The 70,811-nt window shown below is 45.9% G+C and overlaps 2 protein-coding genes and 1 long non-coding RNA gene across 4 annotated transcripts; 1 reads left to right on the forward strand and 2 right to left on the reverse strand.

Moving 5' to 3' along the window:
- Window positions 1–1,910: 1,910 nt before the first annotated feature.
- PITHD1 (PITH domain containing 1) lies at window positions 1,911–11,678 on the reverse strand. The gene is made up of 6 exons (XM_007980071.3): window positions 11,374–11,678; window positions 10,609–10,652; window positions 10,147–10,224; window positions 4,388–4,492; window positions 3,743–3,851; window positions 1,911–2,865 (listed from the first exon to the last, which is right to left on the reverse strand). The coding sequence occupies exons 1-6, from the start codon at window positions 11,569–11,571 to the stop codon at window positions 2,764–2,766; spliced, it is 636 nt and encodes a 211-aa protein (XP_007978262.1). The 5' UTR covers window positions 11,572–11,678; the 3' UTR covers window positions 1,911–2,763.
- A 71-nt stretch (window positions 11,679–11,749) lies between these two features.
- On the forward strand, window positions 11,750–26,507 carry LOC103225391 (uncharacterized). The gene is made up of 3 exons (XR_494456.3): window positions 11,750–11,840; window positions 18,195–18,250; window positions 26,353–26,507. It is a non-coding gene; the product is annotated as an uncharacterized lncRNA (long non-coding RNA).
- Window positions 26,508–28,251: 1,744 nt separating this feature from the next.
- On the reverse strand, window positions 28,252–46,320 carry ELOA (elongin A). Of its 2 annotated transcripts, none has more exons than XM_007980070.3 (11): window positions 46,148–46,320; window positions 40,634–40,690; window positions 39,700–39,806; window positions 37,918–39,109; window positions 37,430–37,541; window positions 35,680–35,835; window positions 35,475–35,572; window positions 33,581–33,761; window positions 33,220–33,331; window positions 32,479–32,651; window positions 28,252–30,777 (listed from the first exon to the last, which is right to left on the reverse strand). In XM_007980070.3, exons 1-11 carry the CDS (start codon window positions 46,298–46,300, stop codon window positions 30,716–30,718), a joined length of 2,403 nt encoding a protein of 800 aa, XP_007978261.1. In that variant the 5' UTR covers window positions 46,301–46,320; the 3' UTR covers window positions 28,252–30,715. The 2 variants fall into 2 exon arrangements, with proteins under 2 accessions (XP_007978261.1, XP_037860334.1); XM_038004406.2 differs by lacking the exon at window positions 46,148–46,320 and adding an exon at window positions 45,454–45,476.
- Between the last annotated feature and the right edge of the window lie 24,491 nt (window positions 46,321–70,811).

A 70,811-nucleotide genomic window follows, 5' to 3' on the forward strand; every position in this document is an offset into this window, starting at 1 on the left:
ATGAATGGAATGACACACTCCGAACCAAAGAGCCCTTACAGATCTAGTTCTTCAGCCTTAAAGATGGGGAAACTGAGGCTCAAGGAAGCAAGTAAACAGCAACCTCGGGATTCCATTGAAATTCTGCCTCTCTGGATCTGCTTCCTGAGATATAAAATAATAACCACCCTGCCTCCTTCACGGCTTTGTTGGTAGGTTTAAATGAGGTTGTGTGAACATGCTTTATACAGTAAAATCACAGCGTGATGCGTTAATCACGCAATAAAGGACCTAGGAAAAATACAAAAGCCGTATCAGAAGAGCTGGACAGGCACTGGCAGTGTTAGCGCTGCCCTTCACAAGCAATGTCATGCAGACAGTGCACAAAATGCTGCCTTCAAGCTGAAGTGGAAATAGGTATCAGGGACCACATAAAAGTCAGAAGGGAGGCAAACTGAGTTGAAGCAGCAGGTCCCTGAGAATGTGTGGGGATGTGCAAATAGGAAATGAGTCACACTTGCCCCTCAGTCACTTAGGACTCACTCTGCCAGCTTAACCTATACTAGTGTTTTCTTTGAACAGATAGAAAACAGTACAAAGTTGAAAGCTCAATGAAGCACTTCCCCCAGGCCCAGAGGCAATTTGGTCCTAAGTACTCAACAGGTCAGGGAGCCTACAATACCAGGATTCAGGGCAGAAAACTTTGGGCCTAGGGGACCACCGCAAGCCAAGGACTCGGGACTGAATGTCAAAAGAAAAAGGAGGGTAATGTCCCCACTTATGGAAGAATGAACAGTTCCTCCTGCAACCTCAATCACCTGAGACACCATGACACTTACAACAAATTCTTCAGTGAAGCTTCAAATTCAAAGGTTCAGTCCCAGGAGCTGTGATTAATGCTTTAATTAGTGGAATTAGTGAAGGGCTCGTCTGCTCTAAGATTTCTAACTTTATTTTTCCCCCTACTCCAAATTTAAACATAGCCCTTCTTTTAACTCCAAAAAATGATCCAACTGAAATAAAGAGGCTGTGGCTGAGTGAATAGGACCCTTCGTGCTTTTCAAGAACAGCATTTGTATTCTGATTTATTTCAGGCTGCATTTTAGAAATTTTGAGGGCCAACAAGGTTTGGTGGTGGCAGAGTTTTCCTAGGACAGCCTGGAGAAACAGTGGCTATATCCTCCAAACAGCAGCATGGGCCAATCCCTCAGACGAATTCTCCCAAAAGGATCAGATTCAACACTAATTCCCTTTATCACCTGTTCCTGTTTTCTGCAAAGGAGAGAATACTGACCATATCAAATCCCCTTTTTAGATACTTACATTCTCTTCAATTACTAAACTGAGTTTTAAGTCCAAAGTCTTTGGTCCACCGGCAGACCACATGAGCTGCTCAATTACTTTCTTCACCCTCATTTCTTCTGATGAGCTCCAGAATCGGTTCTCCCTCATTTTTGTAAACGTCATTCTACAAATTACTTCCCTTTGTGCAAAATGAAATATAGGATTTTTGTTGTTGTTGTTGTTTTGAGACAAGGTCTCACTCTGTCACCTCAGGCTGGGGTGCAGTGGCACAATCATGGCTTACTGTAGCCTCGACCTCCTGGGCTCTAGTGATCCTCCCACCTCAGCCTCCCAAGTGGCTGGGACTACAGGTGCACACCACCATGCCCAGCTAATTTTTGTGAAATAGAGGTTTTCAACCCCACCTTCTTCTTTACTATATATGGGTGTAGGAGTGTTTTTGGTCTACTGTACAAAATTAAGCTTGACCTTTCCTGGAAAAACTGATCCAGTCTTGATTTAATTGTGGCACTTCCTATAATCTACCTAGTCCAAAACAACAACAAAATTTTTCAAAGTTCAGTACAGTTCCCCATGACATGAAAGTTACATCACTGCTATCAAGAACTCAAAAGAAAATACAAACATTAAGTCTGGCAAGGATTTATTAGGAAGCTTATTAGTCACAGTGAATAAAAGCCATGAAAAGAAGAACTCAGATCTCCAAATTCTGGCATTGGACTTACAACACTAGTTAGAAGCTAATAAACATTAAGGAAGTTCCAAGGGAAATCTTAACTAAGTCTCAACCTTACCGACCAGATTACCCACACACACAGAAATGATCCCCATGCTTTCCCCAGACTGCTTAGCTAGGCAGTGGAAAAGACCTTCTCCCCAAGCTTAAGCTATCACGCATCAGCAGGAGACTCCTGACCTTCTAGCTATAACCACAGGACACATGTGCGTGACAGACAACTCCAAGCTGGGCAACTTGACAAGAATGCTGAACAATGAGAGGGGAAAGGAGCAAGCAGGAACAAGTGTTTTAGTTGGAGACCCTCCTGATGGCTACTATTAACACAATCCTGAGGCGTCAGAAAGTTTCCTATAACCCACAAAGTTTCGTTTAAAAAAAACAAAACAAAACAAAAATACAAGTCACACAACAATCCTGCCACAAAGCAACATGACACTTGGAATCACATGGCCACACTGACTGGAAAAGCAAACGTTATCCATGACTGCCAGATGCTACCCAGCCCAAGACCCAATTTTCGCAGCGCCCTAGAGAACAACGATGGTCCCCTGGCACCTACACAACCCTCCCAGTGGTGTCGTATCTTCCGTAGGCCAGGTTTCTGCAGCAAGCCCCAAAGACAAAGCTTGGCAGAGGCTGTGGCAGCCAACTCTCTGTGGAGCCTCATCCCTTTGTCCTTCCCAACAGGTAGTCATACGTCTTCACTGACACAGCACCTCTATGGGAGCCTTGGCCAGCCCTTAGGAAATAAAGTGTGTCTGTGGGGTAACCTGATGGACCCTATGGTCTGCTGGGTTGGCAGATGCTTCATAATTGCAGATGGTCACCTCGTGTCGGCGAAGCTGCAAGAAAATTGAGGCTGGGTCAGCCAGCCATTAGAAGAACTGTCCTTTCCCACACCACACACATTGCAGTAGTCCTTATTCAGGTTCATTTCTAAGGGTCATCATTTAATATCGCCTGATTTTAATACTTAGAAGTCATCATCTAATATCTCCCAATTTTGATACTTTTTAACTTCAGAAAGCTGCAAAGATCATTATCAATGATTCACCCTGTAACTCTGAAGATTCAGTCTCCTACTATAATGGGGGTACCATGCGAACAGGAACCTGTCTATTGTATTATCTTATCCCTGGTGCATGAATAGAAAAGATTATCAAAAATACTCAACGAAAGCATTTGAAAGGAAAAAACTGTGAATATAAATGACAATTTCAGGCTGGGCATGGAGGCTCACGCCTGTAATCCCAACACTTTGGGAGGCTGAGACAGGCAGATCACCTGAGGTCAGGAGTTCGAGACCAGCCTGGCCAACATGGCAAAACCCCGTCTCTACTAAAAATACAAAAAATTAGCCAGGCGTGGCAGCAGGCACCTGTAATCCCAGCTACTCGGGGGGCGCTGAGGCAGGAGAATCACTTGAACCCAGGATGCAGAGGTCGCAATGAGCTAAGATATATTTAAAAAAAAAAAAAAATATATATATATATATATATATATAAAATATATATATTTAAGGGGGTTGAAAATAACAGTTTCAACCCCCTTAAAAATACCTGTAGTTTGTCAAATGAGACGAAAAGTTCATACTGATAAAACCAAGAAAAATAACAAACTGGGAGTAATTGTGACACTTGTTTTTTTCCCTTCCGCTCCCATCACCACAGTGGGCAGATACGTAGACATGAGGGCACAACCTTTCCAACCCCATCTTACCTCAGTCCACTCTCCTCTCAGGCCAATATAAAAGACCTTTGTCGTATCTGCTCCGAAGTTTTTTGAAATATGAATTGAGAGATGATAGACATTTGAAAAACGAGAAATTCTAGGGGATGACAGGAATAGGGAAAGAAGGTATGAATTATAGTTCAATGAGTATCTCACCACCATGTAAAACAATAATTCAGCTCCAGCTTGTAAAAGCCAGGCAAAGTCAGAGCTCCTGAGTCCTTCCTTCTCCTTTGGACAGGCAATTAATTCAATGACCATTTACTGAGCACCTGCCAGATCCTGTCCAAGACAGTAGGGATAAACACTGCTCCTGCCCTCAAGGAACAGGAATGAGAAATGCTGCATAACCCAGCAGGGATTCTAAAGCACATTTAGTGTTAACCTAAACTAATGGGAGATACATCTTTCCTAAAACCACCCTAGGAGTTCATTCAGATCTGCCAATTGCTTACAAGTTAACAAGTCTGTGGCTTGCACTGAAATCTCTGCCAAAAATTGACCAAGCCAAAGATCCAGTCTCCCCCACTGTTTTAACTCATTTCCAATGCTAAGAGAGCAGGAGACTGGCCACAAACAAATGGCAAGCCCTATAAGAAGCCACAGAGAATAGAAGACAGGCCCAATGCTTACTTTGTAGCATACTCTAATTCTCCTGTAAGATCCCGGTTCAGACTAAAGGTCTGATCTGGCTCCCTTTCTGTATCATCAAAGGACATCTGTGGAATATTCTTGTACCTGAGAAAGGAAAAGAAAGAAAAGTCAAGAAATGTGCATTATCATATGTTTCAGGTTTTCAAAACTTTCTACTGACTGCTTAAATGGTTTTGGTTCTATCAACAGGAGACTGAATTTGGGGGTCAAATTTTAGAAATAACATTTTATACAAGTATCTCCAAATATTTTTTCTTTCTTTCTTTCTTTCTTTTTTTAGACAGAGTCTCACTGTGTCACCTAGGCTGGAGTGCAATGGTGCAATCTCAGCTCACTGCAACCTCCACCTCCCAGGTTCAAGTGATTCTCATACCTCAGCCTCCTGAGTAGCTGGGACTACAGGTGTATGTCACCACGCCCAGCTAATTTTGATACGTTTAGTAAAGACACGGTTTCGCCATGTTGGCAATGCTAGTCTATAACTCCCAACCTCAGGTGATTTGCCCACGTCGGTCTCCCAAAGTGCTGGAATTACAGGCATGAGCCACTGCGCCCAGCCTACAAATATCTTTAATCCAACAAAAAAAGAGCTGAGATCTGCAACATAACCCCATGGCATCTTTGAGTGGGTTAATATCACATGAGAAGCAATACACAAAGAGACGGCTCAAACTAGGTCACATGCAGCAAATGCATGGAGAAAATAAACAACTCAGCACATTCAGACCAAACTGAGGATGTTATTAAATAAAACAGCTTACTCATGGGAAAAATACATACTTTGGCAGAAACATATTACACACAGTTAAGAGATAAAAGATCAGGTAACCCAATGCTCAATCATTTTGTGTCCAAAAATTACGCCATACACTCAGTCACCTTACAGTTCTTAAAAAATTTGTAACATGGGGATTTCCATTTTGAAAGAGCACAAAAGACTGCAATCTCACATCTAAACCGCTAGAGAGGGTGCAGTGAGCCGAGATCACACCACTGCACTACAGCCAGGATGACAGTGAGACTCCGTCTCAAAATAAATAAAAAGTAAACTGCTAGAAAAGAAAATGTTTTCAAAGAGTAATCTAAAAAGTAGCTGTCTCTATAACCCACAAATTCCCAAAGACTAAGCCACATGTCCCCACCAATTCCAGGGTGTTTTATTAACACACCCACACAGAAGAGGCCTCGATATTAGTTGGAGCAAAATCATGTAATTTAAGAAAGCAAATGTTTACTTCAAAGTTTTTCTAAGAATGATGCACCACAGAATAATAATAATAGTGAACATTTATAAGCGGCATAATGAGAAGCAGTATAGCACTGTAGTTAAAAATCTAGAGCTAGACTTTCTGGGATTCAAGCCTGGCTCTGTCACTTACCAGCTGAGTAAATTTGGACACCTGATTTAACCTCTGTTTCCTCATCTGTAAAATGGGAATAATAATAGTACATATTCCACACAGTTGGTATGGAGATGAAATTGTATCAATTCTAAGTAATGCATATATTAAACACACTTTACTATGGAAAAGGTCCAACTTACATAAAAGCAGAGAGAACATAATGAATCTCCACATACTTTTCACTCATCTTCAATGATCAACATTTTGTAGATTTTGCCTATATCAGCCCGATTTTGTTTAAGCTCAGTATTTTAAAGCAATCCCAGACACAGCATTTCACCTATAAATATTCCAATATGGGCCAGGCGCGGTGGCTCATGCCTGTAATTCCAGCACCTTGGGAGGCGGAGGCAGCTGGATCACTTGAGGTCAGGAGTTCGAGAGCTGCCTGGTCAACACAGCAAAACCCTGTCGATACTAAAACTAAAAAAAAAAAATTAGCCAGGCATGGTGGTGTGTGCCTGTAATCCCAGCTATTCAGGAGGCTGAGGCAAGAGAATCGCTTGACCCCAAGAGGCTGAGGTTGCAGTGAGTTAAGATTGGGCCACTGCACTCCAACCTAGGCAACAGAGCAGAACTCTATCTTAAAAAAAAAAAAAAATATATATATATATATATATATATATATATATATATATATATAAATAAAATATATACCGTTAAAAAGGGCTTTTAGGCCAGGCACGGTGGTTCCCTTGAGGCCAGGAGTTCTCGAGACCAGCCTGGCCAACATGGCGAAACCCCATCTCTGTAAAAAATACAAAAATTAGCCAGGTTTGGTGGCAGGCATCTGTAATCCCAGCTCCTTGGGAGGCTGAGGCAGAAGAATCACTTGAACCTGGGAGGCAGAGGTTGCAGTGAGCCAAGATTGCACCACTGCACTCTAGCCTGGGCAGAAGTGAGACTTCATCTCAAAAAAAAAAAAAAAAAAAAAAAGGCAGGGGTGGGGGAAGGACGGGGGCTTTAAAAAAATACATGTATGTGGCTGGGCGCCATGGCTCATGCCTGTAATTCCCAGCACTTTGGGAGGCTGAGGTGGGCAGATCATGAGGTCAGGAGATCAAGACCATCCTCGCTAACATCGTGAAACCCCATCTCTACTAAAAAATACAAAAAATTAGCCAGGCGTGGTGGCCGGCGCCTGTAGTCCCAGCTACACAGGAGGCTGAGGTGGGAGAATGGCGTGAACCCAGGAGGCAGAGCTTGCAGTGAGCCGAGATGACACCACTGCACTCCAATCTGGGCGACAGAGACTCTGTCTCCAAACAAACAAACAAAATATATGTAATACCATTTTACAATAATTGACAACATCAACAGATAACAAAATGAACAGCAATTCTTTTTAATGTTTTTTAGGCTGGGTGCAGTGGCTCACTCCTATAATCTCAGCACACTGGGAGGCTGAGGTGGGCAGACTGTTTGATCCCAGGAGTTCAAGACCAGCCTGGGCAACATGGCAAAACCCCATTTCTGCAAAAAAATACATAAATTAGCTGGGCATGTCGGCACATGTCTGTATTCCCAGCTGCCTGGGAGGCTGCGGTGAGAGGATTGCTTGAGCTGAGGAGGTAGAGGCTGCAGTGAGCTATGATTGCACCACTGCACTCCAGCCTAGGTGACAAAGTGAGGCCCTATCTCAAAATATATAAATAAATAATATATTTTTAAGCCTTGTTCTGTTGCCCAGGCTAGGGTACAATATAAGATCTTATGATCTTAATTCACCATAACCTTTAATTCCTAAGCTCAACTGATCCTTTGGCCTCGGCCTCCCCAAAGTGCTAGGATTGAGGCACGAGCCACTGTGCCCAGCCCAATGGTAATTTTTTTTTTTTCCTTTTGAGACAGAGTCTTGCCGTTGCACATGCTGGAGTGCAGTAGCGTGATCTCAGCTCACTGCAACCTCTGCCTCCTGGGTTCAAGTGATTCTCCTGCCTCAGCCTCACTAGTAGCTGGGATTACAGGTGCCTGCCACTATGTCCGGCTAATTTTTGTGTTTTTAGTAGAGACAGGGTTTCACCATGTTGGCCAGGCTGGTTTTGAACTCCTGACCTCAGGTGCTCTCCCTGTCACGGCTTCCCAAAGTGCTGGGATTATAGGCGTGAGCCACTGCGCCTGGCTGAATGGTAATTCTTTAGTAACACGTAACACCTCATCTGTGTTCAAACTTCCCTGATTTAATACTCTCAATCTAACTTTTCTGGATGTGTCCATGGCATGTCATAGTTAAATAGCATTTTTTTCTGTATTAACTGTATATAATATAATGGTACATTTTACAATCAATAACATCTTACATTTGATAAAGTATAATACATGTAGTGTGCTTAGAACTGAGCGCTGTGTATTTGTACCTGTTCACCCAAAATCGGGCACTTACTGTGTTCCAGACCTAATCTAAGCTCTTTACATGTTTCATCTCATTTAAGCCTCTCCACAATCTTATAAGTTATATATGCACTGTTACCATTCCCATGTTAGATATGAGAAAATCCAGGCATAAAAGATAAGGTCTCAAAGTCATGAAGGTAGCAAGTGGTACAGCCATTATTTGAACCCAGTTTACTCCAGATCCCACACTCTAAATCACAATGCAGCATGGATGTCTAATATTCTCAGGTCAGTCCATCATCTTCCAAGTAAATGAGTCTCCAAAAGCATCAAAGGTATTATTTCCTTAAAATGATTAAACACATGTATTTGCTTCCAAATTAATGTTTCTAATACTCAACTACAATATATCTTAAATCTCTCTAAAGTCCTTTAATCAATTTTTCAGATGAATTTTTTTTTTTTTTTTTTTGGAGACAGTCTCGCTCTGTTGTCCAGGCTGGAGTACAGTGGTGCAATCTTGGCTCACTGCAACCTGCACCTCCACGGTTCAAGTGATTTTCATGCTTCAGCCTCTCCAGTAGCTAGGATTAGAGGCCTGTGCCACCGTGCCCAGCTAATTTTTGTATTTTTAGTAGAGACAGGGTTTCGCCATGTTGACCAGGCTGATCTTGAACTCCTGGCCTCAAGTGATCCGCCTGCCTCAGCCTCCCAAAGTGCTGGGATTTGAATTTTTTTTTTTTTTTTTTTTTGAGATGGAGTCTTGCTGTCACCCAGACTGGCGTGCAGTGGGGTGATCTTGGCTCACTGCAACCTCTGCCACCTGGGTTCAAGCGATTCTCCTGCCTCAGCCTCCTGAGTAGCTGGGATTACAGGCGTGTGCCACCACGCCCAGCTAATTTTTGTATTTTTAGTAGAGATGGGGTTTCAGCAACTTGGCCGGGCTGGTCTTGAACTCCTGACCTTGTGATCCACCCGTCTCAGCCTCCCAAAGTGCTGGGATTACAGGCGTGAGCCACCATGCCCAGCCTCTAGGATTTTAAGTTTTTATTTATTTGTTTTTATTACTACTTTTGCGATGGGGTCTCATTCTGTCATCCAGGCTGGAGTGCAGTGGAGAGATCTCAGTTCACTGCAACCTCTGCCTCCCAGGTTCAAGCAATTCTCCTGCCTCACCCTCCCTAGTAGCTGGGATTACAGGTGTGCACCACCAGGCCCGGCTAATTTTTTTATTTTTAGTAGAGACGGGGTCTCACCAGGTTGGCCAGGCTGGTCTTGAACCTCAAGTGATCTGCCCACCTCAGCCTCCCAAAGTGCTGGGATTACAGGTGTGAGTCACCGTGCCTGACCTATATGTCATCTTTTATTGGTTTTGTGGGAAAAGTTACTGCACTCAGCCTGAACTTTTTAAATGTAAAGTTCTTCTTGTATGTTTCTCCAGCAGTCAAAAAGCAGTTTTCCCTTTCTTTTAGGAAGGCTGTTCTGGAATAAGGTAAGTTGTCAAAAAGGGTACTAAGTCTGTTGGCAAAAGATTCAGTGTTGCAAGAAGTATACACAACTTTGCTAACTAAATGCCACACAAACTCAAGTGGAGTAATTCCACATCAACAAAACACATAAGATCATTACTGTATGAAACAGCAAGGAAAAATGTTGAAGCTAACCCCAAGAATAGAATCCATAAAGATCACATGAGATCCGCAGCTAGTTATTAAGAAAACTGCAAAGTCATCAACAAATGACATTTACACAACGCTCTCTGAATGAATCGTGTCATAGTATGCACTTTGAAATATGAGACAAGCTGTTGGGCCTAAAGATGCTTAATCTAAGAAAGTCATTAATTCAGGAAGAAATATGTGTAGTCCAATGCAGAATGAGAACAGGGCCAAGATATTTTAAAAGGGGAAATATTAAACCCGGTAAGAAGAAAAATGATACTATTCTGGAATAAAATGTTACCAGAGGAGCTCCTTGAGGGCCTAAGCTTTTGCCACTTACAGTCTCATCTCAGAGGGGTGTGAGTCATCGTCCTCTCCCATTATAATGATGCCTTTGAGCTTGACATTGCCCGTAAATCTGCCAGAATGCAAAAGAGAAGGTTGTCAACCTGGGTTTGAATACCTGTTTAGTTGTGTGACCCTGGGCAAGACCCTTCCCCTGTATGGGCTTCAGTTTACTCATCTGTCAACTTGTACTAGATAATTTCTAAGATCCTGTCCACCTCTAGCATTCTACAGTTCTAAGAAATTTACCTCAATTTCTCAGTTATTGTTCAACAACTACATCTGTTTCCAGTCTGCACCAAGAAAGCTATGATGCCTTCCTCCTCAAACCCACTAAATTAATTTATCCCATTTCAAGAAGCAAATGTGTGCTCTTGACACCAGTGAATGAATCCATCTGAGGAGGCAACTGGGTACAGCTTATTTAGCCTGAGGTAGGCACCAAGGAGATACTTACGGAATATTAAACAGAAGCTCTTCATCTGCATCACTTTCAACAAACTGGAGGGGATGGGGAGGGAGGAGGAGAAAGCAACAAATATTTGCTGAGAGCCTACAATTTCAGGCATCTCCCACCCTGTTCTACAACTGGGGTGCAATGGGAATAGTCACTCTCCCTTGGTTTTCCAAGACTTATTAACTTGAAGCTAATCAGTCTTATCCAGTGTCCTAACAGCCACAGGTCATCCAACTGGAAGGTGCTTAATAAAAAGCCCATGAATGAATTTCCAGGGTCGAAGAGCCTTCTGAAGTGTGAACTGAAAGGCAGGTGCTTACGTGCATTTTTCTGAGAAGGTCCATTGTTTTCAAATAGATAGCAAGGGGGTCTGCGACCCCACAATATAAAGAACCTTTGCTTTATATGGGAAACACCTTTCATCTCCCTAGGCTCTTCTTCACCAGGTAATACGATGAGGCAGCCATTAGCACCAATGGTCCAACGGCCCTCACGGCCATCCTCTCTAACCCACACAGCCGTAGAAGAGCGTTAGGCTGCGTAGCTTGACAAAACCGTCCCCGTTCCCTCCCGGCCTCAGTTTCCCTATATGCAAAATGGGGAGACTCAACGCTGCTCGCCTCCCAAAGAGCTGGCAGGAGACAGGCACGGAAAAGCGATTGGCAACCAGGCTGTCGTTATTTTTAACATCAGGAATGAGTAGACCGACGGCCCGAGGCCAAACGCGCACCCCGCCCCGCCCGCCCCAAGCCCCAGGCGGCCCACCTTGGAGCGGTCGGTCCGCTCCTCCCACGGCTTGAAGACGCCGCGGCCGCTGCCCTCGCGGCTCTCGTTAAGGCACTGCAGCCGCTCCAGGTCGATGCGCAGGTACAGGCCATAGGCCAGGCCGCGCTGCTCGGGCGGCTCCTCCCGTTCGGCGGCGCAGCGGCAGCCGCCCCCGCCGTGGCTGTGACCGTGCGACATGGCGACACCGCCACCTGCGCGTCCTCTCGGCCCCGCCGCCACTCGCGCCCGGCTCTGCTCAGACTAGCTCCGCGCCGCTTAGCTCCGGCCGCCAAGCGCGCCGCGCCCGCCGCGTCGTAAAAGGCGCCGCTGGGCGGCGCATGCGCCCAGGGAGAAGGCGGGGCGGAGTCGGGCGGAACTGACGTTGGACTCGCGCCTCCCGGGTGCCAGAGTTCGTGTAGACTCCGGTCCTGGATCTGTATGCTGCTGCTGCTCTCCCAGCTTCCCAGGTGTGGAAACTGAAGGACCGAGAGATTAAACGGGTGTGCTGAGTAAACTCATAGGCTGAGATTCGAATTCTCCTCCCCCAACGAGGCTGGAGCCTGTGCTCTCTTCCTTGATCACCACGTTTCTTTGCGAGCTGATGGAGGAAAGCGTGAGAAATGATAAGGCCCTGGAGACGGAGACCGCGAGCTTATCGCTGTCTCACATGCGCACGCTTAGGCGTTTGAGAGCTCACAGGCCCACTTGCATAACCACTTTCTTGATAGCGGGGTTACAGCTTGAGAGCACGGGGCTTTGTGCACGGCCAGACCTAGAGACTAGTCCTGGGTCTGCTACTGGCCGTTGTGACACCTGAAGTCATTTCCCCTATTCTGAGACTCCGTTTCCTCGTCTGTAAGGTGGAAAGAATAGTATCTGTTTCATAGGATCACAGTGAGTATTAAATGAAATAATGCAATTAAAGAACTCAGCAGGCCGGGCGCGGTGGCTCACGCCTGTAATCCCAGCACTTTGGGAGGCCGAGGCGGGCGGATCACGAGGTCAAGAGATGGAGACCATCCTAGCCAACATGGTGAAACCCCGTCTCTACTAAAAATACAAAAATTAGCCAGGCGTGGTGGCGCGAGCGTGTAGTCCCAGCTACTCGGGAGGCTGAAGTAGCAGAATCGCTTGAACCCGGGAGGCAGAGGTTGCAGTTGAGCCGAGATCGCGCCACTGCACTCCAGCCTGGCGACAGAGCAAGACTCCGTCTCAAAAAGAAAAAAGTACTCAGCAAATGGCTGACACATGATAGGCATTCAGTACCCGATGGTTATTACGGTCAAATCCAACCCCAGCCACTTACTGGCTGCGTGGCCTTGGGCAACTGACTTGATCTCTAAGACCCAGTTTACCCCCTGTGAAGTGAAGGGATTCCTCCCCCATGTGATACTTCAGAGTACTTTTTTCAAACAGCTGGTGTTGGCCTGTCAATAGGTTTTAAAATCCGTTTATAGAAAATTGTGATCAACATTAAAAAAAAAAGAATACAAAACAAAACAAACCAATGTGTCACACATTTCAAGTCTCAATTGGTGAAACTTTTGTTTCAGTTTTGAGTTTGTATTCAGGCACAATATGATGTGTTTTTCATATTGTGGGTTGAGATCAAAATAATTAAAAAAACACTGTTTAGAGGTGAAATAATCTTGTTTTCAGGATAGAATGTTTTCCTACTCCCTGGTGGGGAAAAGACAGGATACAGAAAGAGTTATGGGATACCCTGACTACTCTCTTCCCTTCACATCTGGCTCTGGAGTGCTCAGTGGGGCTGGTGAAGTAGAGACCAAAATATCCATATTTTCAAGTTCTGTTCAGAAATATTTTTGGGGCCACGTGCATTGCTTTATGCCTGTAATCTCAGCACTTTTGGGAGGCCAAGGTGGGAGGATCACTTGAGCCCAGGAGTTTGAGATTAGCCTGGGCGACATAGGGAGACCCTATCTTTACAAAAATAATAAAAAATACTAGCCCGACATGGTGGCTCATGCCTGTGGTTCCAGCTATTTGGGAGGCTGAAGTGGAAGGATCTCCTGAGCCTGGGAGGGTGAGGCTGCAGTGAGCCGTCATCATGCCACTGCACTCCAGCCTGGGTGACAGAGCAAGACTGTCTCAAAAAAATAAAAACAAAAATATTTTGATGTCCTACTTTAGTTACTTGTGCAATAAGCAAGCTTGGTTCTGGTTCAAAATAGCTCAGTGCCATAAATTATTCCTGCTTTTAGGTCAGTTTCAGGTAAGGGACCTGGAATGTGGCAAACATAATAAATGTTTACTTGGCTGATACACTTGGTAGCCTTTCTTTGGAAAGACTGTCCTATTTTTTTTTTTTTTTTTTTGAGACGGAGTCTCGCTCCGTCTCCCAGGCTGGAGTACAGTGGCCAGATCTCAGCTCACTGCAAGCTCCGCCTCCCGGGTTTCCGCCATTCTCCTGCCTCAGCCTCCCGAGTAGCTGGGACTACAGGTGCCCGCCACCTCGCCTGGCTAGTTTTTTGTATTTTTTAGTAGAGACAGGGTTTCACCGTGTTAGCCAAGATGGTCTCGATCTCCTGACCTCGTGATCCGCCCCTCTCGGCCTCCCAAAGTGCTGGGATTACAGGCTTGAGCCACCGCGCCCGGCCAAGACTATCCTATTGAAGGACCAACCCAAGCCTTACCCAGGAGATCTACTCATTTTGACTTTTTCCCTGTTACCTTCATTAATGATTTATGTGAACACTGTGTGCTAAGCACATTATGTAGTTCATCTCAATTAATTATCACATGAACTTTAAGAGCTAGGTACAGCCAGGAATGGTGGCTCACACCTGTAACACTCAGGGAGGCCGGGGAAGGTAGATCACTTGAGGTCAGGAGTTTGAGACCAGCCTGGCCAACATGGTGAAACCCTGTCTCTACTAAAAATACAAAAATTAGCCAGGCGTTGTAGCACGTGCCTGTAATCCCAGCTACTCGGGAGGCTGAGGCAGGAGAATCGCTTGAACCCAGGAGGCAGAGGTTGCAGTGAGCCGAGATTGCACCATTGTACTCCAGCCTGAGCGACACAGCGTAACTCCTTCTCAAAAAAAAAAAAAAAAAAGAAGAAAAGCTAGGTACTATTACCTACTATTATCTCCAATTTGAAGATGAGGAAAACTGAGGCTGAAAGAGGTAAATTAACTTGCCTGAGACCAGGTAAAGTTAGGAGGTAACCAGGCTTTGAACACATCCTGTAGTGTTCTTGTAACACACCAATAGTTTCCTGGTTAAGGTGGGGAGGTTGAGGCAGGAAGTGCACACAAAGTAAATATGCCGTATCAATTAGCTTATGCTGTGTAACAAATCACCCGAAAACTTTGATAGCTTTAAAAAACAAACATTGATTAATTCTCATGATCCTGTGGATTAGCTTTTCTGAGCCAGTTCAGCTTGGGTTGGAAAGTTTGGGATGGTCTCACTCTCGTCTGTTTGATGCTGGCTGATAGCTGGGATGACGGGACCACGTGTCTTCAGCAGACAAGCCTAGCTAAATTACATGGTGATAATTGCAGAGTTCCCAGGAGCAAGAGAGGGCAAGACTCAATTGCACAAGCATTTTTTTTTTTTTTTTTTGAGATAGAGTCTCACTCTCACCCAGTCTGGAGTGCAGTGGCATAATCTCAGCTCACTGCAATCTCCGCCTTCTGGGTTCAAGCAATTCTCCTGCCTCAGCCTTCCAAATAGCTGGGATTACAGGTGCCTGCCACCATGCCTGGCTAATTTTTGTATTTTTAGTAGAGACGGGGTTTCACCATGTTGGGCAGGCTGGTCTTGAACTCCTGACCTCAGGTGATTCGCCTACCTCGACCTCCCAAAGTGCTGGGATTACAGGCGTGAGCCACGGTGCCCTGCCTGCACAAGCGCTTTTTAAGCCTTACTTCTGTAATCTTTCTATAATGACCCATCAGCCAAATCCAAATTCTAGAGTAGAGAGCTAGACTGTAGACTTCACCTCTTGATTGGAAGAACTACAAAATACTGTGGCTCCTCCCCTCCCAATAGGTCTGTATTAGTTGTCTTTTGTTGTGTAACAAATTATTCCCAAACTTAATGGCTTAAAACTGTAGCAGGACAAGCTGCAGACAACCTCTCAGATACCGGGTTAAAGAAGGAAGAGACTTTACTTGGCCAGGAGCGTCGGTAGACTTGTGTCTCAAGAACCAAGCTCTCCGAAGAAAAAGTTCCTGGCCCTTTTAAGGGCTTACAACTCTAAGGGGGTCCACATGAAAGGGTTGTGATAGATTGAGCAAGTGATCTATAGGTAACACATGTGGTTACAGTGGCGGGGCGGGGGGGGCGGGGGGTGCAGTTATCTTTAACCTCAGGCCTGGTCAGTGGCGTCCAGTTGGTCTTGCCACTGACTTCATTCCTGTTGTTTTTCAGCTTTTACTTCTTCTTTGTCTTCAGAGACAGTAAGAGAAATAGCCTCTCCCCTCAAAACAATAATTAACATTTATCATCTCACAGTTTCTGTGAGTTAGGAATTTGAGAGCGTCCTAGCTGGGTGGTTCTGGTTTGGGGTCTCTCATGAGACTGAAATCATGTGAAGGCTTGGCCAGGGCTGGAGGAGCCCCGGCTGGCAAGTTTGTGCAAGCTGTTGGCAGGAGGCCCCAGTTCCTTACCACATGGACCTCTCTGTAGTACTGTTTGAGTGTCCTCATGATACAGCAGCTGGTTTTCAGCAGGGCAAGTGATCTAAGAGCAACGTAGAAACCACCAATGTCTTTTATGACCTAGCCTCAGAAGTCCCGCATTGTCAATTGCAACATCCCATGGTTTCACAGGTCAGCCATATTCAGTGTGCGCGGGAACTTTGTAAAAGTGCAGATACCAGGAGGTAGAAATCATCAGGGGCCACCTTAGTGGCTGGCTACCGTGCTGCCATACATGTTAAATGGCACTGAAAATGGCTTTATTCTACTGGTTTAATTAGCAGTTTGGCTGTGGATAGAATTCTTTCGTAATTGTGAAGATATTGCTCTGGTTTTTTTCTGACTTTGATAAACACAGTGCTGTTCTGACTCCTGATTCTTTGTATGGGTTTTTCCCCCACCCCAACCCTGTTTTCTGGAAGCGTTTGAGATCTTCTCTTGGTATTCTAGAATGTGATGATTTTCGTTGTGCTTTGATGTAGCTCTTTTGCCATTCATTGTGCTGGATACCTGAGGGAACTTTTCAGTTTAGAACCCCGGGAACAGAGTGTGAGCATGCAGGTTAGGACCTCTGCGTGCATGGACACAAGGCCCTGCCAGGCAAACAGATTTAGAGATATGAAGAGAAGGGGGCAGGGCTGGGGTTCTGTTCTCTGCCTCCCACCACCTTCTAGTACAGAACTCTGAGAGGCCCAAAATTGTGAATGTGGTCTTCCAAGTCATTGTGAAGGTTTATTTATCAACATAGCAGAATAAATTGTCTTTTATTTAATAGTTCATTAGGATCATTTACAACTTTTAAAGTATGCATTCAGCTGTATTCTTGCCCCTGTCCTGCAAGTATGAGGTTTGGCCTGCTAGGCAAATTGCTTAACCTCTCTAGGTCTCAGATTTTTTTCTTTTTTCTTATTTTTTTTTTTTCTAGGCCTCAGATTTGTCTTACATAAAATGGGAATAATAAGAGTTCCCGTGTTGTGGAGTGTTATGACAGTAATGTGAAATAACACATGAAAGTGTTTGGTATAACATCTGGTCCACAGGGAAAGGCTATTACTGTAACCACCCCCCTCCCCCGCCCCCTGACTCGGTTTTGCTTTCTGTGGTTTCAGTTACATGCAGTCAAACCACTGTCCAAAAATATTAAATGGACAATTTCAGAAATAAACTATCTGTAAGTTTTAAATTGCACGCTGTTCTGAGTAGCGTGATGAAGTCTTGTGCTGTCCCGCTCTGTCCACCTGGGGGACCTGAATCGTCCCTTTGTCTTGTGTCTCCATGCTGTATACACTCCCTGTTCATTAGTCACTTAGTAAGTGCCCTGTTCATTATCAGATCGACTGCCGTGGTATGCAAAGCTTGTGTTCAAGTCACCCTTATTTGACTTAATAATGGCCCCAAAGTGCAAGAGTAGTGATGCTAGCAATTTGGATATGCCAAAGAGAAGCCACAAAATTCTTTCTTTAAATGAAAAAGGTAAAAGTTCTCAACTTAATAAGGAAAGAAAAAAGAAAGTATGCTGAGGTCGCTAAGATCTGTGGTAAGAACGAATCTTCTATCTGTGAAATTATGAAGAAGGAAAAAAAATACCTGCTAGTTTTGCTGCCACACATGAAACTGCGAAAGTTATGACCACAGTGCGTGATAACTGTATTACATCATATTGCTATAATTGTTCTATCTTATTATTAGTTGTTAATCTCTTATTGTGCCTAATTTATAAATTAAACAATCATAGATATGTATGTATAGAAAAAAACATAGTACTGTATATATAGAGTTCAGTACTATTCAGTCATCCCCTGGGGGTCTTGGAACATGTCTCCCACAGATAAGGAGGGACTGCGGATAATCCCCAGTTTATGATGGTTCGACCTATGGCTTTGTGACTTTACAGTGGTACAAAAGTGATAAGAATTCAGCGTGCTCCTCGACAAGTGGACGAGCATCTACTGTGCTTTCACAGAGGCTGTCGTTGCCAGCAGCAAGACTGTCAGCTCAGCGCCCCCGTCTGGTTAGATAGGAAACTGCAGTTGCTAAGGGAGCTGGGTTTGGAAGGAGCCGGCCAGGGTTGCATGGTGGCTTAGCTGTGATTTGGGAGGAATGCCTTGTGCCTCTGCTTATTGTCTCCTCTCTTGCACTTCTATGTTGCAGGAATCTCTGAGGACAAATGGGAATTCTCACTGATTTCTAGGACTACCCTGGGGCAGGTAAGAAAAGCATCCAAGTTTTTTCTTTTCCCATTGCTCCATTTATAAACCTTTTTTTTTTTTTTGGAGATAAGGTCTCCCTCTTCCACGCAGGCTGGAGTGCAGTGGCACAATCTTGGCTCACTGCAACCTCTGCCTCCTGGGCAAAACCGGTCCTCCCACTTCAGCCTCCTGAGTAGCTGGGATTACAGGTGCATGCCACCATCCCAGGTAATTTTTGTATTTTTTGTAGAGATGGGGTTTCATCACATTGCCTAGGCTGGTCTCAAAATCCCGGACTCAAGTGATCTGCTGGCCTCAGCCTCCCAAACTGCTGTAGGCCTGAACGACCACCCCTGGCTGTAAACGTTTTCTTAGCTCAAGGATTGCTGAATTTATATCCATTTTCTTCTCCTCTCTCTCAGTTGGGTCTGTGAAATGATACTGTTAACTGTTTTCTGTTACTTTCAATGTTTCTTTGTGGCAAACTGAGGGCATAGTAATACTGTAGCAGCTAACAACCACTAATGTTGTTTTTTAATCTTCCTAATTGCAGTTGTTTTATTATTAGCTTCATTTTATAGATGAGAAAACTGGGCACAGAGAGGCTGAGTTACTTGCTCAAGTTCATACAGGCAGTCAGTAGTAGAGCTAGGATTTGAACCTGGCGGTCAGCCTCCAGAGTTCATGTTATTTTTATTTATTTATTTTTTTGAGACAAGGTCTTGCTCTGCCACCCAGACTGGAGTACAGTGTCGTGATCTCAGCTCACTGCAGCCTTGACACCCCCGGGCTTAGTGATCCTCCTGCCTCAGTCTCTTGAGTAGCTGGGACTACAGGCACACATCACCATGCCTGGCTAATTTTTGTATATTTTGTAGAGACGGAGTTTTCCCGTATTGACGAGGCTGGTCTCAAACTTCTGGGATCAAAGGATGCGCCCATGTTAGCCTCCAAAAATGCCGGGATTATAGGTGTGAGCTGCCGAGTCCATGTTCTTAACCGCACTGAACCTCCTCCAAATATTATTTAACATTTATGATTTACGATGTGCCAGGCTGAGACCCCAGAGCTTAGGCTCTTCTCCACCATGCTGCACTTACCAGCTGTGCTACCTTGGACAAGTCATTTTCCTCAGCGCTTAGGTTATGACAATAACTGTTTACTAGATGCCCACTCCGTGATTGGCACCTGGCCTAATCCATCATCATCACCATCCTGGCTAACGTGTCCTGAGCACTTTCTGTGTGCCAGGCACTGTTCTAAACATTTTAACACTGCAAGGTTGATTTGTTGTCCCTTTTTTTTTTTTTCTTTGAGATGGAGTCTCACTCTGTTGCCCAGGCTGGAGTGTAGTGGCATAATCTCAGCTCACTGCAACCTCCACCTCCTGGGTTCAAGCAATTCTTCTGCCTCAACCTCCTGAGTAGCTGGGACTACAGGCGCACACCACCACACCTGACTAATTTTTTTTTTTTTTTTTTTTTTGAGATGGAGTCTCACTCTGTCACCCAGGCTGCAGTGCAGTGGCACGATCTTGGCTCACTGCAAGCTCCGCCTCCTAGGTTCATGCCATTCTCCTGCCTCAACCTCCTGAGTAGCTGGGACCACAGGCGCCAACCACCACACCTGGCTAATTTTTTGTATTTTTAGTAGAGATGGGGTTTCACCATGTTAGCCAGGATAGTCTCGATCTCCTGACCTCATGATCTACCTGCCTTGGCCTCCCAAAGTGCTGGGATTACAGGCGTAAGCCACCATGCCCAACTTTTTTTTTTTTGGAGACAGCATCTTACTGTCACCTAGGCTGGAGTGCAGCAGTATAATCTCGGCTCACTGTGACCTCCACCTCCCAGGTTCAAGCGATTCTCCTGCCTCATCCTCCTGAGTAGTTGGGATTACAGGCGCACACCACCACCACGCCTGGCTAATTTTTGTATTTTTAATAAAGACAGCATTTCACCATGATCGTCAGGCTGGTCTCAAACTCCTGACCTTGTGATCCGCCTTCCTTGGCCTCCCAAAGTGCTGGGATTACAGGCGTGAGCCACTGCGTCCAGCCTAATTTTTGTATTTTTAGTAGAGATGGGGTTTCACCATATTGGCCAGGCTGGTCTCGAGCTCCTGACCTCGTAATCCACCCGCCTCAGCCTCCCAAAGTGCTGGGATTACAGGTGTGAGCCACTGCGCCCAGCCTATTTTCCTCATTTTTAGAGAAAGAAACTGAGAAAGAGATTAAGTGACATGCTCAAGGCCACACGGCTAGGAAGTATGGGGTTTGAAGCCAAGTCTGACGTCTGACTCCACAGCCTGTGCCCTTAGCTGCCCTTCTCCGAGCCTTGTGGATACCTAGAGCCCAGGCTGTCATGATTGCTTTTGGAGATTTTTTTTATTTTTGTTTTTGTTTTGGTCAGCATACATTTTTTTCTGGATTTTTATTTTTTTCCAATAAGTTTTGGGGGAACAGGTGGTGTTTGGTTATATGAATCAGTTCTTTAGTGGTGATTTCCGAGGTTTGGGTACATCCAACCTTTGGAGTCTTTAATGCTGTTAGCAAATATTCCCAATTCTCTGCATCCAGGAACACGGATGGATTGTGCTTCCTTGACCCCATGAATTTAGGTGCAGCCGATGCAATATGATGGCAACAATAGATGTCACTTCTAGATATGACTTACAGTTCTATCAATATTATAATTAATATTATATTTTTATTATTATAATTAATGTTAATAATATATTAATATTCTCCACTTGCCTCGAAAATCTTACAAGCTTGGAAATGGCACCTCCCTTAGCCTGGGCCCCTGAGTGAGGATGACATACAGCAGATCCCTATCAGACCGACAATGGACAGGCAGTGAGACCTCTCTGTTGTTGCAAGCCACTGAGATTTGGGGGTTGTTGCTGCAACAGAACTATGTTCAAGGCTTCTCAATCTTGGCCCCATTTACATTTTCGACCAGATAATTCTTTGTTGCGGGAGGGGCGCTGCCTTGTGCATTGTAGCATGGATAGCAGCATCCCTGGCCTCTGCCCACTAGATGCCCATAGCTCCCCAACAACAGCCAAAAGCAAAATGTCTCCAGACGTTGCCAAGTGTCATACTGGGGACAAAGTCACCTCTAGTTGAGAACTACTGCCTAGCCTATTCCTTTTTCCCCTTTTTCTTTTTTGAGACACGTCTCACTTTGTCACCCAGGCTGGAGCGCAGTGGGCAATCTCAGCTCACTGTAACCTTTGCTTCCCAGGTTCAAGTGATTTTCCCACCTCAGCCTCCCAAGTAGCTGGGACTGCAGGCACACGCCACCACACCTGGCTAATTTTTGCATATTTTGGTAGAGACGGGGTTTCACCATGTTGGCAGGCTGGTCTCAAACTCCTGACCTCAAGTGATCCACCTGCCTCAGCCTCCAAAGTTCTGGGATTACAGGCATGAGCCACCGCACCTGGCCGGCCTTTTTCTTTTTCTTTTTTTTTTTTTTTTTTTGAGACGGAGTCTAGCTCTGTCGCCCAGGCTGGAGTGCAGTGGCACAATCTCGGCTCACTGCAAGCTCCGCCTCCCGGGTTCACGCCATTCTCCTGCCTCAGCCTCCCAAGTAGCTGGGACTACAGGCGCCTGCCACCGCGCCCGGCTAATTTTTTCTATTTTTTGTAGAGACGGGGTTTCACCATGGTCTCGATCTCCTGACCTTGTGATCCGCCTGCCTCGGCCTCCCAAAGTGCTGGGATTACAGGCGTGAGCCACCGCGCCCGGCCAGGCCTTTTTCTTTAAATCCAGAAGAGGTGGCAACACTGGGCCCTGTCTTCCACCTGGAAGCAATAAAGTGGAGCTGTGTGGATAGCTCTCATTTTCTTTCTGTTCCCATCACTGCCTGCTGTCACATACCAAACCCCCGGTATTGGAGTTTGTGGCCCTAAGGAGAAATTAGGTGGTCTTCCTTTTTAGTGGTTGTTTAGGAGCTACTGTTTAAGAGACCTGAAAAAATAAGAATAGGGCCCCAGAACAGAAAAGTCAAACTGTCTGGGGAAGCAGGCGCTAAGATTTCAGTTATCAGCAAGGACTTGTTGACCTCAAAATAGTTCTTAGCTTGTGACCCTTTTATTTCATTCCACATTTAGAGGGAAAGAAGGAAGGACACTAAAATGTGGGCTCCCCCTCTGTCATTGCATCCTTATAAGAATTCCTGCGGAGTGCCATAATTTCCATTTTACCAGTGAGGAAACTGAGGCTCAGAGAGGTGTGGGAGTGGTGGAGGCAGGATTTGAACCTGGGTCTCATTCCGAAGGTCATGCCTGCTTTTTCCACTACACTAGGCATTCCCAAACCAGGCCACTCATTGAGTTCATTGGGGGAGGAAGGCCTACAAAAGAGTACCTGTGTCCAGATCCTACCTTTTACCTATTCAACCATATTTCTCCAGTAGGGCCCAAAAACCTGTACTCAGTTATTTGATAACTGTCTCCCTACGTAAGATGAAAGCTTCATGAGGGCAAGGGCCATGTCTCTTTTTTTTTGAGATGGACTTTCGCTCTTGTTGCCGAGACTGGAGTGCAATGGCACAATCTCGGCTTACCGCAACCTCCACCTCCTGGGTTCAAGCAATTCTCCTGCCTCAGCCTTCCAAGTAGCTGGGATTACAGGTATCCACCACCACGCCCAGCTAATTTTGTATTTTTAGTAGAGACGGGGTTTCTCCATGTTGGTCAGGCTGGTCTCGAACTCCCAGCCTCAGGTCATGCATCTGCCTGGACCTCCCAAAGTGTCGGGATTACAGGTGTGAGTCACCGCTCCCCCGGCCTTTTTTTTTCTTCTTCTTTTTTGAGACAGGGTCTTGCTCTTTCACCCAGGCTGGTGCACAATGGTACGATCTTGGCTCACTGCAGCCTCAACCTCCCCGAGTTCAAGCAATCCTCCCACCTCAGCCTCCTGAGTAGCTAGAACTACAGGCGCATGCCACCACGTTCAATTAATATATATGTGTGTGTGTGTGTGTGTATGTATATATATATATATTTTTTTGAGACAGAGCCTCACTGTGTCACCCAGGCTGGAGTGCAGTGGCGCTATCTTGGCTCACTGCAAGCTCTGCCTCCCGGGTTCACACCATTCTCCTGCCTCAACCTCCCGAGTAGCTGGGACTACAGGCGCCCGCCACCACGCCCGGCTAATTTTTTTTTTTTTTTTTTTTGGTGTTTTTAGTAGAGACGGGGTTTCACTGTGTTAGCCAGGATGGTCTCAATCTCCTGACCTCGTGATCCACCCGCCTCAGCCTCCCAAAGTGCTGGGATTACAGGCGTGAGCCACTGCGCCTGGCCCTAATATTTTATTTTATTTTATTTTTATTTTATTTTATTTTGAGATGGAGTTTCACTCTTTGTTGCCCAGGCTGGAATACAATGGTGTGATCTTGGCTCACCACAACCTCCACCTCCCAGGTTCAAGCTATTCTCCTGCTTCAGCCTCCCAAGTAGCTGGGATTACAGGCATATGCCACCACACCTGGCTAATTTTGTATTTTTAGTAGAGACAGGGTTTCTTCATGTTTGTCAGGCTGGTCTTGATCTGCCAACCTCAAGTGATCCACCCACCTCAGCCTCCCAAAGTGCTAGGATTACAGGTGTGAGCCACCGCGCCTGGCCTAATATTTTATTTTTTAGAGACGAGATCTCACTATGTTGCCTAGGCTAGTTTTGACCTCCTGGACTCAAGCAATCTCCCACCTTGGCCTCCCAGAATGCTGGGATTACAGCTGTGAGCCACTGTCCCCAGCCTGCCATGTCTGACTTAGTCAGTGACACAGAGTGGGAGGCAATGCAAGCATTTGCTTAAAACTAAATCAACAAGCTTCCTAGTCCTGACCTAGGGACCTGCTGTGAAGAGCTATTCCACTGTGGCAAATTCTCTGGAGCAGTTCTCAAACTTCAGTGTACATTTTAAGATTGCCTAGTGTCAGCCAGGCACGCTGGCTCATGACTGTAATCCCAGCATTTTGGGAGGCAGAGGCGGGTGGATCATTTGAGGTCAGGAGTTCAAGACCAGACTGGCCAACATGGTGAAACCCTGTCTCTACTAAAAATATAAAAATTAGTCGGGTCGTAGTGACGCATGCCTATAATCTCAGCTACTTGGGAGGCCAAGGCAAGAGAATCGCTTGAGCCTGAGAGGCGGAGGTTGGAGTGAGCTGAGATCACGCCACTGCACTCCAGTCTGGGGAACAGAGCAAGACTCGATCTCAAAAAAAAAAAAAATTGCTTAGTGTCAGGCTGGGCACAGTGGCTCATGCCTGTAATCCCAGCACTTTGGGAGGCCAAGGCAGATGGATCACCTGAGGTCAGGAGTTCAAGACCAGCCTGGCCAACATGGTGAAACCCATCTCTACTAAAAATACAAAAGTTGGTGGTGCACGCCTATAGTCCCAGCTACTCGGGAGGCTGAGGCAGGAGAATCACATGAACCTGGGAGGCAGAGGTTGCAGTGAGCCAAGAGCGATCGAGCTACTGCATTCCAGCCTGGGTGACAGAGTGAGACTTCACCTCAAAAAAAAAAAAAAAAAAATTGCATAGTGTCTCAGTCAGTTCAGGCTACTATAACAACTTACCACAGACTGGGTGGCTTAGGCAACATTTACTTCTCACAGTTCGAGGCTGGAAGTCCAAGATCAAGGCGCTGGCCAATTCTGTGTCTGGTCAGGGCCCTCTTCCTGGTTTGCAGACTGCCATCTTCTCATTTCCTCACGTGGTGGAGAACAAGGAGCAAGAACAAACTCTCATTTCTCTTATGAGGGAGAATCCTATTCATGAAGCCTCTACCCACGTGACCTAATTACCTCCAAAGGCCCACCTCCTAATACTGTCACACTGGGGCTTAGGATTTCAGCATAGGGATTTTGGAGGGGGCACAAACATTTAGTCCATAACACTTGAGTTGTATCTTTTTAAATGCATATTCTGAGGCCCCAACCCAAGACTTGTGCTTCAGAAACAGATACAGTGATGTAAAATGTTGATGGCTGGAACTTTCCTTAGTCTTTGAAAAGAGACGAGACCATAGACATCATAGAGAAGTTCAGGGGGCTGGGCAAGGTGCCTCATGCCTGTAATCCCTGCACTTTGGGAGGCCAAGGCAGACTGATTGAGCTGAAGAGACCAGCCTGGGCAACATGGCAAAACCCCATCTCTTCCAAAAAAATACCAAAAAATTACCTGGGAGTGGCGGTGCACATCTGTAGTCACAGCTACTTGGGAGGCTGAGGTGGGAGGAACACTTGAGCCTGGGAGGTTGAGGCTGCAGTGAGCCAAGATCCCACTGCTGCACTCCAGCCTGGGTGACAGAGTGAGACAGTCTCAAAAAGAAAAAAAGAGCAAGAGAAAGAAGTCCAGGGGCCTCTGAAGACAAACTGTTTCACCATTTGGCAAATAACCAGAAAGAGATGAAAGTGGATGAGAAACCCTGTGATGGGGGCATCTGTCAAGCTGATAAGCCAGGTAGGATTCTGCTGGGCATCAGTTACATGAAGCAGACAAAATATCTCATTCTTAGAAATGGCTGTTGAATTTGAGGAAAAGAATTTTTAGGTTGGGCACCATGGCTCACACCTGTAATCCCAGCGCTTTGGGAGGCCAAAACGGGCGGATGGCTTGAGGTTGGGAGTTCGAGACCAGCCTGGCCAACATGGTGAAACCCTGTCTCTGCTAAAAATACAAAAATTAGCTGGGCATGGTGGCACATGTTTGTAATCCCAGCTACTCGGGAGGCTGAGGCTGCAGTGAGTCCAGATCGTGCCACTGCACACCAGCCTGGACAACGAAGTGAGACTCTGTCTCAAAAAAAAACCCAGAAATGACTGTGGCCTTGGCTCAGGCGTCTTTTGTTTTGGAGGTCGGCTTTGCTTCAGAGACCAAATTGGGTATGTGTGTCAGTGTGTGAGATGGTAAATGTGACTGAGAGCATGTGTTCTGGAATCAGGCCAATACATAGCACCACTGCTCACTGATTCTGTGACCTTAAGCAAGTTCTTTCTCTCTCTGTACTTCAGTTTTCTCATTTTCATTAAAACAATTTTTAAAAATTTATTTCTACAGATAGTATGATGATTTAAGTTCTCATTTTTATTTTTCAGTTCCCTGGATTTACCAGGATTAAGTTGTCATTTTTAAAATGGGGCCATGACTGTTTACCTCACAGGATCATTGTGATAACAGAGGCAGTGTACACAAGGAGGAATGGTGGCACCTAGTAGGTGCATAATCAATAAAGTCAGTTACTCCTCCCCAACTGTAAGTGTCAGAGTCTATTACTCCATATCCTAAGGTCTAATACAGGTCCTGGCTCAGCAAATGTTTAATTAATCGATAAAGGACGGATTTGTATATTTGATGGAATCCACTTGCTGTATGCAGGGTTGAAGCCAAACCGCGGTGGCTCCATTAGCAAGTGCTAAAGCTCCTGCAGCTCAGCCAGAGCCACCACAGCAGGTTCTCATTAAGTCCTTGCTGGCACGACTTTCCTGCATTCCTGTTCCTTCTGTTCTCATTAGAACGCCTGTGTAAGCTGAGACCTACTGGGCCCTCACAGCCCCTGGAAACTGAAAGATAGAGTGGCACAAACCTTGCAGTCAGAGAATCACGGTGTTAAATCCTTCCTTTTGCCACTTTATTAGCTATGCAATTTGGTCATGTTAATTTCACTCCTCCCCTGCGACACCCCCGCCCTTTTTTTTTTTTTTTTGGGGTCTTGCTCTGTCGCCCATGCTGGAGTGCAGTGGCAATCATGGCTCAACCTCCTGGGCTCAAACCATCCTCCCACCTCAGACTCCCGAGTGACTGGGACTAAAGGTGTGTGCCACCACACCCAGCTAGTTTTTTTTTATCTTTTGTAGAGACAGGGTTTTGCCATGTTGCCAAGGCCGGCCTCGAACTCCTGAACTCCAGCAGTCCACCCGCCTTGGCCTCCCAAAGTCCTGGGATTATAGGCATGAGCCACAGTACCCCCTGACCCCCTACCCGTTTTTTTTTTGAGACCAAAAAAAAAAAAAAAAGATGGAGTTTTGCCATGTTACCCAGGCTAGTCTTGCTCTGTCATTTAGACTGGGGTGCAGTGGCATAATCACAGATCACTGTAGCCTTGACCTCCCAAGCTCAAGTGATCCTCCCACCTCAGCCTCCCACGTAGCCGGGACTATAGGTGCACCATCACATCTGGCTAATTTTTAATCTTTTAAGAGACAGGGTCTCAATATGTTGCTCAGGCTGGTCTTGAACTCTTGGGCTCAAGCAATCCTCCCGCCCCCGCCCTTCAAAGTGTTGGGATTACAGGTATGAGCCACCATGCCTGGCCCCATTTCACTCCTTTGAACCAGTTTCTGATTTTAAGCTGGGGTTACCAGGGTTCCAAGTATAACAAGGGACAGTGCCTGTTCCCTGCAAATGCTGAGTTCCCTCCCTTTGCTGATAGAATTCTTTCCCCCTGAAATTCCTCTTTCCTCATCCTATGTTACCAACAGAAATTTGGCATCGTATAAGGCCCAGCCCAAGGATACTGATTAAAATCTCTGCCTTAGGAGGTTGCGGTGAGCCGAGATCACCTCCTCCAGACATCGGCCTAGGCAACAAGAGCGAAACTCCATCTCAAAAAAAAAGTCTCTGGCCAGGCGCAGTGGCTCATGCCTGTAATCCCAGCACTTTGGGAGGCCGAGGAGGGCGGATCACGAGGTCAGGAGATGGAGACCATCCTGGCTAACACGGTGAAACCCCGTCTCTACTAAAAATACAAAAAATTAGCCGGGCGTGGTGGCGGGCGCCTATAGTCCCAGCTACTCGGGAGGCTGAGGCAGGAGAATGGCGTGAACCTGGGAGGCGGAGCTTGCAGTGAGTGGAAATCACCCCACTGCATTCCAGCCTGGGAGACGGAGCCAGATGCTGTCTTTAAAAAAAAAAAAAAGTCTCTGCCTTAAACAGTCCAAGACTCAGGCATTTTCTAACTTCTTTTCACTGACACTAAGTAAGGAAGACACAGTATATGGAGTTTTTTGTTTTTTATTTAGACATGGAATTTTCCTTTTCATATAACTTATCTAATTAAAATATTCATCTCGGTAGTTACCACAAAAAAGTAACATAGAAAATTGTATTTACATTTTGGGACCAAAATACAAATGAAGAGCAGGATGACACCTTGCTCCTTTCCCTCCCGCTTCCCAGAAAGAAAAAGCCCCAAAGAAACTGTTCAGTACACCAGGGATCAAAGGGGTAATCTGTAATTTGGTGATCTGTATGTAGTGTAGCACAGAAAAAAAAATTGTACAGTTTTTCCATAAATGAGACCAAAGGTTCAAATTCATCCTGTGTCTGCTCTGCAGTCATTTTAGTAAGCTGGGCAAGGAGGTCATTTAGAAATTGGGTTTTTCCTCTTTCCCCTGACTCTTCGCACCAAGTCACATCCCTGATGTAGATACTCTTGGGGGAGGGGAAAAGATCTGGCTCTATGCAAACAGGGTTCATCAAAAATCTTTATGTGCCAAAATGGATACTGACATTGATATGAACAAATCTGCCTTTTCTTCCCTCCCTGCCTAAAGACTCCTAATGGAAATTAAATCATACACAACTGAATCTAAGATATGAAAAACTGGTTTCAATGACAAAGACTTGAACACAGTTAAGAGACAAATTCAAGGTGGTAGACACCTAGAAAAAGCTATTCTAGGCAGCAGACATCTGGTACCTGATCCAAATGTTCATTTGGTTTCAGGTAAGAGGCTTCCTAATATTAGATTTGGGGGGGGGCAGGCTAGGGATAGGGGTGGAATGGTGTACAAGTGACCAAGAGAAGTAATGCTTTACCCAATTCAAAAATATAGCAAATTAAAACACAGTAACGTTTGTGTCCTGTCACAATAGGCACCCTGCACAGCAATTCACACTGAACAATGTCGAGTTTCTGCTGAACACACTTCCTACATTGCTCTGGAATTCAAAGTTGGCCTAACTGAGGTCTCCAGTTACAGAAAACACTTGCTCTGTATCCTGGGCTTTGAGAAAACTTGTCGGGTTACCACACTTACCATCCCCTCAGTCTGCTTGTCAGGTTCCTTAAGGACGCACATCTCAAATGTATGGCATCTACCTCCACCTGGGTCACAACCAAGTGGGTTTCTACTAGATCAATGTTCTTTGACAGCCAACAAGGGAGCTGACATTGCCCCCTAAGTTCTGATCTTGCTCCTGTTCAACTGGAACTTGATGGATCCCATGTGGTTTCCCCCATCCTGACGCTGTGGCTCAGACACTCTGCCTAAACTGGTCCTTCCCTCCAAATCCTGCCTTAAACACTCAGAAGGTAGAAAACGCTTCAGCGGCAAAGTTCTCTTCCCAAGCCAACAGTTTTGTTCTTCCAATCACATGATCTTACCTTTTAAATAAAAGGCAAAACAAACGAATTTCCAACATAGCATTACAGCTTTAAAAACCATTCACTTCTCATAGTGATTCACAGAGAACAAGAGATTAAAGTGCTGGCTTTTAAATGTCTAAAGTTGCACTCAGGGCTACAAAAAGCCCTGCCATGTGTTTATTTTTCCTTCATGCTGTTGAGGAGAAGGAACGATAGGGAAGGGGATTGGGGGGAAACCCAAAAATTTTCAGTCAGATACTGGAAATTGTAAAAGTGGGAGGTGGGGAGTTCTGTGCAAATCAGTCTCCCAAGGTTCTGTGTCCTCTAGTGAGCCTCAAAGAAAAAAAAACAAAAAGGTAGGGACTCACAAAAAGGATGAGGGAAAGGCTCCAGACCTACAGAGCACCTCCCTTAATAAATACTAGTGAGTAAGAAAGAGATGCTCCTGCACAGGAATGTGCAGCAACACTGGGGAGGGCCTGAGGTGGAGTCCACCGTGCCCTGTTGCCCCACTGAGGCTCCCTTGGGGACAGGTGGTCTGGTGCTCACTCCTCGCCCTATGTGCAGCAGGTACTGTGCAGGCTCTGGAGATGCCCAGTCCTCTGTCTGGACCAGAGTCCACTCAGGAGAGCTGAGCTGGGGCAGGAGAATGGCTTTCACTAGGCTTTCATCTGATTTTAATAAGGACCTGGAAGATAAAAGGCTAAATGTGTGGTAGAGAACAAAAAAACAAAAACAAAAACAAACCTGGGGGGTAATATAAATACAATCTGGGGGCAATATTTATTAATTAAAACTATGTCTTATAGTTTACAAAGATGCTAATGAACAACAAAAGTATAATTGACCTTTAAAATCCTCAGTGAGACAGAGGCTTCACATCTTCTTCAGAATTCTGAAGTGTGCTCCAGGCAGGGAGGCGGGGCTGTGGCACGCAGGTTCCCAGGGGCAGCACCTGCAGACTGCAGGACTTGGAGACCAAAATGATCCATAAAGCAAGACTCCAGTTCCCTGTAGAATTCCATTCCCCAACCCCCACTTTCCTTGTATTCTTGCCTCCCCAGATTCCATTTCCAAGGCAAGTCCTCAGTTTATCGTCGGGAGAATCTGTTCTTGAAAGCTTTAATTGTCTTGGCCATCATTGGGGCAATTTCTGTGAAAAGAGAAACAAGGCAGTTGTCTCAGATCTATGGCGGCTTAGACACACCCCCAGTGGTTTACAGTCAAAGCCAGCTCTGCTACTCTTGGCTGTGCACCACCAGGCAGAGATACAAGTAGTAACTATCTCCTCTGTTTACAATGCAATAAAAACAGCAGCACAGAGCGGACACTTTCAGAGGACCTGCCCAGGGGCATAACAACCACTCTCTAACTATCTGCACCAAAGCTCAGAGAGCCTGGCCAACTTGCCCATGGTTGAACAGTAAGGTACAGAATTGCAATTCAATCTTTGTCAGACTTTCTTATTTTTTTAAAGAAAGGGTCTCACTCTGTCACCCTGGCTAGGGTGCAGTGGCACAATCACAGCACACTGTAGCCTCTACCTCCTAGGCTCCAGAGTAGCTGGGACTACAGGAGTATGCCAGCATGTCTGGCTAATTTTTTTAATTTTCTGTAAAGGCAGGGTCTCACTATGTTGCTCAGGCTGGTCTCAATCTCCTGGGCTCAAGCATCCTCCTACCCCAGCCTCCCAAAATGCTGGGATGACAGGTGTGTGTGAACCACTGCGCCCTGGCCCTTGCCAGACTCTATAAGGCCATACTCAGTCATAACTTTGCCTCACAAATAACCAAACCAGTAAACAGCCCATCTACCCCTAATCTGTCCAGTGTAGAAACAGGTCTAAGGTGGCTCTGCAAGTACTGCCTAAGGAGGGCCAGCCTGCCTCCTGAATGGTTAATCTGAGCATAGCTGCTGCTCAAGCCAGGACTTCTGCCCTCCCATAGGCCCTGCAATTAATACAGAATAAGACTTAAGTTAGGACATCCCCTTAGGATACTAAGGATAGTCTATGGTAATAAAGTTAACAAAATACAAAATAGACGCAACTAGATATACAGAATAAATATTTGGAAGACCCAGCTGGGCATGGTGGCTCACGCTTGTAATCCCAGCACTTTGGGAGGCTGAGGCAGGCGGATCACGAGGTCAAGAGATTGAGACCATCCTGGCTAACACAGTGAAACCCTGTCTCCACTAAAAAATAGAAAAAATTAGGCAGGCGTGGTGGTGAGCACCTGTAGTCCCAGCTACTCAGGAGGCTGCGGCAGGAGAATGGTGTGAACCCGGAAGGCGGAGCTTGCAGTGAGCTGAGATCATGCCACTGCACTCCAGCCTGGGCGACAGAGCGAGACTCCGTCTCAAAAAAAAAAAAAAAAAAAAAAGAGACAGCGTCTGTCACCCAGGCTAGAGTGCAGTGGTACGATCTAGGCTGACTGAAGTCTCGACCTCCCAGGCTCAAGTGATCCTCCCACCTCAGTCTCCTGAGTAGTTGGGACTACAGACATGTACCACTATGCCCAATTTTTAAATTTTTTGTAGAGAGAGGGTCTCATTATGTTGCCCAGGCTGGTCTTGAAGTCCTGGGTTCAAGGGATCCTCTTGCCTCAGCCTGCCAGAGTGCTGGGATTACAGGCATGAGCCACCGCACCTGGACTCACTATAATTATTTAAGAGATATAGTGCACTATGGACAAAGCAGAGGGAAGGAGGGACTGACATTCAGACCAGCTATGTGCAAGGCATCACGCACACGCAACATGCAGTCCACAAAATGTAATACAGTGAATAATGACATTGAGAGTTAAAAACTAGTTCTGAAATAATATTTGAGCAGGAACTCCAAGTTACTTACTCTTCACAGTGGGTTTCCTAGGATCATAGGAAACAGTGCTGCTGACCACTGGTGCCAAGTGGGCACTGCTGGTGCTTGGGCCATCATAGGCCGGCTCCTCGGGGCTGGGGTTAAAGCTGTTGCTACTGGCGGAAGCATGGCTGCTTCCCGTGGGGTACGGGGCTGGCTTAATCCTGCAACACAGGACAACACTGGTTAGTCATGAGCACAAGAAATCTGCCCTGAGCATGAAGAGCCTGAAGCTGGCCTGTGTGAGGATGACTCACCCTGTTTGTGGCTTTGACCAGTGGACCCTAGCACCCTGGATTCAGGTGGTGGCTCAGAGGTGTCTGCATTATCCTTTCAGAGTAAATGATAATCTCAACTAACTTTTCACTGTTTTGGTATAAATCTGTATTTTGAAAATGCTAACGTGGCTTAGACAAAATAACAGTCATTGCAGAAATATGTTTTTTGTTTAGATGAGAAAAGGGAAAGCATAAGGGAATGTTTCCCATAAGCCAGGCTTCGCTCTCCATTTATTCTTGACTACCCTAGGGCAGGAGAAATTATCACCTTGCACTGCAGTCCAAGAAGCAGAGGCTGAGGGAAGTGAGGGAAGTGCTGAGCTGATGAGGTCTGCCTCCACAGTCCACCATCTGCACTGCCTTGCTTTCACCAAAAGCAATTTGCTTCCCATCACTATGGCTACCTCTTAAGGGTTGATAGCACACAAAAGCCAGGTAAGAACACAGATCTTACTTGATTTTCTCAGGGACAGCTGCTCCTCCCGTTCCAAACTTCTCCTGCCTCCTCCGGACGTCACGAGGTGGCTTGGCCACAGAGTTGACAAAGGCCATCTTTGCTTGTCGGCCTGTGGAATTATGGAGATGAACATCTGCCTTCTTGAGCAGAGATGCTACTGTTATTTAAATAATCCACGGGCTTTTCCACTGCCCTGAAACCCCACTATAAGGTAGCGTGGGCTGTGGCAGAAGAAATACTCACCCTGCTACCTGATGTAGGGGCGAGCAGTCCCACACCAGCCAAGCCCACCAAGACCCTGCTATTGACCAGAACACTCATCCTGCCAGTTCTACCCCAGCTCTCCCGTCTCTGTTACCTTTGGGCTTATTGGCATGTGCGAATTGGATGTTCTTTGTTAGTACTCGTAGCCGCTGCTCTCGGGCATCCTGAAGCCGCAGGTACATCTCTCGCCACGACTCATACTCTTCGGGTCTTTCTTCCTTAAAGTCTCGGTGACAGTGAACTTTCCATAATTGATCTGTTTCTTCAATTAATACCTGAAACCAGAACCAGGACATCATTTATGTACAAGCACTTTTATGTACAAGCACTATCTTTTTTTTTTTTTGAGACAGAGCCTTGCTCTGTCGCGTAGACTGGAGTGCAGTGGTGCAATTTTGGCTCACTGCAACCCCTGCCTCCTGGGTTCAAGCGATTCTTGTGCCTCAGCCTCCCAAGTAGCCAGGGCTACAGGTGCTTACCACCATGCCCAGCTAATTTTTTATATTTTTGGTAGAGACGGGGTATCGCCATGTCGGCCAGGCTGGCCTGAAACTCCTGACCTCAAGTGATCCACCCACCTTAGCTTCCCAAAGTGCTGGGATTACAGGCGTGTGTCACCACGCCCGGCCCCATATCTTTTTCTGATTCTTTAATTACCTAGGAGTGACCAGTTTCCTAATAATTTTTTGGTCTTTGTTGTAGTAGTATGTTAAAATACCACAATTCTAGGAAAAAATAACTCACTAAATTTTAAAAATGCTAAGTGTGAGGCACTATGCTAGTTGCTTTTGGTGGCTGTGACAGGATATCACAAAAATTAGTGTAAGATCAGTCTTTTCCTTTAGTAAATCAGCAAAGGGTAGAACTGTGATCAAGTCCAATCAGGTACTTCCCAACATTACGCTGAACTGTGATGGCAGGGGGCAACCTAAGAAGGATGTTAAGTTATTGGCTAGACGCAGTAGCTCATGCCTGTAATCCCAGCACTTCGGGAGGCCAAGATGGGACAATACTTGAGGCCAAGAGTCTGAGAGTCCATCTCTCCAAAAAATAAAAATATTAGCCAGGTGTGGTGGTATGTGCCCGTAGTCCCAGCTACTTGGGAGGATCACTTAAGCCCAGGAGTTCAAGGATGCAGTGAGCCATGATTAGGCTACTGCACTGCAGAGTCTAAGCAACAGAGGTAGACCCTGTCTCAAAAAAAAAAAAAAAAAAAAAAAGATGTTAGGTCATAGAACTCTCAGAATTAAAGAGAGATAGCTGATGCAATCAAATGTGTATACCCATTTCCTAAGGAGGATTTCTGGATAGATCTTGATGTCTCTTAAGAGACATCCAGTCAATCACCAGATGTCAGTGTCAACACAAAGTGCTTTACCCACCCTGAGTCCCAGCTGCTCTGCTGCCAGAATTCTCCCTTGACCTTCATGACTAGGCAAGCTCAAGGGAGGTGTTAAAAGTGTTTTTCTGCCGGGCGCGGTGGCTCAAGCCTGTAATCCCAGCACTTTGGGAGGCCAAGACGGGCGGATCACGAGGTCAGGAGATCGAGACCATCCTGGCGAACACGGTGAAACCCCGTCTCTACTAAAAATACAAAAAACTAGCCGGGCGAGGTGGCGGGCGCCTGTAGTCCCAGCTACTCCGGAGGCTGAGGCAGGAGAATGGCGTAAACCCGGGAGGCGGAGCTTGCAGTGAGCTGAGATCCGGCCACTGCACTCCAGCCTGGGTGACAGAGCCAGACTCCGTCTCAAAAAAAAAAAAAAAAAAAAAGTGTTTTTCTGCTCCCTTTGAATCCCACCTTGATCCCAGCCAAAGAGGCCCACTTAAGGTGCCAGGAGCAAGTGCTAATAACATGCTTGTTTAAAGGCCCACAACAATGCTCTGACCACTGATCTGCCCTTCAGCCACAGCAGAGTCACAGGGACAAAGCTATTTCCAGAGGTACAAGCCAGAAAACTGCCCTCTTCCCACCCAAACAGAATACTCACATGATTGTATTCCTCTATGCGATACAGCTGATCAGGTGTACATCTCTCCAAAACGGGTTCAAGAACAGAGTATGGGACTCCTCCCACTTCAAAGATTGCTGCAGAGAAATCAAAGGTGAAAGCACTGAATAGCAGCCAAGCCACCCAGTGATAAGGTCCAAGTGCTACAACGTGCATGAGAGCTAGACAGAAGCATGTGACTCACAATCGATGTTGTTTTTAAGTACTCGGATGCATTGCTGGTGCAAGGTCATCATTTTAGGGAGATAGGCACACTTGGAACCAGAATACACCTGCATCTTGGAATTCATTCTGCGCCCAGTAAATCCAGCTTCTTCTTCTTCCTGGGGTGAAGAGAATGCTATAGGGCAAGAAAAACACAAAAGGGAATTACAAAAGGCCCTAAGTGATCCAGTGAAAACTCTCCTTCTACCCCCCTCAGCCTCCCACTTCCCTTTCCCAATGGCAATCCACGCTAGATTCTTGTAGATCCTTCCAGAGAATTTAAAAATAAGCTCCTGTAATCCCAGCACTTTGGGAGGCCAAGGCAGACGAATCATCTGAGGTCGAGAATTCGAGACCAGCCTGCCCAACATTCACCTGTAGTCCCAGCTACTCAGGAGGCTAAGGCAGAGGAATTGCTTGAACCTAGGAGGTGGAGGCTGCAGTGAGCCAAGACTGAGCTACTGCACTCCAGCCTGGGCAATAGAGCAAGACTCTCAACACACAGAAAAAAAAAAAAAGCAAATATCTCTTATTCCTTTTAAACCAATTAATCAATTAATAACATACTCACTACATACACTGCTTTTTTTCATTTGCCACATCTGAGCGATCATTCCATGTCAGTGCATAGACTTTCCACATTTTTTTTTTTTTTTACTATGGCATAGGATGCCACTGTGTAAATGAACCATGATTTATCTGTTAGTCTCCTGCTGACGGACCCTTATGTGGCTTCTACTTCTTTTGCTATGAAAATTAGACATTTTTTTCTTTCAGACAAAAATCCTATAACACATAGGATAAAGGGCTGCTAATAGCAGCAGCAATTTACTAAACAATTACTATGTGATAAACTCAGAACAAAAAGGCATCACTTCTGAATTCACTAAACTGAGCCCTATGGGGCAGATACCATCATAACTCCCATTTACACAATATATACAACTAAGGTCCAAAGAAATTAAGGTATTTCTCAAGGTCATATAACTTATAGCAACCAGAGTTAGGATTCAAACCAAAGCCATCAAACTTCAGAGTCTATGCACTTAGGAAATGCATCAAAAATCTGATGTTATGGTGATAGAAGTTTTTTTGTTTGTTTTCAAACAGCCTTGCTCTGTCACTCAAGCTAGAGTGCATAGCTCACTGCAGCCTGGAACGCCTGGGCTCAAGTGTTCCTCCCACCTCAGTCTACCGAGTACCTGGGATGTGCCACCACGCCTGGCTATTTTTTTTTTCCTCTTATAGAGACAGCATCTTGCTGTATTGACCAGGGTGGTTTAGAACTCTTTTTTTTTTTTTTTTGAAATGGAATTTAGCTCTTGTTACCCAGGCTTGAGTGCAATGGCACAATCTCAGCCCACTGTAACCTCCGCCTCCTAGGTTCAAGCGATTCACCTGCCTCAGCTTCCAGAGTAGCTGGGATCACAGGCACGCGCTACCATGCCTGGCTAATTTTTATATTTTTAGTTGAAACAGGGTTTCACCATGTTGGCCGGGCTGGTCTCGAACTTCTTACCTAAGGGGACCCACCTGCCTTGGCCTCCCAAAGTGCTAGGATTACAGGAGTGAGCCATCACGCCCGGTCAGTTTAGAACTCTTGGCCACAAGCAATCCTCCTGCCTCGGCCTCCCAAAGTGCTGGAATTATAGGTTTGAGCCACTGCACCCTACCTTGAATGAATTTTTACATCTTTTTCCCATTAAGAAAAAGAAGATATAAAAAATTACCTTTTCGCTTTGGCTGGAAGGAGGATATCAGCTCGAGGGAAGGCAGTGGACGGTAATTGGCCTGTATTGCGGGTAACGGGAGGTCTGGCAACACCGGCAACACATCGGGCACCTGCGGGGGACAGACCCATGGGTGGAGAGTCAGTGAGTATGAGCACAGCTCTCTTTCCTACACTCTATTCCCAGGAGCATTAACTGGATACCTTGCACAGGAAGATCCGGGCTGGAGGGGGCCACAGTCATGCCTGACACTACCTCAGTCAGGAAATAAATACAGATGGGCCCATCGCAAAAGAATAACGCAGAAAATTCTTATTTGGGGTACAATGTACCCTGACAACCAGTAAAGCCCAGAGGAAATTACCGCAAGCTGAAATTCAACAGGCCCCCTAAAAGCAAGCTAAGGAAAACAGTGGCAGGGCAATCCTCTGAGCTCTGCAGGGCCAGGTGCTCTGGGTGGGAAGCCACCAAGGGGCTGAAGGGGTTACCTTTCTCAGCTTGGCTGAATCAGCTCCAGCCGGCTGCAGCTTCTCTGACTTGGTTTTGTTCACCTTGGGTAATTTCTGAACTGAGTCCAAGTTTTTACTAGTGCTTTTAGAGTCATTTTTTTTAAGTCCTTTATCTCCAAGTGCTGTGGCTGAAGTTTTCACGATCTTTTTCTTTTTCTTCCGGGGCTGGTCATAGCTGAGGTAGGATTCGAAAGACATGGTTGGCTGCTCGAATTCATCCTCCATGTCTGTCTCCTCAACTTTAGGGAGGGAGCCCAGTGACTTTCTATCCAAATTAGTTTTGACTTTCCCTTCTGGAGTCTTTAGGTTGTTAGAACCCTTCTCTTTTACCTTGGGCAACAGGTCTCCTGCTCCTTTTCCTGTGTCGAAGCTGTCCAGACCTTGCTTGCTTTTGTCCAATTTGGCTTTCTCCGGGTCTCTGTGCTTTGGCTTTTTCAGGTGGTTGTCTGAAGCAGCCTCTGAGGGAGGCAAACACTTCTTCTTCAGGCTGCTGCCCTCTCTGTCCTTCTCTTTCTTTACGCCACTAGAGGGCGGTTTCTCCCTTGCACTGTCCCCTGAGGGTGGCCTTCGGTTCTCCTCTTTGGAGAGGGCCTTGTGTGATTTCTCTCTGCTCACCACAGAGGCCTTCTCATCACTCTTGGCATCCACGAGGCGTTTGTCCCTGTGGGAAGATTTGTGCTCCTTGTTTTGACTCACAACCCCTTTCCCATGGGGTTCACCCAGGTGTCGTTCTTGGCTGGCCCCCAGTCTGTCCTGAAAGGCATTGCTGTGGCCTTTCCCAGGCTTCTGGTGTGAAACAATGGGCTCCTGGTCCTCCTCCAGGGATCTGTAGTGGTCGACGTACATCTGATGAGGACTGGTACAAGATGGAGGGGATTGAACGTGGCCGTAATCAGAAGACTCAGGGTCTGAAGAGTAAGTTGGTGACATTCTGTGACACCTCTTTCTCTCATCTCTCCTCTCATGACCATGGGACACTTTGTGAGGTCTCTCAAGCTCTGAGAGTTTCCTATGTTTCTTCTGCCTGTGGTCAGGGCTATAGGATCGGCTCCCTGTGGCTTTCCAGGTTTCTTGGTAGTCCCCCTCCATCTCCTCCTCCTTCTGCAGGGCATCCCGAGGGCGCTTTCGGGAACTGCTCTTCTCAAAGTCCTGTTCATCAGGCTCAGCATTTCTAAAATAAAACAAAAAGCAGACAAAGGAGGTCTAAATCTTGCTTGTTGAGGGACAAAGTCACAGAACCTGAACTCACCAAAGAAGTGAAGATGCAGAGTTAGAAACAACAAGGTCTTAAGAAGAAGGTAAGTGGGTTATGCTTAAAGATACTCAAGTCTTAAAACCGGGAAAACCCAAATGAGAAACGGTGAGTTTAACTACAAGATGCAAAGATCAAATATCTCATATACACGAAAATGTGAAGATTTTTTAAAACATGGGGACATGTTTGTTATATAAAATGGGGGCTGCTCATTATTTATCTAGTTCACAACTAAAAAAAAAAATGCCATTTAAGGAGCGGTTAGAAAGAAACATACCAAAATGTTCATAACGTTTGTCTTTGCATGATAGAAATAGGAAATTTTGATTTCTGTTTTTAATATTCTCTAATATTCTACAATGATCATGGATTATTTTTATAATTGAGGCAAAACAGTTTTAGAAGGCAAAAGAGAAATAATAAAGAAAACCTTTTCTATCTGTAAATACTTCAGGTAACCCAATTTAACCATGAAATTAAACAAATCTAAAGAGAAATGTTCTTACCGTTCCACAGGAACCAGCTTCTTCCACTGGGCCACTAGGTCCCTGGCAAAGCTTCCAACATGCTCGTGCTTTCGCAAGCTATTTACTGTTTTCCCAACCCCAGTCTCCTAAAATTTGACAAAGTAATTGTTAGAGGGGTCTGGAACTAGGCTAACGTTTTCCTAAAGAAATAAGGCCTCCTGCTTTGAGAAACTCAACAAGCAATACTTCCTTCCTAAAACATAACCCTGCAAATCTTAACACTAAATTACTTTGTGCCTATGCCCCAAATCTCTAATGACACACAGTAGCAAAGCGTACCAAGTTCAGAGAAGGAAAAAAACACTTGTAGAACTTTAATGATAACAACAGTGATTAGGGCAGGTGTTAGGCACTAAGATAAGAGCTTTGCATACACTTCTGAATCAGTCTTTACAATAACTCTGTGAGGCAGGAATCAGACCCATTTTACATAGGAACAGCCTGAAGTCACAGAACCCAGATTTGAATCTGGGACTAGTTGATGCCAAAGTCAATGTTCTTTTAATTCTAATTTTGAAATAAAGTCATGTAACAATATTCACCATTTTAACTAAAGTACATAATTCAGTGGTTTCCAGAACATTCACAATATTGTATAACCATTATAACCATCTAATTCCAGAACATTTACATTACCCTAAAAAGAAATCCTGTTCCTCCCAATTCTTCTAGCCCCTGGCAACCACTAATCTACTTTCTGTCTATGGACTTGCATGTTCTGGACATTTCATATGAATGGAATCAGACAATATGTGGCCTTTTGTGTCTGGTTTCTTTCACTTCCAAAGCCCATACTTGTAACCTTACTCTACACACTCCCCAGTGAGAAGGGAATGGAGATATATATATATAGTGAGAAGGGAATGGAGATATATATATCATTATATAATATTTAAAGTCACACAGTTCTTACCGCAAGAATGTCTACTGTAATAGGCAGGGTGGAGAGTTTCTTCAAATATTTCAATAGCTGCAAAGAAGAAAACATTAATTTCAATAGTCATATTCACTTTAAGAATATCTGATTATTAAGTGCTTAGTGCTAACCATTTACAGTAATGAGTATAAGTATTATCCCTATTTATAGTAATAAGTAATATCCCTATTTTACAAGTGTGAAAATAGGCTCATCAAAGTTATGTTTCTTGTCCCAAGATGCAAGTGGGGCAAGATTCACTTAGGTCTGTGGCTTTAGATTCCCTGCTTTCAACCACTGTGTTACACCAAGGGGAAATAAGATGTAGAGAAGAGAATCAAAACTTACCAACTCTGATAAAAGCCATCAACAACTATCATTTTTGCCCTAGTTTTGATATAATTTATGAGAAAGGTACCAGTTTTAGGAGAATTACCCACGGACGTGGCACAGAGGAAGTAAAAGGAAGAAAAGGCCTCTACAGGAAAAGACCATCATGTTTCCAGAAGGGCCACAGTGTTTAACAGAATTGTTTTCTTCTATATAAATGTAAAGCCAAGAACCATTTTGAATTGCCAGAATCACAGCTTTGATGTTAACGGTGGACACAAAATGCCTCAGTAGATTAGAAAAGTGATCTGGGTTTGACCACATTTCCTTCCTATAGTCCCTAAAACTAGGTCAAAATCAGTATAGCAGAGCTGTTAAGATGGAGTTCTGGAGTCAGAGACAGGCTTCACAGTCTGGCTTTGTCACTCCTTGATGGGAGATCTTGAGTAAGTCAAAAACATCCCCAAACTTCAGTTACTTCATCTGCAAAACAGGAACTTGGTCCTGTCTCTACTTCACAAACTATGAGGATTCATTGAGACAAACCATGTGCAGTCCTTAGTCATAGTGTCTAGAACAATATGAAAGCTCACTGAATACTTATCATTTCATTCATCGACTGACAGCTTTCAACGTTCTGCCCTAGATCTTCAACCAGATATTCCTCAGCCAATTCCTACTTGCTCTATTTCTAACAAAAGTCATGACTGGCCACACCTTTCTCTAGGAAATGTCTATGTGTATCTAAACATACTCACCATACAAGGAGTGCTTCAAAGTACAAGTAGTTTAAAATAGATAACTGTGGTTACCTTTATATTTAAATACTATATAACAAGATCTGTTCTTTTACCATGTGGGGCCCAGGCTATAACTGGTATGCCAGATTGCTATTAGGTGAAGTAACAAGTCTGTTTTTCTGGTCATTCTGCTTCAATCATTACACCAGACAGAGCAATTGGATCACAAGTGATAATCTTGTTTGAGATCAAGTAAGAGGCCAAGTGGCATATCTAGGGAGTTTTACCTTCATAGTTGAGTGAAAATTATCCTCCACTTCAAATCCTATCACCACCAACATCCAACTCAGGAAAAATTTTGTGTTTCTTGCCACCCAAGCTATGGGTGCAAAGACTAATAATGCCAATTCCTTCACTTAAAGGAAAATTTTAAATCACTGAAAAGGTAAAAAACAAGTGGTTCTCTTATAATGCCATTCCTTGGAAGGAGTAGGTTGGAAACATTCACATACCATCTACTGTGTGTCAGCTACTACACTAAGTTCTTACATGTATTACCTCATTTCATCCCTACTAACCAACTCTATAAAGTGGATGTTATTCTCCCTATTTTACAGATATTGCAACTGAGCCCAATCAGGTTAGGTAACTTGCTTAACAAGATGCAAAGTCAAATGTGTCTACTACAGTAAGTAAAGCCAGGAGAAGCATCTAACATCAGAACACTGTCCTTAGGAAAAGAAAATAGAGCGGCAGCTCATATACTTCTTAGCATACTTGCAAGAAAGCAGAAAAACTCCTTCTATGATGTCATTAGACAGTTCAGAACCCACATAGTAAAGGAGGTCACCAAGGGGACAAAGGTGTCCCAGGACCTCTACAAAGCCAACATATAAGGATGAGGCTGGAATCACTGTGGGTGTGTTTATCTCAAAGCCTAGCGCTAACTGGAAGAACAAATGCTGTCTTTCTGCTTTACTTTGGGTTGGTAGGGGTGATTTAAAAGCAGATAAAACTAAAACCCTCAAGATTTTCAGACTCATTTAGTCTAACACAAGAGAAAAAAGGACTTCACAACCCCTCTATTTTCAGTAAATTTCAAGAAAGAACAAAGCAATAACAAGACAAAGGCACATTGGGCATCCTCAGGTGGATCGAAACTTGCTGTTACCAAACAAGGTCCCAACTGTAGAGCTTGTAAGAACTGATAACAGGCAATTGAGAGATATCAAACATTTGCGGGGTGCATGTTTAGGCATCTCAGTTGTCCCCTGCACAATCCTTCAACCCAAAAAAGCAAAAAATATTTTTAATGTCACCTGCCATCAAAATGTTCTTGGTAGTTTTCACAGTCAAAATATAAGACAGGACAAGTTAACTATTTTTTGGGGGGGGTTGGAGTTTTGCTTTTGTTGCCCAGGCTGGAGTGTAATGGTGCCATCTCGGCTCACAGCAACCTCTGCCTCCTGGGTTCAAGCGATTCTCCTGCCTTAGCCTCCCAAGTACCTGGGATTACAGGTACCCCCAACCATGACCAACTAATTTTTGTATTTTTAGTAGAGACGGGGTTTCATCATGTTGGCCAGGCTGGTCTCGAACTCTTGACCTCACATGATCCGCCCGCCTTGGCCTCTCAAAGTGCTGTGATTACAAATGTGAGCCATGGAGCCCGGCCAACTCTGTGTGTGCGGTTTTTTTTCCTTTTTTCTTTTTTTTTTGAGACAGTTTCGCTCTTGTTGCCCATGCTGGAGTGCAATGGCGCGATCTCAGCTCGCTGCAACCTCTGCCTCCCGGGTTTGAGCGATTCTCCTGCCTCAGTCTCCCGAGTAGCTGGGATTACAGGTGCCTGCCACCACACCCGGCTAATTTTCGTACTTTTAGTAGAGCCGAGATTTCACCATGTTTGCCAGGCTGGTCTCACACTCCTGATCTCAGGTGATCCACCCACCTCGGCCTCCCAAAGTGCTGGGATTACAGGTGTGAGCCACTGCACTTGGCCTAAGGACAGGTAACTTTTATTAGCCATGAACTATGAAACATAAAAACAGAAACCAAGTGGCCCTAGCCTGCTGATACCTTCTCCCTCAAGTGAGCCAAGATGATAGATGAAAAAGTGAAAACAGAGTTACAGCAATGTCTAATACCAGAAAATCCATGAACATACGTGTGGAATCAAACCCTTGGCTAATAATGGTTTGAAAGCAAGATCTGGTTGCAAATTCAACAGTGCTATATAATCATCTTGCAATTTCACATACAACCTGTAGGAGCTTGTTAGGTTACCAGAAGGTTGAAAGGAACAAGGCCAACATGCCAGCTTGCAATTTTCCCTCTGCAGTTAACTCATTTCTCAATGTCGACTATTATGCCCTTTGCAAAAATGATCTCCCAACATTTTCTCATCTTCATAATGCTCACTTCACAATGCAAAGCTAGAAGTTCAGGGTGATTTTTTATGTAGAAAAAGCCCAAATCCTCAAAAAAAAAAAAAAATCATTAATAATTCAACTAGGTTAAGGTGGAATAAGCCTTTTCCTAATTTTATATTTCATGCAAATCAACCAATAGAAAAACTACTTCCAAATCTAAATTCTAGTTTAAAAAAAAAAAAAAGACTGTAGACACTATATAGAACATTTTAATCTGACCTAAATAAAGAACAAATGGGGGTAGTTATTATATGGCATTGTTTTAAGGTATCAAACGTCAGTCACAGATCTTACAGTGTTTAGGAAAACAAACTAGTACTAAAATAATGACCATTTATTAGATGTCCACAAGGGGTTACTGTAAAAAGAAACTTGTAAGCATGCCTGACCACTAGGTACGGTACTGAAGCTGCAACAGAAAACATGGCACAATGAAAGCATTTTAAGTTTTCCCAGATTTGTAACTAAAATGGCTTCCTGAAGAAGTGAATCTTCGGGCTAGGTATGAACAAGAAGCCTTAAAAAGTGGTCTGATGGTGAGAGGCTGTGTACGGCCTTTGGAATTGGAGAAACCCTACCTCCAACAGGCTAGAACAAGGTAAAGAGAAAGTGGCTCTTCAAGAAAACAACAACAACAACAACAACAAAAACCCGAAGAACGACGATTGGTATCTTCTGAGCACTGACTTTCAGCCTGGTACCTTAGCCTTTCAGGTTAGTCCTAGGAAGCAGCAGGTGAGGAAGAGGCTCAGCAAAGCAGTTCCCCCACGGCCCTAGCGCTCCCTCCACGACTTCCTCTTCCACCAGGACTGAGCTCCAACTCCAAGAACTGCCCGCCCCGGCCAGAATGATGACGGGGAATGCCAAACACGTAGTGCTTTCATCGTTGTATTTCCACTTAAAAAATTCTGACAGCCGAGTTCAACACCAGCCTGGCCAACCCAGTGAAATCCCGTCTCTACTAAAAATACAAAAATTAGCCAGGCGTGGTGGCGGGCGCCTGTAATCCCAGCTACTGGGGAGGCTGAGGCAGAGAACTGCTTGAACCCAGGAGGCGGAGGTTGCAGGGAGCCGAGATCGCGCCACTGCACTCCAGCCTGGGCGACCAGAGCAAGACTAGTCTCAAAGAAAAAAAAAAATATATACTGACAACCACCAGACTGTCTCCTGGAGACCATGGAGAAGTGACAGAAAGATGGAAAGGTACAAGAACGCTTTTAACTTAATGTTCAGTTTGTACAATAAACAACAAAAACCAGTTAACTACAATTAAAAACAGTTGCCCATCATTCGAACAACGAGAAACGGTAGCTTTTACCTTCCTATTAATCGCCAAAAGGAAACCTAGCTGCGACTTCCAACCCCGGGCCCACGCCTCTTTTTCAATTCAAACCTAAGTTTTCAGGAGTACGCCTAGGTGACGTGAGGCTTTATTCTGTTTTGAAAGGGATTCACTGAAAAAGCGAAAGGTCCACGTTCTGATATCCAGCCGGAGAGTAGTAACCGCGTCTCCGAAAGGCGCGGACGACACCACGAGCACAGGCTCCGCAGCGTTCGGGCGCCCGGTCTCCTCCTCCCGGCGAACACGCACCCGCTGGTGAGTCCGCGCCGCTCCGCGGGGAGCCGGCCACCAGCGCAGGCACCGGGCGGCCAGCGAGGCGGTGGCCAGCGCCCTCCCGCCCCGGGCGCGCTCTCCCGCAGGAAACAGCTGGCTCGGGACGCCACGGGAGCGCCTCCGGGTAGAAGCGCTGGGCACGCGGTGTCCACACCGGGCGCGCCCCCGTCCGGGGCCCGCGAGGGAGGGGGAGCGGCCGGGGCCCGGCGTCCCGACGCCCGACGCACGGGGTCCCAGCGCGCGAGCAGCGGCCAATGGCCGCGAACTTCACGACCCCAGCCCCGCGGGGCCTGGCTCAGGGTCCCGGTCCCCGAACCCCGCCGCGCCCGGGCCGCGACCGTTACGGGGCCCGCACCGACCCAACGCCCACCCCGCTACGCGCCGCCCCCTCGCTCACCTTCTTAGGATCCGGGTTCGCGACCAGGCGCGCCTGCAGCTTCTCCACAACTTGGAGCGCCGACTCCGCCGCCATCGCTGTCACTGGCGCGGCCTCCTCGCCGGAACTGGGCTCGCGTCGCGTCCTCGGGCCGCAGCTCCGCCCTCCGTGCATCCCGGCGGAGACGGAAGCGCGCCTGGCCCCTTCCGGGCCTCGGCTGGGGTGTGCGGGGGGCGGCGGGCCGCAGGCTCCGCCCCCAGGGCCGGGTCCCCAGCGCCCACCCAGCGGCCGCGCACGCCTCGCGCCCCGGCCCCAGGTGTGCGCGCTGAGGGCTGGGGGCTGCTCGGACCGTGTGCGCCTCCGCCGCCGGCACCCCAGCTCCCGGTGCTCGCGTGCTGAGCCCAAGCCTGGAAGATCTCTCCAGGGTCTAGTTCAAGACGGAATGAGGACAGCGTGCCAGACTCTGGCTTTATAAATCCTAACGCTTTCCCCCTCCCGGGGCCTAGCCACGCCCTAATGAACACCCTGTCAGGGGTCCCGGGCTGGTGCCCGCCCTAGGAGTCCTAAGGTACTCGCGGTAGCAGCCACCCTAGGCTGAGCACACGATGCGTCAGTAGACTCTATTTTCCAGCCTCAGTACGACCTGATGAAACGAGTTGTATCATCTTCATTTTACAGATGAGGAAACTGAGGTTCAAGGAGATCAAATTAACTTGCAGATGGCCGCAGAACAGGAAAGAACTGAAAATGGAACCTGAATCTAAGATGTCTAGGACCACTGTGAGCGCACATTTCTGAACAGGTCGAGGAATTGAGGCCCAGAGAAAGGGATTTGTCAAGATCCAAACAGCTTAGTTCCTTCCATGAGGCAATAATAGCCCATGTGTCTTGTTTTCCCCACAGTGTCTGGCACATAGGCACCGAATAAATACTTCTTGAATGAATGGACAGATTAGATAGATGTTTCCTCTGATGACCTGCCAATGAGCCGTAGGGCTTGAATCAGAAGAGCCCAAGATACCATTCTTCAGGCCGCCTACTCTCATCCTAAAAGCACTAAGTTTTACCATTACTAATATTACCACTAAAAAGAGCAACTAAATAGTTGCAAACTGACTTAAAGTACCAGCATTGATTAAATCTCATTTGATCAGATCAAAGTAGAACCTAATCAGATCTTCAGCAGCAAACTGGCAATGCACCTAGCCTGATCTCTCCCTCAAAGCAGGAAAGCCCAGAAATTGTTCCAGATTCCAGCTCTGGAAGAAACAAAAACACCTTAAACACAAGTTGTTTCTTCAAATGAGCATCCATTCACTCACTATGCTGAAAAGCCCTCCCTACCATGTCCCCACTCCTCCATTTGGTGCCCCTCCCCCAGTTCCCTAAGCAACTGACCACCTTTTTAGGGTGTAAATGGTCAGTTTATTTATCTGTCTTGTCACTGGGCTGTTTATTTATCAAGTACAGTAGCCGACCTGTCCAACTTTGAATCTCTGCCACCTAGCATCATCTAGACCTTATAATCAGCATTGGATATAAAGTCCATACAAGACTAATGACCATCCACTTGGTGCCTTAAGGCTCAACTGAGGGATGTAGTGGAAAAGGCATTGAACTGAGTGTGAGAAAACTTCGATTCTAGTCCCAGCAGTAGTGTCTCCCTCCTCTGCACAGCAAATACTTTTACATTTTATATTCCTTCCATTTTGAAAATGTACCACTAGTGTAATGGAATACAGACTGATTCTTGAAGCAGAATTGCTGAGTAATTGGCCTGGCACATACTCGGGACACATGGAACATTCTGCAAATGTTACCCAGGGAGAGTTCAATAACCAAAATGCAAAGAAACAATGAGACTGGGCACAGTGGCTCACGCCTGTAATCGCAACACTTTGGGGGTCAAGACAGGAGGATTGCTTGAGCCCAGGAGTTTGAGACCAGCCTAGGTAACATAGTAAGACCCAGTCTCCACAAAAAATATAAAAATTTTAAAATTAGCCAGGCATGGTAGTGTGTGCCTGTGGTCCCAGCTACTTGGGAGGCTGAGTTGGGAGAACCACTTGAGCCCAGGAGATCAAGACTGCAGTGAGCCATGATCGCACCACTGTGCTCCAGCCTGGGCAACAGAAAACAAACAAACAAAAAAAAACAGAGAAACAAAACAATGAATGTTTCTGGGGGATCCTGGAGTGGGTGCACTGCTCCCCAACAGCCACTCCTATGTCAGCCTGAGCCAGGCTTACCTGCAAAATACTCTTACATTGGACATGTGACTTTTTTTTTTAGAGAGAGAGAGTCTCACTCTGTCTTGCTCTGTCACCCAGGCTGGAGTGCAATGGCGAGATCTGGGCTTACTGCAACCTCTGCCTCCCAGGTTCAAGCAATTCTCTTGCCTCAGCCTCCCCAGTAGCTGGGATTACAGGTGTGTGACACCATGCCCAGCTAATTTTTGTGTTTTCAGTAGAGACAGGGTTTCACTATGCTGGCCAGGCTAGTCTTGAACTCCTGACCTCAGGTGATCCACCTGCCTCAGCCTCCCAAAGTGCTGGGATTACAGGCCAGTAATTGGATGAGCCAGTACGCCCGGCCCATCTGGCCAATTTTGTTCTGCACAGCTGTGGCCACTGTTCTCTTCCCCAGGGGTTCATGTTTCTGAATTGACTACACTCATCTTTGTTTCACATCCTTCAACCAACATTCAGTTGTTTATTACTGACGGATGGCATCTTTTTGGGTTTCACAAACTTAATTCACCCTCTTCAAATATAGTAATGGCACACGGAGACTGCCAGCTCCCGGGTGTAGTGTTTGAGATTCAAAATCCACAACTTTCACAGAATGCCTTGAAAGGTAGATGAAACTTTCCACTAACAATTTAAGGATATCAGACCTAGATACCCTCTGAGGCCTTCTGTCAAAAGAGGGTAGAACACAGCCTTCTCTCTGCTCATGGAGAGCAGTCTACTGAGAATCTGTATTTACTAGGGGGAAAAAAAAAGCTACCATTAAAATTTAAAAGTAGGTTGGGCATAGTGGCTTACGCCTGTAATCCCAGTACTTTGGGAGGCTGAGGCAGGTGGATCACCTGGGGTCAGTAGTTCAAGACCTGTCTGGCGAAACCCCGTTCCTACTAAAAATACAAAAATTAGCCAGGCATGGTGGTACATCCCTGTAGTCCCAGCTACTCGGGAGGCTGAGGCAGGAGAATCGCTTGAACCGGGGAGGTGGAAGTTGCAGTGAGCTGAGATAGTGCTACTGCACTCCAGCCTGGGCGACAGAGGGAGACTCTGTCTCAAAAAAGAAAAAAAAAAAAAAAAAATTAAAAAGTAACAAGTATACTTTGATACTGTTAAACTTTATAGACTTATATAAATTGTATCCAGGTGGAAGCCTGTCTACAGGCCTTCCCTTAGATCTTTATCTTGTTTTATTTTTGTTACAGCACTTAAACAATTTGAAATTACCTTACTTAAGTGGCACATAGTGCACTTAAGAGGCACTTTTTAAAGTCTCTTCCCAATATGTAAACTCCATGAGACATCACTGTAGCTAAAACAGTGCCTGGTTACCTAGTAGGCACTCCACTTCTTTTTTTTTTTAGACAGGAGTTTCACTCTTGTCATCCAGGCTGGAGTATAATGGCATGATCTCGGCTCACTGCAACCTCCACCTCCTGGATTCAAGTTATTCTCCTGCTTCAGCCTCCAGAATAGGTGGGATTACAGGTGCCTGCCACCACACCCAGCTAATTTTTATATTTTTAGTAGAGACAGGGTTTCACCATGTTGGCCAGGCTGGTCTGGAACTCCTGACCTCTGGTGATCTGCCTGCCTCAGCCTCCCAAAGTGCTGGGTTACAGGCGTGAGCCACCGCGCCTGGCCAGCACTCCATAAATATTTACTGAGTTGAACGAAAACTCTGCCTTCCAGCATTGTTGTACAGATCACATGAGAAAACACTTGGCAAAGTGCTATAAACAATGTTCATTTTACTGATGAGTAAACCGATACTTAGGAAACAAGTGACACCATGCCTTCAGCCCCAGAAACTGAGAATGTCATTGTGGTCTTTGCTGAGAGTGCCCTTGGAACAAAGTTGTTAGACAAAGTGTGAGCTGTTAGGCATGGTGGCATGCACCTGTAGTCCCAGCTACTTTGGAGGCTGAGGCAGGAGGATCGCCTGAGCCCAGGAGTTCTGGGTTGTAGTGTGCTATACCAATCAGGTGTCCACACTAAGTTTAGCATCAATAAGGTGTACCCCCAGGGAGCTGGGGACCACCAGGTTGCCTAAGAATGGGTGAACTGGTCCAGGTCAAAAATGGAGCAGGTGAAAGTTCCCATGCAGATCAGTAGTGGGATCATGCCCGTGTACAGCCACTGCACTCCAGCCTGGGCAACATAGTGAGACCCCATCTCAAAACAAAACAAATGTGTGAGCTAAAGGCAACTAGCCTAGAAATGATGGGGATAACAGGAAAAAGCAAAAAAGGAGAGTGGGGAGGGAGAGGAAGAAGGAGCAACTGACTGATTTGATTGATTAAGTTTTCATCCCCAATATTGGCAGATGTCTCTGAAGCCTGTGAATTTGAGTGTCCACAGATTACAAATTCTCAAAGAGGTCTATGTCTCTGTCCTCTCTTAAAAAAATAAAAGATTATGGCCGGGCGCGGTGGCGCAAGCCTGTAATCCCAGCACTTTGGGAGGCCGAGACGGGCGGATCACGAGGTCCGGAGATTGAGACCATCCTGGCTAACCCGGTGAAACCCCGTCTCTACTAAAAAATACAAAAAAATAGCCGGGCGAGGTGGCAGGCGCCTGTAGTCCCAGCTACTCGGGAGGCTGAGGCAGGAGAATGGCGTAAATCCGGGAGGCGGAGCTTGCAGTGAGCTGAGATCTGGCCACTGCACTCCAGCCTGGGCCATAGAGTGAGACTCTGCCTCAAAAAAAAAAAATAAATAAATAAATAAATAAAAGATTAAAAACTACTGAGTTAAGTAGGGAAGAAGAAAGCAACAGCCCAAAAGGGGCTGGGAACGCCTGCCATTTGTGGGGCCCCTCTCAGTGGCCCAGCTCTGTGCTACATTTATATACATCTTTTTTTTTTTTTTTTTTTTTTTTTTTTGAGATGAAGTCTTGCTCTGTCACCCAGGCTGAATGCAATGGCATGATCTTGGCTCACTGCAACCTCTGCTTCCTGGGTTCAAGCGATTCTCCTGCCTCAGCCTCCTGAGTAGCTGAGATTACAGGCACATGACACCACGCCTGGCTAATTTTTGCATTTTTAGTAAAAATGGGGTTTCACCATGTTGGCCAGGTTGGTCTCGAACTCCTGACCTCGTGATCCACCTACCTCAGCCTCCCAAAGTGCTGAGATTACAGGTGTGAGCCACCACGCCCGGCCCACATACATCATTTTGAGAACAGAGCATTCGAAGTTCAGATCGGTTAACTCGCCTCAAATTTGGGAAATGACTAACCCAAAATGTGAGCCAAGTCTGCTCAGCTCCAAAGCCCACACTAGCCTGCACTCTGTGTCTAAACACCTGGGTGCAGGTCACCCCTCCTCCGTCCCCAACTCACTGTATGACTCTGGCCACCTCTTAACAGAGGAGGGTTGATTGGTCAAAGTAATGATAACAACAACGATGATGATGCTAACACTACTAATTCTTGAGTGCTTACAATGTGCCAGGCACTGTGCTAAGACATTTACAGTAACTCTCAACTTTATCCTTAAAATAATCCTCAGTATAGACATATAGTCTCCATTGCACATTTGAGGACGCTGAGGCTCGCTGAGGCTATATGACCCACACAAGGTCACACAGCTTGTAAGCAGCACAGCCAGGACCCAAGCCAGATTTGTCTGGCACAAAAACTCAAGCTCTTTGACTATAAGCTGTCTTGCTTCCTGTTGCCCAAGAAGCCACCTGGGAAGATACTTCCAACACTTCGTTCGGTCATTCAACCCAGCTTTAGTGCATGTGGCTGGAGTGGAATAAGAAAGGGGCAGGGTGGTATAAGATGAACTTGGCAAGAAAGGCAGAGGTAGATTACAGGGTCTCGGAACCTTATGTAGGATCCATGATAAGGAATTTGTATTTTATTGTAAAGTTTTGTGGATTCTAGGTAGAGGAGTAGCAAAATGTACAATTATTTTAACACTGAAGACAGTATATCAAGAATTAAGGGCCGGGCACAGTGGCTCATGCCTGTAATCAAAGTGCTGCCTGTAATCCCAGCACTTTGGGAGGCCAAACCCGGCGGATTACTTGAGATCAGGAGTTCAAGACCAGCCTGGCCAACATGACAAAACTCCGTCTCTACTAAAAATACAAAAATTAGCCAGGTGTGGTAGCAAATACCTGTAATCCCAGCTACTAGGGAGGCTGAGGCAGGATAATTGCTTGAACCAGGGGGCAGAGGTTGCAGTGAGCCAAGATCGCACTACTGCATTCCAGCCAGGGAGACAGAGAAAGACTCTACCTCAAAAAAAAAAAAAAAAAAAAAAAATTAAGGACTACAATCTATCTGATACTGTACTTTAAAACAAATTCAACAATCCCTCGTAAAAGTCACTTGATCACAGAGACTTTTCCTAATCACCCTATGCAAAATAGCACATAAATTTCTGTTACTTTTTCTTCAAAGTACTTAACACTATTTTGCATGTTTTGTATAGTTTCTCTCTCCACCCCTAGAATATACGCTCTGTGAAAGCAGGAACATTAGTTTTGGTGTTTAAAATTTTTTTTTCTTTTTTTTTTTAGATAGAGTTTCACTTTTGTTGCCCAGGTTGGAGTGCAGTGGCACGATCTTGGTTCACCGCAACCTCTGCCTCCCAAGTTCAAGCGACTCTCCTGCCTCAGCCTCCCGAGTAGCTGGGATTACAGGCGTGTGTCACTATGCCTGGCTAATTTTGTATTTTTAGTAGAGACAGGGTTTCTCCATGTTGGTCAGGCTGGTCTCAAACTCCCGACCTCAGGTGATCCACCCACATTGGCCTCCCAAAGTGCTGGGATTACAGGTGTGAGCCACAGCGCCCAGCCAAAAATTTTTTTAAAAGGGACAGAGTTTGAGGGCCATCAGGAGAGTCTCCAAACACATCTGATCTTCTAGAAGCAGCTTGGAGGGAAGCCCTGAATAGGGAGTACAGTGATTAATAGAGATGGAGTCTCAGTATGTTGCCCAGCCTGGTCTCAAACCTCTAAGCTCAAGCAATCCACCTGCCTCGGCCTTCCAAAGTGCTGGAATTACAGGCATGAGCCACGGTGCCTGGCTGGACTTTGTTTCTGTTCATTGCTTTGTTCATCATCACCTAGTACAAGGCCAGACAGGCCATCAATAGTTGTTGTTTTTTTTCTTTCTTTCTTTCTTTTTTTGAGACAGAGTCTCACTCTGTCACCCAGGCTGGAGTGCAATGGCATGATCTCTGCTCATTGCAACCTCTGCCTCCTGGGTTCAAGCTATTCTCATGCCTCAGCCTCCCAAGTAACTGGGATTACAGGCATGTGCCCCCATACCTGGCTAATTTTTGTAATTTTAGTAGAGACGGGGTTTCACCATATTGGCCAGGCTGGTCTTGAACGCCCCACCTCAGGTGATCCACCCACCTCAGCTTCCCAAAGTGCTCCAATTACAGGCATAAGCCACCGTACCTGGCCAATAAATCTTTATTGAATGAATAAACAAAAGTATATTATATTTCCCCCAAAGAACAGTCTATGCTCACTGTCTATGCTTGTCTCTCAGCCACTCTTCAGTGCAATCTGAATTTTGGTTTCCATTCTCACCACTCTACTGGAAAAAACTTTTCTAAGGTCACCAGTGAAATCCCAATGACAACACCTGAAGATGTTTTTGTTGTGGCAGATCTCTGCTATATCTGACATTTATGATCACTCCACTCCATGAAATTCCATTCTGTTGGCTTCCATGACACTTTACTTTCCTGAATAACTTCAAAAGTTTCTGACTATTGGCTAGGCGCAGTGGCTCACGCGTGTAATCCAGCCCTTTGGGAGAACAAGGCAGGCGGATCACCTGAGGTCAGGAGTTTGAGACCAGCCTGGTCAACATGGTGAAACCCCATCTCTACTGAAAATACAAAAATTAGCCAGTCGTGGTGGTGTGAGCCTGTAGTCCCAGCTATGTGGGAGGCAGAGGCCTGGGAATCACTTGAGCCCGGGAGGTAGAGGTTGCAGTGATTTGCAGTGAGCTGAGATGGCGCCAGTGCACTCCAGCCTGGGCAACAGAGCGAGACTCCGTCTCAAAAAAAAAAAAAAGTTTTTGACTATTCCCTCTGTCACCTTTATGCTCTCCTTTTTTGCTACTTCTCTACCTTGAACGCTATAGTTCTTCAGGGTGTAGTCCTGGCCGCATGACTTTTAAGATACTACACACTCTTTTTGGGTATTCTCATCTACTCTCATGGTTGCTACCACCATGTATATATAGGCTGGTACTACCCAAATCTATAGGTCTAGTCCCAGGCTTTCAGTTGCCTGGATAGAGTTCAGAATCCATCTGAATGGACATTTCCCATTGGTACTCCCCCATCTCTATGACTTATCAGGTTAGAGATGGAATGTGTCATCTTCTTCTTAAATTTCCTCTCCTCTGGTAAGCTAAAGCTGTTGAGACAGAGAGGACTAAACATCCTGCTGCCCTCAAGACCTCCATCTACTCCATAAGGGAAGGCAAAAATCTACTCTTAGGCTGGGAGAATTTGCAGCAAAACACTCATCAAAATGGCTGCTTCCTTAACTCCTCTATTGGAGGGCTGATACCCCAGTCTTGAGGACTATCTGTACCCAGTGGCTCTGCTCTGAACCTTGACCCTGGGCATCTCCAATTGGAGGGCACCATGTGCACCTCAAATGCAAGATGTGCAAGATTACCTCATTATCTTCCCTCCTAAATCATCACTTCCCCCCTCTATAGCTGGCCCCATCACCTGCCCCTAACGCTCCAGGATAGAACCCTAAAAGTCTTTTTTTTTTTTTTTTTTTTTTTTTTGAGTCAGAGTCTCGCTCTGTCGCCCAGGCCAGAGTGCAGTGGCACAATCTCAGCTCACTGCAACCTCCATCTCCTGGATTCAAGAGTTTCTCCTGCCTCAGCCTCCCAAGTAGCTGGGATTACAGGTGCATGCTACCATGCCCAGCTAATTTTTGTATTTTTTAAAGTAGAGATGGGGTTTCACCATGTTGGCCAGGCTGGTCCTTGAACTCCTGACCTCAAGGAGTTGAGACTCCTGATCTGCCTGCCTCAGCCTCCCAAAGTGCTGGGATTATAGGTGTGAGCCACCGCACCTGGCCCTGAAAGTCATTCTTGATTCTTCTTTTCTCTCCCACCATATCCAATTAGTCCTAGTGATTTTCATTCTCAAATATTTCTTGTTTCCATTTTCTCTTCTATATTCTTATTGCCATGAACCTTCTTAGCCTCTTAACTGATGTCTGTGCTCTCAAAATGTCCAATTACATGCTGCTGCTGCTGCTTTTTTTTTTTTTTTTTTGACACAGAGTTTCCCCCTTGTTGCCCAGGCTGGAGTGCAATGGCACGATCTCGGCTCACTGCAACCTCTGCCTCCTGGGTTCAAGCCATTCTCCTGCCTCAGTGTCCTGAGTCGCTGGGATTAAAGGCACCCGCCACCACGCCCAATTAATTTTTGTTATTTTTAGTAGAGACGGGGTTTCGCCATGTTGGCCAGGCTCGTCTCGAACTCCTGACCTCAGGTGATCTACCCGCCTTGGCCTCCCAAAGTGCCAGGATTATAGGCGTGAGCCACTGCACCTGGCTGACATGCTTCTTCTTGAGACGGGGTCTCACTGTGTCGCCCAGGTTGGATCTCTGCTCGATCCAGTGGCTCGATCTCTGCTCACTGCAACCTCCACCTCCCAGGTTCAAGCGATTCTCCTGCCTCGGCCTCTCGAGTAGGTGGGACTACAGGCATGTGCCACCACACCCAGCTAATTTATGTATTTTTAGTAGAGACAGGGTTTCACCATGTTGGCCAGGATGGTCTTGATCTCCTGACCTTGTGATCCACCCACCTCAGCCCCCCAAAGTGCTGGGATTACAGGTGTGCCTCACCACACCCAGCCAACATGCTTCTTAATAATTTCTTAGACTTTTATTGTTTGTGGAAGGGGAAATTTATAGGCAGAGGTTGGTGGGCAACAGAATCTAGCAAGATATTTGTTTTTATTGAATTTCTTTTTACAATGCTTTATATGGCGGGTGACAATGCTTTTTAAATTTTTGACCTAAACTTTCCTTTTAAAATAAATTTAAGTTAGAAAAGGGAGTCTTGGCCGGGCACAGTGGCTCATGCCCGTAATCCCAGCACTTTGGAAGGCCAAGGCAGGTGGATCATGAAGTCAGAAGTGTGAGACCAGCTTGGCCAACATGGTGAAACCCCATCTCTACTAAAAATACAAAAATTAACTGGGCGTGGTGGCGCATGCCTGTAATCCCAGCTACTCAGGAGGCTGAGGCAGGAGAATTGCTTGAACCCAGGAGGTGGAGGTTACAGTGAGCCGAGATTGCACCACTGCACTCCAACCTGGGGGACAGAGCAAGACTCTGTCTCAGGAAAAAAAAAAAAAAAAAGAAGAAAAAGAAAAGAAAAGGGAATCTCTCTGAATAAAAATTAAGTGGATCATAGTAGGTAGGTAGGAACTCAGAGAAGGTAAAAATCATGAAGGTGGATAAAAAATGACAGAAGTTAGCTGGGCATGATGGTGGCGCCTGAAGGCTCAGCTACTCAGGAGGCTTTGGCAGGAGGATCACTTGAGTCCAGGAGTTCAAGGTTGCAGTGAGCCTCGATTGCACCACTGCACTTCACCCTGGGAGACAGAGTGAGACCCTGTCTCGATAATAATAATAATAATAATAATAATAATAACAACAACAACAACAACAGAAGTTTGGGAAACAATATAAGGTCCAAAACTCTTAGGGTGACATATTAGCTTGAAACCACATGAAATTGATGATATCTATTTTGATATACAAAAAATGGCAGTTTCATGGCCGGGCATGATGGCTCACACCTGTAATCCCAGCACTTTGGGAGGCTAAGGCAGGCAGATCACCTGAGGACAGGAGTTTGAGACTAGCCTGGCCAACATGGTGAAACCCCATCTCTACTAAAAATACAAAATTAGCCAGTGTGATGGGTGCCTGTAATCCCAGCTACTTGGGATTCTCCTGAGGCAGGAGAATCGCTTGAACCTGGGAGGTGGAGGTTGCAGTGAGCTGAGATCATGCCACTGCACTCCAGCCTGGGCAACAAGAGTGAAAACTCCATCTCGGAAAAAAAAAAAATGACAGTTTTAGGTCCAGCGCAGTGGCTTACACCTGTAATCCCAGCACTTTGGGAGGCTAAGGCACGTGGGTCATCTGAGGTCAGGAGTTCGTGACCAGCCTGGCCAACATTGTGAAACTCCATCTCCATAAAAATAAAAATACAAAAATTAGCTAGGCATGGTGGTGCATACCTGTAGTCCCAGCTACTCAGGAGGCTGAGGCAGGAAAATCGCTTGAACCCAGGAGGCAGAGGTTGCGGTGAGCTGAGATCATGCCACCACACTCCAGCCTGGGCGACAGAGTGAGACTCGATCTCAAAAAAAAAAATGCAGTTTCGTATGGGTCAATATAATAGAAAGTCCTACATTTTCAGGCCCCTGCCTATATTCCAGCAAAACCAACTGCTTGTCATTGTTGTGCACATGTAACATTATTTGTTTCCTCTGTGCCTTTGCCCAAGTCAGTTCCTTATCTGGATACCCACACACTCTTAGGGTTCAGGTGTCCCCACCTTCTGGAACCTTCCCTGTCATCTGTCCCCCAAGGCAGGTGAAGTGCTCCTCCTCAGTGCTTCCCTAATGCAGTCAGCATGGCTGTCTAAATGTTTAGGTTTGTCTCCCCCACTAGCCTATGAACTCCTCTAGGGCAAGGACGATTTTTTGGTAGCTAACCAAGTATGTGAGTTAATGAATGTCTACAAAGAAGGTAGGCCTAACTCTGCCAGGAGAGCCACAGAAGGTTTCAGAAAGGGACCATCTGACCTAGATCTTCAAGGAGGAGGAGGAAGGAATTTGTCAGATGAGAAGTGAGTGGAAGGATACTCCGGGTGAGGTGACAGCAGGTGTAAAGGGGCTGGAGTTCCGATGGAGTCTGCAGTGTTAGAGGAAATGTAAGCACGGCTTGAGAAGGGTGCATGAAGGAGAGCCAAGAGAAAAAGGCCATGTTCACAGGGGATACCCTCCCTCCTGAATCTTGGTCAAGACACCCTGAAACTGATAAACACATCCATAAATACTCCCCAGTGGGTACTGATTAAAGGGGCTGTGGGACTGGAGTGTTCTACCTTTAAGACAAAAACAAAAAAAACAAATAATCTGAGCACAGATGTAAAACCAGTCACATGGAACCACTATGTTAAAACTAGCATGACCTTCTGAGCCCTCAAGGAACTACTCTCTAGAGAAGTCACAGTAGGCCAGGCGCGGTGACTCACGCCTGTAATCCCAGCACTTTGGGAGGCTGAGGTGGGTGGATCACCTGAGGTCAGGAGTTCGAGGCCAGCCTGGCCAACATGGTAAAACCCTGTCTCTACTAAAAATACAAAAATTAGCTGGGCGTGGTAACGGGCGCCTCTAATTCCAGCTACTCGGGAGGCTGAGGCAGGAAAATTACTTGAACTTGTGAGGCAGAGATTGCAGTGAGCTGGGATTGCGCCATTGCACTCTAGCCTAGGTGACAGAGCCAGACTCCATCTCAAAAAGAAAGAAAGAAAGAAAAAAGAATCTTTGTTCCCTTAAGGCCAGTAGGTTCCCCTTTCACTTCCTGGTCTGAATGGGGCAGGACACAGGCAAACCTCTAGAAATGTGTTTCCTCACCAAAGTGGGGAGTTGTGATTGCTGAATACGCTGATAACTAAATCAATAATACTTGTGCCAAGAACTAGAGAATAAGGAAGAAATACGCTCTTGAAATAGGAATAAAGATTCATTCAAATATTTACTGAACCCCTCCTCTGTGGCGGTACTGGGCTTGATGCGTGGCCTCCTGAGATGTGCAGACAGCTGCAAACCTAAACAAGAGTCCAGGCTAGTGGATGTGATGTTATTCAAAAGAAATATTTCACTAGGGAAGCCTTAAATTTCTCCATACCTACAGGATGATCTGAAGACTTAAAACAAAAATTCTACTGAGGGAGAAGAAAGTTCTGTAGATGTATTTTTTTTTTTTTTTTTTTTTTTGAGACGGAGTCTCGCTCTGTCGCCCAGGCTGGAGTGCAGTGGCCGGATCTCAGCTCACTGCAAGCTCCGCCTCCCGGGTTCCGGTCATTCTCCTGCCTCAGCCTCCCGAGTAGCTGGGACTACAGGCGCCCGCCACCTCGCCCGGCTAGTTTTTTGTATTTTTTAGTAGAGACGGGGTTTCACCCTGTTAGCCAGGATGGTCTCGATCTCCTGACCTCGTGATCCGCCCGCCTCGGCCTCCCAAAGTGCTGGGATTACAGACTTGAGCCACCGCGCCCGGCCTAGATGTATTTTTTTTAAAAAGTTCAAACTCAGCAGTAATCAGGGAAATGCAAATTGCACTTTAATTTGAATTGAAACACTATTTCAAGCCCACTAAACTGGTTTAGTACCTGACAGGATGACTGAGCCAGCAGGCCTGAGGTTGCAGAACAGTAAACATGACCAGGTACTGAGGAGCTACAGGTACAGCAGGCACTTAGTAAATATTTTGCTAAATCAAGCACAGAAAGCCTAGAACATAGATAGCAAACTGGCAGCTTGTGGGCTAAATACAGCCTACTGACATGTTTTGTTTGCTCTCACAATGTTTACAAAAATGAAATAATTGCCAAGAGTTTAAAATGAGGAGATTTCACAACTTCTCTTGAGAAACAATAAGCTCTATCGGCTCCTGGCCCAGGCTTCATGGGGCAACACGTGGCTGCAGCTGAGAGCAACAGAGAGAACCCTACGTCTTTCACCACATCCCCACTACTGCCCCGGCCTCCCACGCTGGGGCTGCTGCATCGTCTTCTGTTCTCTCTGGTCCTAGAAGCACAGAAGTGTGCTTCTCCTTGACTAATGGGATCTGCTCTCAGGGAGAACATTCAGAGACTGGTATTACTAACTCTGCAATGGGGCCAGGAGCTACGGCCAGGGACAGTTTCTTCAGTGAGATGCTGACATCCTATTATCCCAAATCCTTAAAACCCTGCAGGGTTGATGCTATCATCAACATTGTTCATTCACAATTGGAAACTGAGGCTCAAAGAAGTTAAGAAATTTGTCCAATGGGTGGCAAAACTGGAATGGAAACTCAAAAATTTCCAACTTAGCTAATATTAATTAATATTAATTAAGCATATTCATAGGCTAAGCACTTAAATATATCACATGAGCCAAATAATTTGATTCTCACTTCAACCCTGTGGGATAGAAACAACTACTAAACTCATTTTATTTGTGAGGAAACTATGGCACAGAAGGTTAATGACTAGTCAAAGGCCACACAGCTAATTGGAGGCAGAACTGAGATTTGAATCCAGCAGTCTCACAACACAGCTTGAATCTCGGCAAGGCAAGTGGCTGCCTGCCTCTAGTAGCTTCTGCAGAGTGAGTCCCCACTTCACCAACCCCACCAATTCCCTCTTCATGCTCACTACTGTTAACAGTTCAGTGCCTTTTTTTCAAGACAGAAGCACTGTCTGTGTTGGCTTTTAATATCCCAATGGGATACCACATACCATCCTGCAACGTGCTTACCCTTCTCTTTTTTTTTTTTTTTTTTTTGAGACACAGTTTCATTCTTGTTGCCCAGGCTGGAGTGCAACGGTACAATCTCGACTCACCGCAACCTCTGCCTCTTGGGTTCAAGTGATTCTCCTGCCTCAGCCTCCTGAGTACTGGGACTACAGGCATGCGCCACCACGCCTGGCTAATTTTTTTATTTTTAGTAGAGACGGGGAGTCTCATATTGGTCAGGTTGGTCTTGATCTCCTGACCTCAGGTGATCCGCCCACCTTGGCCTCCCAAAGTGCTGGCATTACAGGTGTGAGCCAACGTGCCTGGCCCACTTACCCTTCTCTTAACAATACATTGTGGAGCACCTTCCATATCAGCATGCTATTCCATTCTGCAGACTTACTGTAATTTATTTAACTTACAAATATTTAAGGCTGGGTAAGGTGGATCATGCCTATTTTCCCAACACTTTGGGAGGCCAAGGTAGGAGGATCACTTGAGCCCAGGAGTTTGAGACCAGCCCAGGTAACAGAACGAGTAAGACCCAGTCTCCACAAAAAAAAATTTTTAGGCTGGGCACAGTGGCTCATGCCTGTAATCCCAGCACTTTGGGAGGTGGAGGCAGGAGGATCAACTGAGATCAGGAGTTCAAGACCAGCCAGGCCAACATGGGGAAACCCCATCTCTACTAAAAATACAAAAATTAGCCAGGCGTGGTGGCGGGCACCTGTAATCCCAGCTACTCAGGAGGCTGAGGCAGGAGAATCACTTGAACCCAGGAGGTGGAGGTTGCAGTGAACCAAGATTGTGCCATTGCAGCCTGGGCGACAGAGCAAGATTCCATCTCAAAAAAAAAAGAATAAAAATAAATAAATAAATATGGCTGGGCATGGTGGCTCACACCTGTAATCCCAGCACTTCAGGAGGCTGAGGCGGGTAGATCATGAGGTCACGAGATCAAGACTAGCCTGGCCAACATGGTGAAACCCTGTCTCTACAAATAATATAAAAATTAGCCAGGCATGTGGCACGTGCCTGTAGTCCTAGCTACTCAGGAGGCTGAGGCAGAAGAATCGCTTGAACTCGGGAGGCGGAGGCTGCAGTGAGCTGAGATCATGCTACTGCACTCCAGCCTGGGTGACACAGCGAGACTCCATCTCAAAAACAAACAAACAAACAAACAAATAAATACATAAATATTTATGTTGTCTTCTTTTCTTTTTTCCTTTTTTTTTTTTGAGACGGAGTATTGCTCTGTCACTAGGCTAGAGTACAGTGGCACAATCTTGGCTCACTGCTACCTCTACCTCCTGGGTTCAAGCAATTCTCCTGCCTTAGCCTCACCATTAGCTGGGATTACAGGTGCGTGTCAATACGCCTGGCTAATTTTTATATTTTTAGTAGAGACAGGGTTTCACCATGTTGGTCAGGGTGGTCTCGAACTCCTGACCTCAAGTGAGTCCACCGGCTTCAGACTCCCAAAGTGCTGGGATTACAGGCATGAGCCACTGTGCCCGGCCTAGTTTTTCCTTCTTTAAAAAATAACTGATGCATTCACCTAAATTTGTGTAGTTGGACACTGTAGGATAATTCCAAGTACAATTCTGGAGTCAAAGTCATGCATCTATGATTTTGATAGATATTGTAAAGTTCTCCTCCAGAAAGGCTCTGCCAATGTACATTTCCACCAACACTGTAAGAAGTGCCTCTTTTCCATGCCCTTGCCTACGATGGGTATATTTTCCTGAACCACACATCAGCTGTCTCCCTTAAGCTGCCTTCTTGTTTTTGTAATCTATTCAGTTTCACCAGCATGATTACAATTATAAAAGGAAAAAACAAAATAATCTACGTCTTAGGAAACACACCAAAACGATGGCAGTGATTGGATTTATGTGGGCATGATATAAGTGATTTTTTTTTCAGTATTTTCCAAATATTCCTAAGTGAGTGTTACAGAATTTTCTCCCTATTCCCCCACCCATCCTTTTATTTTTCATTTAAAAGAAGAAAAAGGCCCCGAGTGTTAATCTTCAGGGCAACATGGAGGAGAGTGGCTAAAGAGACTGTTGCCCTGCAGTGCAGTCAGGTTTTGTGGGACAAATGATGCCTCCCCTGCTGCCCTCCACAGCTCTTACAAGTGGATGGACTGAATAGGGAAGGTGGTAAAGAAGAAATCAAAGTAGCTGGAACTACTCGGGGCCTGAGGCAAGGTGAAAAAGAGTAAGAAGCCCAAAAAGGGGCCGGGCACAGTGGCTTGCGCCTATAATCCCAGCACTTTGGGAGGCTGAGGCGGGGCCTGTTCATGAGGTCAGGAGTTCGAGACCAGTCTGACTAACACGGTGAAACCCCATCTCTACTAAAAATACAAAAATTAGCTGGGCATGGTGGTGGGCAGCTGTAATCCCAGCTACTCAGGAGGCTGAGGCAGGGGAATAGCTTGAACCCAGGAGGTGGAAGCTGCAGTGAGCCGAGATCACGCCACTGCACTCTAGCCAGCGTGACAGAGCAAGACTCCATCTAAAAAAAAAAAGAAAAAAAAAAAAAAGCCCAAAAAGAGATCAGACAGCTGTTTATAGAGGCCAGTTAGAACTTTACTCAGCAAGAGGCCGGGCGCGGTGGCTCACGCCTGTAATCCCAGCACTTTGGGAGGCTGAGGCGGGCAGATCACGAGGTCAGGAGATCGAGACCATCCTGGCTAACATAGTGAAACCCAGTCTCTACTAAAAGTACAAAAAATTAGCCAGGTGTGGTGGCGGATGCCTATAGTCCCAGCTACTCGGGAGGCTGAGGCAGGAGGATGGTGTGGACCCGGGAGGCGGAGCTTACAGTGAGCTGAGATTGCACCACTGCACTCCCACCTGGGCAACAGAGCGAGACTCCGTCTCAACAAAAAAAAAAAAAAAAAAGAACATTACTCAGCAAGGAACCCTCCCTAAACCTGTCTCTGTCCCTACTTCCCACTCAAGGGAAGGGCACCATTATTCACCAAGTGGCTCAAGTCTGAAGTCAGGGAGCTATCCTGGACTCTGACCTGCCTACCCACCCACCTCCATTCACCAGATCCTGTTGATGGTATCTTCCTAAACTCCCTCAAAACCCATTTGCTTCTTCCATCTCATTCTCTCTCACCTGGATTAAGCTGCAACTGCCTCTCCACAACCACCCTCTGCACCCTGCCCCACCCATCTCCTGCAGAGCTGTCAGTTCAAATTGAGTCTGACATGCAAATCTGATTTCGAGTAAAAACCTTCAATGCTCCCTTGTGGCCTGCGGCCCTGGTACTCAACCCTGGCTACACATTAGAGTCACCTGGGGAGCGTTAAAACTGATCCCAACACCAATCCCCATATTTTAAGAGACTCAGACCAAACGCTTTTAGTTTTTTTTTTGTTTGTTTTTTCGAGATGGAGTTTCGCTCTTGTTGCCCAGGCTGGAGTGCAATGGCACGATCTTAGCCTACTGCAATCTCTATCTCCCGGGTCCAAGCAATTCTCCTGCCTCGGCCTCCCGAGTAGCTGGGATTATAGGCACGTGCCATCACGCTTGGCTAATTTTGTATTTTTAGTAGAGACGGGGTTTCTCCACGTTGGTCAGGCTGGTGTTGAACTCCTTACCTGAGGTGATCTGCCCACCTTGGCCTCCCAAAGTGCTATTACAGGCATGAGCCACTGCAGCCAGCATTTTTTTTTTTTTTAAGACATAGTCTTGCTCTGTCACCCAGGCTAGAGTGCAGTGGCATGACCTCAGCTCACAGCAACCTCCGCCTCCCGGGTTCAAGCGATTCTCCCGTCTCAGCCTCCTGAGTAGCTAGGATTATAGGCATGCGCCACCATGCCTGGCTAATTTTTTTTTTTTTTTTTTTGTATTTTTAGGAGAGACGGGGTTTCACCATGTTGGTCAGGCTGGTCTCGAACTCCTGACCTTAAGTTATCCACCTGCCTCGGCCTCCCAAAGTGCTGGGATTACAGGTGTGAGCCACCGTTCCTGGGCTGAGGCTCTTAGTGTTTTAAGCCTTACTTCTGGCCCCTCTCGCCTCTTACTCTTTGTTCTAGTCATCATGACAGATTTGGGATTTCCCAAACTTGCCCCGTTGTAGCCTCAGGGTCTATAAATATGCCAACTCAAAGTTCCAGCCCTCAGCCTCCTGGCCTCATTAAGACTCTGTTTGAGAATCACTTCCTCTGAGCAGCCTCTACCTAACCCCACCCCAGATCTGCCCCAGATTATCGCGCACCCATCACTGGAAGAGTCTCTCACATGGTCGTCACTGTCCATTTCTTTGTGTGGTGTCCTCACTAGACTGTGAGCTCCTTGCAAACGGGCACTGTGACTAAATCATCTCTGTATCCCTGCTGGGGGCACTAACTAGCTGGTGAACCCATAAGTATGTGGACTTGAACAGCCCAGTGGAGGGTGTGTATGAGAGGTATCCGCAGGACAATACACGGTATGAGAGAAGAACTGCAGCTTCACAAGGGCTAGGAGGCCAGGTTCTCAGCAGGAGTTTCCAGAGCACATAGCCTGTAACCACCAGGAAACAGGCAAAGATACAGAGCCTCAAAGCTGAGTAAGACAGTGCCTTACTTCTCCTTGAAGAGGGGCCTTGTGTGGTGAAAGTAACACATCTGTGTTCTAATTTGAATCCTCACCAGCTATGTGACTTTAGGTTAGATGGACCTCTAATATTTGCATGGCTGATGGAAAAAGTGCATACATGAGGTCCACATACCATTTATCTAAATATTTAAAAGTTAAAACTAACAAATCATTAAATACAGTTTCTACTCTATCCTATCCTATTCTGTTCTCTTACCTTGATGAATATACCTTCATAATGACCTGGGGCTAGGTTTAAATTTAACATTCTCAGATTCTTAAGAGTTCTTGGGGGATATGGTGACACAAGGAGAACTAGCCCCTGACCTACACCCTGCTCTTCCCACCTGCATTAGGCAGAATAATGTCCCCTCCCCACCCCAGATGTCCATACCCTGACCCCAGGAACCTGTGAATATGTTATCTTACATGACAAAGGGGAATTAAAATTGCTAATCAGACCAAGCATGGTGGCTCACACCTGTAATCCCAGCACTTTGGGAGGCTGAGGCAGGAGGATCACTTGAGCTCAGGGGTTTGAGACCAGCCTGGGCAACATTGCAAGACCTCATTTCAATGTATATTATAAATTTATTTATTTTAATACAATAAAAAATTGCTAATAAGCTGACTCTAGATAGGCAGATTATTCTGGATTATTGGGGTGGCCCAAAGTAATCACAAGGGTGCTTCTAAGTGAAAGCGGGAGGCATGAGTCAGAGTCGGAGGGGATGTGGTGAAAGAGGCAGAGGCTGGAGTGATAGGATCGCTGGCTTTGATGGTGGCCACCAACCAAGGAACACAGGTGGCCTCTAGAAGCTAGAAAAGGCAAGCAAACAGATTTTCCCTGGAGCCTCTAGGAAAGATGCAGCCACGGATATACCTTGATTATAGCCCAGTGAGACCCATTTTGGACTTCTGGCCTCCATGAATGTCAGATAGTAAGCTCGTGGTAATTTTTTTACAGCAGAAATAGGAAATGAATACACTGCCCTAGTCTGTGTCCTGCACCACAGGACCTAACGCTCAGCCCAGGGATCACACCAGCTCCTAAGTGCAAAGTCACACTCACAAACAGATGCCCCTTGGCCACCCCTTGGGCCTAGGGGTACACACACCAGTGTTCTGGGGAGGAGGGACTCAGGGAAGAGGCTCTGGAAAACAGCAGGGAAATCTGGGGTTGTGGAATGTGTAGCATGGTCTAGAAGGGACTATGGGCTCAGGGTTGGCACAGCTCCTAGGCTGCAGGGCCTCCTCACCTGCTCACCTGGGTCAAATGGCTTCACCTCCCTGAGCCTCATCGGTAAAATCAACCATGTGGATCATTATTGAGTACGTCATCCGTGCCAAGTGTCATAGTTAGTATCAGAGAGTTGAGAATGCTCAATCCTTGTCCTCAAGGAACTCATCTCCTAGTAATTCTGACCTCACAGGGCTTCTACCCAAGAAGGGAATGGTAGGTAAAGCAGCTGACACATAGAAACCCCTCAATAAACTTTATTTTCCATCCCTTTCTACTTAACCAAATCAAGGGGCTTACCAATTAAAAATAAAAATCCCTTGCCCAAACTCTTTGATGGATTCCACTTGCTCCTAGGAGGAGCCTAAAATCCTTTGCAAGTCCAACCTCCACTCCCTCAATCTGTGTTCCACATACAAATCTTGTAATTCCTCAACTTCACCAAAGGGGCGCTCCTGCTTCTGGCCTTCGCCTTGCTGTTCCTGCTGCCTGGAATGTCTTGTCTTCCACAAACACCCAACCCTTCTCGCCAAGCTTTCTCTTTCAAGGCTTAGTTGAAATGCCATTCTCCTGATGAAGCCCTTCTTGGTTTCAGAACCCCGCTAACCTGAGCAGGTTTACCTGCCATCTTCTCTCCCAACACCAGGTAGGACTCTCTGTAGCACTGACCACGATGGCTATTATATGACTACTATTTGTATTACCTTTTGTTGGTTAAATATAAAATGAATTTATTTTCATAATTTTTTAATTTCATTTTCTTCACGACAAAGTCTCAAATGTGTTACTTTTTTGTGTTGTGGTAAAATACATACATATATCTAACATTTAGGTAAGCTATTCAGTGGCGTTATGTAGATCCACACCGCAACCATCACCAGTATCCATCTTATCCATCTCCAGGACTTTTTCCATCCCATGCTCAAACTCTGCACCCATTGAACAATAACTCCCTATTTTTTCTTCCCCCAGCCCCTGGCAACCATAGTTCTATTTTTGTCTCTATGACTTTGACTACTCTAGGTATCTCACATAAGTGGAATCATAGAATATTTGTCCTGTTCTGATTGGCCTATTTCACTTAGTATAATGTTTTCGAGGTTCACCGAAATGGTAGTATGTATCAGGATTTCATTCCTTTTTTTTTTTTTTTAAGGCTGAGTAATATTTCATTGTATGGACAGACCACATTTTGTTCATCTATTCATTTGTTGACAGATATTTGGGTTTTTTCCAGCTTTGGCTATTATGAATAAGGCTGCTATGAACATCAGTGCACAAATATTGGTTCCTGGGCTTTCATTCTTTTGGGAATATACCCAGAAGTGGAAATGCTGGATCAGATAGTAATTGTATACTTAATATGTATTACTTTTTGACCACTTTTTATTAGTTTATGCTCCCTCCCCACTTCCTCCACTGTAGTCTAGCACCATGAGGGTAGATGCCACGTCTGTCTTCCTCTGTGTTTCATTGTGTGGTACCCTCACTAGACTGTGAGCTCCTTGCAGGCATGGATTGTGACTAAACTATCTCTATATCCCTGGTGGGGGCACTAAATAGCTGGTGAACCCATAAGTAAGTGAACTAGAATAAAGCGCCTAGAATAAAGGCAATACATTGCTGGGTCCAGCATGGGCTTTGCCCTTCAATCAACATTTGTTAAATTAATGAAACAATGGCAATTTAGCTGACTTGGGTGAAGGCTGGAAGCCTGAAGCGGATGTCACAGAAGAAAAGTGACATCAGTTCCTGACAGGGATTTTCACCCCCAGAGGTCTCAAAGAGACTGCCCATAGATTTGCCTGGTTTTCTCCCTTTCTTTTTCTTTCTTTCTTTCTTTTTTATTTATTTATTTTTTTGAGACGGAGTCTCGCTGTGTCTCCCAGGCTGGAGTGCAGTGGTGTGATCTTGGCTCATTGCAACCTCCACCTCCCAGGTTCAAGAGATTCTCCTGCCTCAGCCTCCTGACTGAGTAGCTGGGATTACAGGTGCACACCATCATACCCGGCTAATTTTTGTATTTTTAGTAGAGATGGGGTTTCACCATGTTGGTCAGGCTGGTCTCGAACTCCCTCGTGATCCGCCTGCCTCGGCCTCCCAAAGTGCTCGTATTACAGGTGTGAGCCACCATGCCCAGCCTTTTTCTTTCTTTCTTGTTTAGAGATGAGCTCTTGCCATGCTGCCTGGCTGAAATGCAGTGGCTATTCACAGGTTCAATCACAGCATGCTATGGTCTTCAACTCCTGGGCTCAGCCTCCCACGTAGCTGAGACTACAGATGCAAGCCATGTTTTTGTTTCCTTAAGTTTTCTGACATTCATGCCTTTACGTGGGGTTTCATCCTCCTTATGTTCTTATCTGAAGCTATTTGGTAGAATCATATAAAACTGAGCCAGGCGCTGTGGCACATGCCTGCAATCCCAGCTACTTGGAAGAATGAGTGGGAGGATTGCTTGAGCCCAGGCGTTTGAGAACAGCCTGGGCAACATAGCAAGACCTTGTCTCAAAAACCAAACCAAACAAAATTGAGCTGACGGATCTATGCCTCACATCTCCTCTTGAGGCAACAGAGCACAGTGTGAGGAGTCACTGTGAATCAGAAGGATCAGTGTTAGAATTCAAGTTCCACTACTTCCTGGTGGTGACTCTGAGGCTCTCTTTTCTCTTGTAAAATAGGAATGTTATATATAACTCATAGGACAACTGTAAAGATGATCTCAAATATGTCAAACACCTAGAACAAAGGAGGTACACACTGGCCATAAGTGTTAGTTCTCCCTTACCTCCTCCTCCTCCTGTCTTTCTCCATTCCTCTCAATCACCCTGTGTGTACTCAGCTGATAGACATGATAATATCTTTCTTTTTTTTACATCAGCATGAGGGAAATTTCTAAAACAAGGACCAAAGGAATATATCCTAGAGCACAGAGGAATTCATTATACACACATTCTCTCCATAGAGGTTCAGCCCACAATTAAAGTTGAGAGACTCTGGCCTGGTGCAGTAGCTCACGCCTGTAATCCCAACACTTTGGGAGGCTGAGGTGGGCAGATCATCTGAGGTCAGGAGTTCAAGACCAGCCTGGTCAACAGGGCGAAACCCCGTTTCTACTAAAAATACAAAAATTAGCCGGGTGCGGTAGAGGGAGCCTGTAGTCCCAGCTACTCGAGAGGCTGAGGCAGGAGAATCACTTGAACCTGGGAGGCGGAGGTTGCAGTGAGCCAAAATCGTGCCATTGTACTTCAGCCTGGGCGACAGAGCAAGACTCCATCTAAAAAAAAAAAAAAGCTGAGAGATTCTTTACTATTCCTAGATAAGAAATATTAGACACATTGACAAACACTGACCACATGACCACATGGATGATGGCAGCAACTCACGGGTCTACAATGTGGTGGGGTTTGCCTGGCACTCTCACATACATGATCTCCCTTGAAGCGGGCAGGAAACAAATGGAAAGCACAAAGATTTACCTAAGGTTACACGGCTTCATAAGGCAGTAGGGTATAATGAAAAGCATTCAGGAGATTTGGGTTCAAAATGTGACTCTGTCATTCCCTCGTTCTGTGACTTAAGGCGGTATAAAGTAAATGAGACTCCGGCTATCTGTTTAAAAAAATATAATTACTTGAGGCATATGATTTTTAGATACTTGTCCTCTACAGTATGATACTGTACCTTCTTTGAGAGAGAGAAAGGACAAACTGAATGCAGAGGGGGAAAGGCCAGTATCAAGTTCCACCCAAAGGATGCTTGGGGAGAGGTGCTAGGATGGTGGTGTGCCCAGGAAGGGCATGGAATCTGTGTCCGCTCCCCCATACCTTGCCTTTGCATCTCTTCATCTGGCTGTTCACAAATGTAAGTGTCTCCCTGTGTTCTGTGAGCCACTCTAGGCAAATTAATTGAACCCAAGGAGGGGTAGTGGGAGCCGTGATTCATAGTCGGTTGGTCAGAAGTGTAAGTGATAACCAAGTTGTGACTGGTATCTGAAGTGGGGGCAGTCTTATGGGACTGAGCCCTCTATAGAAGAGTAGGACACCAGGCAGAATGGCACCTAGAGACCT

This window comes from Chlorocebus sabaeus, chromosome 20 (assembly GCF_047675955.1).
Source record: "Chlorocebus sabaeus isolate Y175 chromosome 20, mChlSab1.0.hap1, whole genome shotgun sequence".
Taxonomy (NCBI): domain Eukaryota; kingdom Metazoa; phylum Chordata; class Mammalia; order Primates; family Cercopithecidae; genus Chlorocebus; species Chlorocebus sabaeus.

Excerpts from the sequence above, each read along its gene's own strand:
- ELOA (XM_007980070.3), bottom strand. The coding sequence starts at position 46,300 with ATGCACGGAGGGCGGAGCTGCGGCCCGAGGACGCGACGCGAGCCCAGT. Across the intron at positions 40,691-46,147 it reads CGAACCCGGATCCTAAGAAG|CTATTGAAATATTTGAAGAA; the intron begins GTGAGCGAGGGG and ends TCTTCTTTGCAG. Across the intron at positions 30,778-32,478 it reads TAGGAAACCCACTGTGAAGA|AAATTGCCCCAATGATGGCC; the intron begins GTAAGTAACTTG and ends CTCTTTTCACAG.
- PITHD1 (XM_007980071.3), bottom strand. The coding sequence starts at position 11,571 with ATGTCGCACGGTCACAGCCACGGCGGGGGCGGCTGCCGCTGCGCCGCC. Across the intron at positions 10,653-11,373 it reads AGCGGACCGACCGCTCCAAG|TTTGTTGAAAGTGATGCAGA; the intron begins GTGGGCCGCCTG and ends CATCCCCTCCAG. Across the intron at positions 3,852-4,387 it reads GAATTAGAGTATGCTACAAA|AATTTCTCGTTTTTCAAATG; the intron begins GTAAGCATTGGG and ends GTCATCCCCTAG.